Source organism: Halichoerus grypus, chromosome 10 (genome assembly GCF_964656455.1).
Source record: "Halichoerus grypus chromosome 10, mHalGry1.hap1.1, whole genome shotgun sequence".
Lineage (NCBI taxonomy): Eukaryota > Metazoa > Chordata > Mammalia > Carnivora > Phocidae > Halichoerus > Halichoerus grypus.
Window position 1 is genome coordinate 112,936,217 of NC_135721.1, and position 70,029 is coordinate 113,006,245.

Below are 70,029 nucleotides of genomic sequence, written 5' to 3' on the forward strand. Positions count from 1 at the left end.
GGTGCCATCACTTGATGTCTGGATAAAGCCTCACCTCACGTAGGACATTTATTTACCTGAGCCCTTTGTTGTCTAGGGCAATTTGGTCAGGTGTCCTGTAACCTGTAACCCAAAGTCTCTCTGTAGGCAGGGTGGATCGGTGAGCAGCCAGAGGGTCTGAGGATTTGCAGCAGTCTGGGTCCCCAGGGAAGCGGCCCTGAGGCCAAGTGCAAAGTGCAGGATGTTGACTACTGAGCACCTGGGAATCAACGGAGGACGGCAGAAGCAGGCAGGTCTGGGCAGAGGGAGAAGTCAGCCATCATGCAAGCCCAGGGACAGTTTCAGTTGACCCTACATGGAGTGCTGGAGCCAGAAGAGGCCTTCAGAGGCGTCCCAAGTGAGGCCAAGATGGCTGGGCCTTTGGTATTTGCACACGGAGCAGTCATCGGATGTGAGAAGGGGACTGACCTTGGATGAGGTGGCTCTCTGCAGCCGAGGCAAAGCCCGAAGGGTCTGACCGCCGAAGGGCACGTGCCCACGGCGCTCCCAGTAACTGCAGCAACAGTCCTCGTTTGAAGGGGGCTTCGGGCAGCACACCTCCAAGCCAGCACATGGTGGGGGGCTGTGCCTGATTGCATCTGAGTAAGAGTGTGTGTTCACGTCCGCGCAAACCTGGGGTACAGGCACTGGACAGACAGACAATGGGCCGGAAGAGGGATGGCCATCAGCGAGGAAAACCCGGCAAGTTCCCAGGGGCATCAGCTCGGGGGGTCCCCTCTCTGCCCTGGCACAGGCCTCAACAGGTGTGAGCACAAATCAGGAGGGAAGCTGGGCTCCCACCGCACCAGGAACAGCGCAGCCCAAGCTAGTCTCACTCGGCGCTTCTCGAGAAGTCCTGGGCCCCAGATACAGTCAGCGCAGTTACCCACCCCTTATCTTTTTTTTTTTAGATTTTATTTATTCATGAGAGACAGAGAGAGAAAGAGGGAGGCAGAAGCAGAGGGAGAAGCAGGCTCCCCGCAGAGCAGGAAGCCCGATGCAGGACTCGATCCCAGGACCCTGGGATCATGACCTAAGCCGAAGGCAGACACTCAACCGACTGAGCCACCCAGGCACATTACCCACCCCTTATCTTAAGACAAAGTCCATTCTTCTCAAGGCCTAGCTGGAAATCTCCAAGTAAAAGAGCAAATGCAAATCCAGCTTTATTGGTCAAAAGGAATGGCAGACTTGACTGGGAATGCCCACCTGGCCCAAGCAGCGGCACCAACCAGAAAGAAAAGAGGAAGGGTGGAGGGAGAGAGAGAGGAAGGAAAGGAGAGGAAGGGTGGAGGGAGAGAGGGAGGGTGGGAGGAAGGAAGAAAGGAAAGAAGGAAAGAAGGAAGGAAAAGAGGGAAGAAAGGGAGGCAGGGAAGGAGGGGAGGGAGGGAGAGCAAACTAGCCTCTGAGTGGGCATGCGGTCATGGAAGAAGACAATTCAAGGCTCCGGGTATGGGGAAAAGAGCAGGGAGGGAAGGCTGGCCCCTGGCCCCAACATCTAGAAGGGTAGCAGCTCTTCCACGGGGATGTTGAGGATGACGTCCATGTCTGGGGTGCACCTGGTAGGGAAGAGCAAAGAGGATGTGAGAAGTCAAGCAGGGGCACCAGAGTTGCAGAGTGGGGTAGCACGCCCTCGGGGGCACCCTGCTCTTCAGAACACTGGTACTTAGTTGAGGAGCCCTATCCCAAAACACTGGTGTGCACGTGGGTGTGCGCACACACACGCACACAACAAAAATGAAAAAGGCACAGGTTTGGCATGATTAATGTTCCCCTCCAGAGGTCTGAGGTCAAGAGGGAGCAGGCACTCGGCTCTGAAATGCGGGCCCTCTCACGACCAGCGCTCTCTTTGCGGTCAGAATGGCCGGCTTGGACCCCTGGCTGCGTGGCACCTTGAGCTTACGCCTCCCCTCGGAGCCCCACGCCCTCAGTTGGCACATATGTAACAAGCGCTCGCTGTGTGCTCGAGCCCAGAGCAGCCTCAGTTTCCTCACTGCCCAAATGGGGGTAAGTCCAACCTCGATCTTTGGCGGGCAGACTAAGTGAGACGAAGTGCTCAGTAACTGACAGGTGTCCTTGCACCGAAGGAGCGAGAACAGCGGGTTCCCGCCTGCAATACAGCCCCCATCGCAGGGACCAGCACGCTTAGGGGGCCACAGGATCACACGCTCTCTCCACCTTGTCCCAAGTCTCTCATCCACTCTCGTGGTTTCCGCACTCTCCTGACGCCCACCGAGGTACTTAGGCACGAAATGTCAGGACGTCTGCAAAGTACAGTACTTCACGAGAAAAAGCGGAGGAATGAAGATGAAGCCAGCAAAAACATAACTTCTAGTCCACACGGGCAACTGAGTATTCATCCAAATATTCTCTCTACTGTCTGTATATTTGAAATTGTCCATAATAATAGTAAAAAGAAAAAGCATCTCTATACTGACAATGCCCAAATTTCCATCTCTAGCCAGTATCTGTCTTCTGAGGTCCGCCGTCTACCGCGGGCTCTGCACTGAGGTGCCCCAGGGCCTCTGTGACATCTTGGAGACGCCTGGCCCCGCGGGTTCCCCAAGCTCTGCCACAAAGGGCCTGACCCAAGAAAGGCAGGCGGAGAACTGGCTTTGGAAGGAAGGAAGTTCTTCCTTTGGGGCCCAGGAGTCTGCCGGGCACAGAAGACATCCTTCTCTCCTTACAGAGTGTCTTCCAGGCCCTTCTTCCCTGGAGCCAGCCACCCTACTCAAGTCCATCTTCCTGAACAACCCAGGAGCTTAGGGGTCCATGGAAACATGGAATCCGGGACCCGGAAGAGTCCAAAAAGATTCTGTAACTCAGCTTCCGTGTACTAATGGGACACGAAGGCCCAGAGATGGGAAAGGTCACGTCTGCCACATGGTCAGCAGTAGAGCCAAGGCGAGACCCAGGTCTCCCTGCACCCCGTCTGGGGTTCTGCCTTCTCCACCAGGCTGCCTTCCCTGGGAACAGAGAGCCTCTTCGAGGACACAGCATGGCAGGTTTAAGAAGCAGCTGCCAAAACAGATCACATACTTGGGTCTCCGAAGCAGAACGTCCGCAAATATGATCTCTCGGGGCTCCTGGACCTGGACCTGGAGCTGCTCCACCTCTGCCTTCAATATGGGTATTTCCTCCTCAAACTGGTTGATAAACTGAGGGGAGAAGCACAGCAGGGGAGGGTGAGGAGCCCAATGTCCCCCAACAGAAGGGAGAACACGGCAACCCGGACGAGGAGGAAGGCCATCTAGGCACGGGATGGCACGGCTTGGTCACAGGGGCCTCCTGGGCTCTGGAGGGCTGCTCGAGAGTTAGGGCCAACATCTGATGGTGCTGAACACGGCACGGAGACCGTGGAGCATGGAGACAGGTGGCAAAGGGGGGCAGTACCTGATGATGAGAATGAATGGGGGCTGGCAGAGACGGTGAAGGTCACTCACATTGACAGTGGATGGAGGATGATAATGAAAATGAATGCGGGGGCGTGGGTGGTGACGGTGAAGTTCATTAACACAGCTAACGAGTGATGGTCAGTGGCGAGAATTAAGCGGTGAAGATAGGGGGTGGTAATGACAGTAAAATGATGGGTGAGCGGGTGACGCTTGGTGATGTTGCTAATGGGTCATCACCGCTGATGCTGGCCAGTGAGGCAAGGCCCGGGCCCGCACTAACCTCCTTCTCAGGTGAATGGCAAGGGACAGTAACGGCACTAGCTAGGAGGGAGGCCGACGCCAGATCAGGACAAGCCTGACTCCCACAGGTCCTGGGGCCTGCCCTTCTGCTCCCTCACAGAGGGGCCGTCCCCTTCCGTGCCCACGCACTTCTCTGAACTTGTCCATGCACTTCAGCATGTCCTGGCTGTCCCGGGTCTTCTGCAGAAGAGCCTCCTGATGGGGTTGCTGGCTTTTCTGCGGAGGGAGAAGAGTTCTGGCCCCCAGCGCCTCTTCCCGGGCAGCAGCGGGGGGTGCAGGGGGCCCTGAGGCAGAGGACGGGGAAGGAAGCAGGGCTGGGGCAGGACCTGGACACCCACCACTCACCACCACCAGAGCTTTCAGAAGCTTTTTCTTCTTCTTCTGAATCTGATTAGACAAAGACTGCAGGACCATTCTGCGCATCTCATTAAGGTCATCCAGCTCATCCTAGGGGCCAGCAGGAGGGTGTGGGCCACCAGCCTGTCTCCAGTATGGTCCAGCGGGGCAGGGCCAGGGGCTCACCTACCTGCTGCCTGTCCTTTATCTGCTGCAGCTGGCGCACAAGGTTGGCAATCTGGACCGACCTGACAGGATACTCGTGGTCCATGTACGTGCTCAGGAAGCTCACTTCCTTGTAGGTCTTCTCAATCTTGGCATTCAGCTGTTCCACCTGCCGCGCCAGGGCTGGAGAAGTCGGGAGGGACAGGAGGCAGGATCCTCCCTCAAGAACCCCTCCCAGGAGATCCGGGAGGCAAAGCTCTCCTTGGCCAATGGACTGGGGTCTGGCTGAAGTGAGCTCACACTAGAGTCTTTTACCCCCGCAGGAGAAGAGGCAACACTGGGTAGGAAAGAGACTAAACCAGGGCAAGATCCCCAGACGAGTCTCAGCTCTGCCACTGACTTACTGTGTGGCCCTCGCCAAGACTGTCCCTCCCTGGACCTCAGTCTCCTCATGCACACGCTCCCACGGCAACGAGCCCAGGGAGATGGGGCGACACAGACTCCCGTGAAATGACCATTAAGACAAAGTCTGCATTGATGCCCTCCATGGGCGGTGTCCCCAGGGTCTGACACACCACCCCTTCCCTCAGAAGGCTTCCAGTCTGCTCCAGGGAAAGAAACCACAGGCTCGGCGCAATGGAAGCCAGAAGACCTGGGACCTGGCCGAGCCGCTGACTCAGTGACAGGGGCAGGAAGCAGGGGAAGGCTGGGGCTGGATCCTGGCTCCCAGCTATTATGACCTTCGGCAGGCTACCACACTTCCTTTAGCTCCAGCTTTCTCATCTGTACCACGGGCGAATAGTCCCTGCCTCACAGGTAGTTGCAATGACTCAGAGTGTGCCCATACATATGAAGCCTCGGGGGGCCTGCAAGTGCTCAGTGTTCAGTGCTCGAGAAGTAAGCTATTAGCTCTGCTCATCTTAGCAATTCCATCTGCCTAACAGGGGAGATGCTGGGCCTACTGGTTTCCAAAAGGTAGGTGCAAGATGAATGCCCTGCTGACCTCCCCGAAGCCAGGGAGGGGATCAAGGAATTCACGCCAGGGATTCTTACACTGCATCTTGGACTCCTCCTTCTCCTCCCACTCCTTAAGTTCATACTTGAGCTTCTGCAGCTTCTTCTTGTTCGAGCACTCCAAGATATCCATGACAGTCTGTGGGAGGGGCGGGGTCAGCTCGCCCCACAACCTCTCCTGGCACTACCGAAGCATGGGCTCTTGGGGGGACTCGGCACTTCCCCAGATCCAAACCCGCTCCCAGACCCAGGAACCTGACCGGGGGCCGGCCCAGCCGCTCCAAACTGGGTCCCTCCTCCCACCCCCCCCAGCCGGTGGCTCTACCACACACCCAGGCACCGGCCAAAACCCAGACAGCGGTCCCCACTCTGCCCTCCTTCGAAATGTCACCAAGTGCAATGGATGTAACCCCTAACAGCCCTCAAAGCCATGTCCTTCTCTCCATCCCCACTGCCACTGTCTTATTCAAGCTCTTCATCGGCCGGGCGCGGTGGCGGACGCCTGCGGTCCCAGCTGCTCGGGAGGCTGAGGCAGGAGGACCGCTCGAGCCCAGGAGTTCCGGGCTGTAGTGCGCTGTGTCCGCACTAAGTTCGGCATCAATGTGGTGACCTCCCAGGAGCGGGGGACCACCCGGTTGCCTAAGGAGGGGTGAACCGGCCCAGGTCGGAAATGGAGCGGGTCAAGTTCTCTTCATCTCCTGCCTCAAATACCACCACAGCTACCCCTAACCGGTCCTCCTCTGGTCTCTGCTCCACGCCACAGTCAGGATGATCTTTCTTTGAAAATGAAAAAAAAAAAAAAAAAAAAAAAAAGCTGACCTTATCCCTCCCCTATTTAAAACCCTCCAGGGATGGGGCGCCTGGGTGGCTCAGTCGTTAAGCGTCTGCCTTCGGCTCAGGTCATGATCCCAGGGTCCTGGGATCGAGCCCCGCATCGGGCTCCCCGCTCCGCGGGAAGCCTGCTTCTCCCTCTCCCACTCCCCCTGCTTGTGTTCCCTCTCTCGCTGTGTCTCTCTCTGTCAAATAAATAAATAAAATCTTAAAAAAAAAAAAAAAAAAAGACTTTAAAAATAAATAAATAAATAAATAAATAAATAAATAAATAAATCCCTCCAGGGGCTCCCCTCTGCCCTAACTCCTTACCTCGGCTGACAAGGCCCTCCCGGAGCTGGCCTACGCCAACATGTGGCTCCTTGAGCTGGCCATGCTCCCTCTCTCCACGGGCCTTCTGCACCCATTTTCCCTGCCTGGAACACTCTCCTGCTCTCTACCAGTTAATACCTACTTCTGCAGGTTTCAACCCAAGCATCACTTCCTCCAGGAAGCCTTCCTGACCCTCCCATGTCTGGGCGAGAGGCCCCTCTCAGCTCCCCAGATCCCCGTCCCCATGGCAGTATACACAAATGACTTTCTAACCGCCTGTGACCCCACTAGAATGACAGCTTGATGTGGACAGGGTCCCACCAATCACTGTTTCCCAAGGGCCCACAGGGAGCACTCAGGATGAACAAAAATTATATTAATGGATCAATGCCAGAAGATCAACAATGATTTTGTCTAAGTTTGGAGAATATTCTACTAAGTTCCCTTGGGCTAAATGACTCTGCAATCCTTGGCCTGTGTTATAGACTGAACTGTGTACCCCCAAATTCATATGTTGAAGCCCTAACCCCCAATATGACTGTTTGTGCAGATAGGGCCTTTAAGGAGGTAATAAAGGCTGAATGAGGTCCAAAGGGTGCGGAATCCGGTAAGAGTAGTGTACTTGTAAGAAGAGAAAGAGACCCCAGAGTTCTCTCCATGTGAGCACAAGGAAAGGCCATGTGAGGACCCAGAGAGAAGGCAGCCATCTGCACCCCAAGGAGAGAGGCCTCACCAGACATCAACCCTGCGGGCGCCTTGATCTTGGACTTCCAGCCTCCAGACTATGAGAAGTACATTTCTATGCGTAAGCCACCTGGTCTATGGTGTTTTGTTATGGTCACCTGAGCAGACTAAGTCCCCAAGACCGGGCTTGCTCTTCATCTCACAGGTCCGGGGAGTTCAGTCCCTCTTCTGCCTGGGCAGCCAGAGGGCGTTACTGCTCCATGAAACCATGTCTTCTGCCTCTCCTCCAGCCCCAACTCCTGGGTCCCCTGTGAACTTCCAGCTCTCCTCTGGCAGCTTTCCCAAGCCTCTCCCAGAGGAGGCAGAGGATGCCTCTGGGGTTCTCAGAAAAAGTTGCTCCACCCGTAGACTGGGAGCAGCACCACCGGCTGAGGGTGGTAACCACAGCACGGTGGAAGGAAGCCAGATCATGGAGCCAGATGGCCTGCGTTCAAGTCCCAGTTCTCTGGCCCTTGCTAGGTGAGTGAGCTTCAGGGTGACCTTGAGCAAGTTACCCAGCCTCTCTCTGTTTCCGTTTTTTCCTATGTGAAATAGAGATAATAGTGCCCACCCCACGGGGTTGTTGGCAGGATTACATGGGCACACACAACACTGTGAGTACTGATGGTGGGGGTGGTGCACCTGCTGCGTGCCAAGGACAACACCCGCTTTACGGTGGGTGCTTTGTGCTCTATTTTACAGAGCTCAGAGGTTAACTCTAAGTCCCCCAGCTAATAAATGCTGGAGTTGGGATGAGCCCCCATTTCGGTCCGGTTCCAAAGCCCAGCTGAGTGGGGCGAAGTGCCGGAGGGATGCATCTTCCAGAGGGAGGAAGCAGCTTGCGCAACCGGCCGGAAGAGGCCAGGAGAGGGCGCCCGAGGGCCCAAGGGGCGGCGCCTGTGGGCAGGACCAAGGTGCAGAGGGCGGAGGCCAAGATTGGGCGGGGGCGGTTGGACCTCACCTCAAGGATGTCCTGCCGATACAGCATCGTGCGCACTTTCAGGGCCGAGCTGTCTTCCATGTCCTGGATGGCCTTGATCAGCTCCGAGTTGAGCTTGGTGAGGAAGACCTCATGGTTGGAGAGCTCCTGGAGTGTGGTTTGCCGGTTCCTGAGCAACGTCTGCAGGCGGAGGGGAGGGCAAGGATGGGAGGCGGTGCTGCGTGCGGCGGCCCGATCCTCCCGGAGCCTAGGGACCACTTCCCTCCTGCCGCACGCACGCCCCCTTGTGGTCTCGACTGGTAAATGCGGCCCCATTGTCTGCGGGTCAGAGCCCCTGAACTATTGCATCCGTTCTGAAACGCCCATTTCCCCGAATTTTACATCTCAGAGGTGGACGCCTCTTACAACGGGTGGCATGTCACGATCTAACTGACAAAATCTGTTCGTGGGAAATAAGATAAGGCTGTACCTTATTATCACTGACTTCTTAGAATCAATAAAATACAGTAGTAACGGTAGTAATAAAAATAGAAAACACCCCAGGTAGGTAAGAAGGGGGCGCAGGTGAGGGGCGATGTCTGGAAAAGCGGGGAAGCCAAGTGGATGATAATCGCTACCGTTGTTCATCAGGCAGCTGAGCTGAATGAGTACCCTCTCATTTTATCCATCGCCCCGCGCAAACAAGGAGGGGCTGAGAGGGTAAGGGGCTTGCTAAGGTCACCTCCAGCAGGTACACAAAATCCACAATAATAACAGCAACAAGAATTGTTGAGGGCCTACTATGTGTTGGGCACTGGGCCTCACCGGGTGCACGGCAGGTGGTATCAGTTCATCCAAAGGCCCTATGTTTACTGACTCTTATTTTATGATAAATGGAGGCTCAGACAGGGTTAAGTGACTTGCCTAAAGTCACACAGCCAGAAAGTCATGGCACCGGAACTGGGAAGCCAGACTTCTGACTCCCAATGTCTGTTCTCCCACCACACCAAGACAAGGAAGCGAGCGGGCTTCAAGCGCAAGGCATGGTTGAGCCTCGTAGTGTATTCAGATTTGGATGTTAGGCCTAGACCCACTTGGTTCAAATACCAGCTCAGCCACTTACTCCCTCGGGGCACCTGGGCAAACCAGTCAGCCCCCCAGAATGCTGCTATACTTGTTCTAAAGGTTGGAAAACTAGCACTCGCTTCGGAGAGCTGCTGGAAAAAACAAATGAGATCATGTTCACAACCAAGCCAGTGAGTGGCAGTGCATGGCACCCTCAGTGTGCACGCAGGAACCAGAGCTGATAACTGTTCTCACCGGCTCTAGCCCTCCAGCTCTGCCGTGCCTATGCGCTCTCTTCCTTATTCCTCTGTTCTTCCTCATTTCTCTGTCCTTCACTAGAAGCCACCCCTTTCCTGGCCCTCAGCGCCCATATTCCTCATATAATAATAAGAGTAAGAGTGCAAACGTACAGAGTGTTTATTATAGGCCCAAAACTCTGCTCAGCACTTCACATGCACCACCTCACTTGGCACTATTCTCAGCCCCACGGAGCCAACATCGCTGGGGAAGCTACCAGGAACGTGTCTCCTTAGCACACGCCCCATTCCCAGGGGATTTGGAGAAACTGTAGAATTAATGACCTCTGCTCTAGAAATGGATCTTCCCTGACCACCAGACTGAGTGCAGAAACCCTACTTTGTTTCCTTCCTGACCCTTAACCCCAGTCTGTAATTATATGTTTTTCATATTATCTTATTTTCTTATTTTTCTTATTTCTTATCTGTCTCCCCCCCCTGAATGGCAGAGCCAGGGGGGCTGGCTGTCCCAACTCAGCTGTAGGACACAGCACACAGGACGGTGTCTGGAGCTCCATAAGTATGGGCTGAATAGGGATGCCTGGGTGGCTCAGTCCTTAAGCGTCTGCCTTCAGCTCAGGTCATGGGATCGGGTCCCGCGTTGGGCTCCCTGCTCAGCGGGGAGCCTGCTTCTCCCTCTGCCTGCCACTCCCCCAGCCTGTGCTCTTTCTCTCTGATAAATAAATAAAATCCTTAAAAAAAATATATATTTTTAAAAAGTATGGGCTGAATAAACTGGTGACTAACTATTCTTTGGGTTTTTAAAATTCATTTATTATAGGTCTCCCCACTACAGTGTATGCTCCATAAGCACACAGATTCTAAGTGCCATGGTCACAGCTGTGTCCCCAACACCTGGCACGGTGCCCAGCACATAGTAGACACTCCCTCAAGAGCTGGAGATTGAACAAATAATTGTCCTGAGACTGAGGGGCAGAGTCAGGATCCTATTCCATCTCCAAGAGCAAACCAACTGAGTAATTTCTGCCCCCTTCCTGTTTCCCCCTTGTCTCCATGGTCCATTCTCCACATAGCAGCAGTGGCAGCCTAAGGATTCCTGTGAAAACCTAGGTCATACCACATCTCTGCTCTACTCAGAATCCCCCAGGGTCTTCCTGTCTTACTCAACATAGAAACACAAAGCCTAAGCATGGATTACAGAGCTGCAAACAAGTCATCATCCATTCCCTCACACTCACCAGCTTTCCTCATCTCCTGCTCTAGCCACACCCACCTCAGGACCTTTGCACTTGTGGTTCCTCTGTCTGGAACATTCTTCCCTAAGATGTCACCATTTAAGCAGCCTTCTCTGATGACCCGGTCTAAAATGGTCACGGTCACTCTTCCTCTGTGCCTCGCTAGCCCCTAACTTTACCTTTACACTTCTTCATTGCCCTTAGCGTCATGGCACATATTATATACTTATTTGTCTTGTTTATTATCTATCTCCCAAAGTCGAATGTGAGCTCCCTAAGGTCAGAGGCCACATCACTGGTGAATCCTTGCACTTAGAACAGGGCCTGGCACACAGTAGGCATTCAATAAATTGACTGAATGATCACAAGAGACAACATTAGGAACTGGTTGGGAGCCCAGGCTTCAGAGCCAAATTGTCCAAGTTCTGAAGTCAGGATAAAAATAACACCAGAAATATGAGTTACTCCTTTAAGAACGCTGGGCCACCTCTGAACCATTCTGCAATATTGAAGGTTAAAGGGAAGAAAAGGTTTCAAAGCAAATACATTCTTCCCTATTTCTCTATATAGTAGTCATTGTTCACTGAGCTCTTAAAACTTTCTTGAAGAAAGTACGAATTCTTCTCCAGTATTTTGTAGCATTTATAGTATTTAGTATTATATTTACTGCTAGGGACACAAAAGACTCCTCCTCTTTTAGTCATTTCAAATACTTTGAAACATTGTTCAGAAGCCATAAAAAAGCAATAGATGGTGAGAACGCTAATTACCTAAGCTGTATCGGATGATGTGAAAAATGTAATAGTGAGCTTCTGAGTGTTGCTTTGAGGTGCACTGTATACCATGAAAAGTTAATTTACTGGAAATTTTTAAATGAACAAGCCACCAGATTGTGTTCCTAATGTAGTGAAACAGAAAAAAGGATTCTGATCATTTTCCTGGTCTTCAACACAAAGGCAAACACCTTGCTTAACCAGCTTTGATCCCTGGTACTGCCATTTTTCTAGCCATGCGACCTGGTACAAGTCCTTGATCTCCCTGCACCTCAGTTTCCCATCTGTAAAATGGGGGTGATGATAAGCATGCCTATGGCACTGCTGATAAGGAAATGAGTCAAGTCTGGCACCCGCAAAATGTTCAGCGCATGTTTGCTATCACCGTCCCCCTGCCCCCACATCCCTACCACGAGCCCCAGTGCCTGTAGGGAGGATGCTCATACCCTCAATAGCCGGATTTTGGCCTGTATCTTCCCAGAGTCCAACCTCCCTCTGTGCTTTTCTTGTGGATTCCTCAGCTGGCTTGTCATCAACATGGTGGGCTTGGAATGCAACCCTAGGGCATGGGAAAGAGCAGAGAGGGAGTGAGGGCACAGGCAGGCCTGGGAGCAGGTCTCAGGGAATGCACCATCCAGGAGATGGCCCAGGGAACCAGTCCCACCCAGTCTCGACCTTATAATTCGTGACAGTGAGGCAGAGCATGGGACTCACATCTATCAATAAGCTCCCAGGCCCCACTCTGCGCAGGGGACTTTCATATGGCTATGGGTATGGACAGAGGGGAAGAGAGGAGCAGCAACAGGGGCCGACCAGGTGCCCACAATCTCTCCCACCAACCTGGCCGGTAGCAAGGTCAGATGAGGCAGGGGTTAAGGGCAAGAACTAATGAGCCAGACAGCCGGGGTTCAAATCCAGGCTCCGCTTTCTACTAGCCATGTGAGCCTGGGCAGGTCACCTGATCTCTCTGTCCCTCAGTTTTTCCCACCTATAAAACAGGAGTCATCATCATGCATACCTCATAGGGTTGTCCTGAAGATTAAATAAGATCTTACTATACCTTCAAGTGTTTGGAATAGTGCCTGACACATATTCAGTGCTGAATAGGCATTCCTAGTTGTCACTGTCATTACTGATGACCCGAGGCTTGGCATTAGGACCACAGCCCCACGCAAAGGCACAGGAGCTGGGCAAAACTCCCAAATGGCTGTCTGAAACACCTATAAAAGCTGTGGTCCTTGGGGCGCCTGGGTGGCTCAGTCAGTTAAGCGTCTGCCTTCGGCTCAGGTCACAGTCCCAGGGTCCTGGGATCGAGCCCCGCGTCGGGCTCCCTGCTCAGCGGGAAGCCTGCTTCTCCCTCTCCCACTCCCCCTGCTTGTGTTCCCTCTCTCCATCTCTCTGTCAAAAATCTTTAAAAAAAAAGAAAAAAAAAAGCTGTGGTCCTTCCAGATAAGAACTATATGGAAATATTTCAGATCAGAATAAAGCATTTGGAGGGCATGTTCTCAGAACCCCTGCTTCCTCTCAGGAACCGGCCTGAGACAAATCACCCAAATCATCTTGAATGCTGAGGCCACATTCTCAATACCCACCAAAATCCCCACTCCAAGTGCAACACAGGACTTTTCAGAAAATATTATTTATTTAATGGATCAATACAGCAAACTCGGGAAAATTTTAGTATTAACAACTGAAGTGATGAAGTAAATTAAAATAATCTTGTGTTACAGTTATGAATTATCTGTATATATTGGGTATTTAATTGTATTGTTTAAAAGATGGAATGATTAATAGATTAATCTTGTGGTTCTAATTTAAATGAGATTTTGATTTAGATTTGTTTTAAGTTAAAGATTTAAGACGTTTTTATTAAATGTGTATAAATTACCAAAACTTTTAAGAGAACATAGATTACCCATGTCTAGAAGTTTATTTATTAGTTGTACAAGAATTACTTAAATGCTAAATAGTTTTTGTTAATCAGACAAGTAAACTATTTGAAAATGAAAAATGAATATATTAAATTTTTAAATGTGGCTTAAAAGGATTAGGGGAACCTAATTAACCAAGTTCCAAAATCCCCGTTAGAAGTGTTTATAAAAATTATAAGATTAGTAAATCAAACTTAAATACTTAGGGAGATTTGTACCTTTAATAATGACTATTTATTTTCATTAGTGGTAGTAGCCCTGCTTTATCTTTTTTTTAAAGATACATGAAACCATTATTGCACTGTATGTTAATTAACTAGAATTTAAATTTTAAAAAATTTTAAGGGGCGCCTGGGTGGCTCAGTCATTAGGCGTCTGCCTTCAGCTCAGGTCATGATCCCAGGGTCCTGGGATCGAGCCCCGCATCGGGCTCCCTGCTCCGCGGGAAGCCTGCTTCTCCCTCTCCCACTCCCCCTGCTTGTGTTCCCTCTCTCGCTGTGTCTCTCTCTATCAAATAAATAAATAAAATCTTTAAAAAAAAAATTTTTTTTAAGATTACAGAGAAATCCTAGGTATCTTTAACCCAGTCTCTCCCAATGGTAGCATTTTGCAAAACTAACTACAATATCAGAACCATGATATTAACATTAAGACGGACAAGATACAGAACATTTCCATCACCATAAGCATCCCTCATGCTGCCTTTTACAGCTACACTCTCTTCCCTCCCCTTACCATGCTCCCCCACCTTTGTCCCTAACCCCTGGCAATCACTAATCTGTTCTCCATTTCTGGAATTTTGTCATTCCCAGAATGCTATGTAAATGGAATCATAGAGTATATAACTTCTGAGATTGGTTTTTTTCACTCAGCAAAATTCTGTGGATTCATCCAAGCTATTGACTGTATCAGTAGTTCTTTCCTTTTTATTAATGGATAGTATTCCATGGTATGGATGTACCATAGCTTATTTAACCATTAACAGACCTCTGGATTGCTTCCAGTTAGGGAGTATTATGATAAGGCTGCTATGAAGCATTCATGCACTGGTTTTTGTGTGACCATAAGTTTTCATTTCACTGGAATAAATGCCCAAGAGTACAATTGTTGGAGCATGGTGAGAACTGCATGTTAGTTTCATTAAAAACTGTCATACTGGGCGCCTGGGTGGCTCAGTGGTTTAAGCGACTGCCTTCAGCTCAGGTCATGATCCCAGAGTCCTGGGATCGAGTCCCACATCAGGCTCCCAGCTCAGCGGGGAGCCTGCTTCTCCCTCTGACCCTCTCCCCTCTCATGCTGTTTCTCTCTCTCTCTCAAATAAATAAATAAATAAAATCTTTAAAAAAAAAAAAAAAACTGTCATACTGGGGCGCCTGGGTGGCTCAGTCAGTTAACTGTCTGACTCTCCATTTCAGCTCAGGTCATGATCTCAGGGTGATGAGATCAAGCCCCGTGTCAGGCTGGGCCTAAAGTCTGCTTTGGATTCTCTCTCTCCCTCTCCCTCTGCTCCTTCCCCCACCCTTCTCATGCTCTTGTCTCTCTCTGTGAGAAAAGAAAAAGAAATTGCCATACTTTTTTCCAGAGCAGCTGGGCTATTTTACACTTCCACCAGCAATGCATGCATGATCCAGTTTCTCTTCTTTGCCAGCATTTGGTGTTATCACCATTTTTCATTTTAGCCATTCTGAGAGGTGTGTAGTGACAACTCATTATGGCTTAATTTGCATATCCCTAATGGATAATGATGTTGAGTATCTTTTCGTGTGCTTATTTACCATCTGGATATCCTCTTCAATTAAACATCCCTTCATATCTTTTGTCCATTTTTTTTTAAGATTTATTTATTTATTTCAGAGAGAGAGAGAGAGAACATGTGAGTGAGTGGGAGGGAAGGGCAGAGGGAGAAGGAGAGAATCCCTAGCCGAACCAGCACTGAGCACGGAGCCTGATGCAGGGCTCCATCCCATGACCCTGAGATCATGACCTGAGCCCAAATCAGGAGCCGGACCCTTAACCAACTGAGCCACCCAGGTGCCCCTCTTGCCCGTTTCCTAACTGAATTGTTTTTCAATTCAATTGTTAGAAATTGTTGAGTTTTGAGAGTTCTCGATATGTTCCGCATAGCAGGCCTTTGTCAGAGGTGGTTTGCAAGTATTTTCTCCAAGTCTGTAGCTTGTCTTTCCATCCTCTTCACAGAGTCTTTCACAGAACAAGTGTTTAATTTTGATGATGTCCAACTTATCCATTAATTTCATTTTTCTTTATGGATCATGGTAGAAAGTCTAAGGGCTCTTCACTTGGCCATGGGTCCCAAAGATTTTTCTTCTCCTATATTTTTCTCTAAAAGTTTTAGTTTTACATTTAACATTTAATTTTTATTTCATTTTACATTTACATTTGGACTTAAGTCAAGGTTCTTTTTCTTGCCTGTAGATGTCCAAGTTCTCCAGCACCATTTGTGGAAAAGGCTTTCTTTTCCTCCACTGAGCTGTTTTTTCAGCCTTGTCAAAAATCAGCTGGGCATATTTGTGTGGCTCTATTTTTGGTTTCTCTAGCCTGCTCCATTGATCTATGTGTCTATCTCTCTGCCAATACTATGCTATTTTGATTACTTTGGCTTTAATAATATCCTTAGTATCAGGTAAAGTGATTCTTCCCGCATTATTCTTCTTTTTCAAAATAGTTTATCTATTCCAGGGCCTTGCTTTTCTATATAAAATTTAGAATAAATCTGTCTATTTACAAAACACTGTGCTGGGATTTTGACAGGAATTACATTAAATGTAGAAATCAAATTGGGGAGAACTGTCATCTTTACTATGCGGAGTATTCTAATCATAAACATAGTATGTCTCTCCTTTTATTTAGGTCTTCTTTGATTTCTTTCATTAGCATTATGCAATTTTTAGCATATAGGTCCTATACTTCCTTTGCTAAGTTTACACCTAAATATTTCATTTTCTGGGGCACTTGGCTGGCTCAGTCGGTGGAGAATGCAACTCTTGATCTCAAGGTTGTGAGTTTGAGCCCCACGTTGGGTATGGAGATTACTTGAAAAAACAAATAAAATCTTTAAAAAATATTTTATTTCTTTGGATTATAAATGTATTTTTAATTTTGGTTTCCCCATATTCATTGTTAGTACATAGAAATGTGATTGGGGCAACTGGGTGGCTCAGTTGGTTAAAGCATTTAAGTCCTGATTCTGGCTTAGGTCATGATCTCAGCATCATGAGATCGAGCCCTGCATGGGGCTCCGTGATGGGTGCGTGAAGCCTGCTTGTGATTCTCTCTCTCCCTCTCCCTCTTCTACTCCCCCAGCTTGTGCTCACGCTCTCTAAATAAATAAATAAGAGAAGCTTTAGGGGCGTCTGGGTGGCTCAGTCATTGAGCGTCTGCCTTCGGCTCGGGTCATGGTCCCGGGATCCTGGGATCGAGCCCCGAGTTGGGCTCCCTGCTCAGCGGGAAGCCTGCTTCTCCCTCTCACACTCCCCCTGCTTGTGTTCCCTCTCTCGCTGTGTCTCTCTCTGTCAAATAAATAAATAAAACCTTAAAAAAAAAAAAAAAACTGAGACCAAGAGTAACACATTTAAAAAAAAGAGAGAGAAGCTTTAAAAATGTGATTGATTTCTGTGTACTTGTATTCTGCAACCTTGATGAACTCACTTATTAATTCCAGTTTCTCTTAAATTTAGTAGATTTTTTTAAGATTCTCTACATAGACGGTCTTGTCATCTGTAAATAAAAACACTCAAATCATTCTATCTGATTCATCTCGATGTTGGTGTCTATCTTTTCTCACTCATGTTATGATTTTCCTTTTTCTTGGTATGACAAGTGATTTTTATTATATCCTTGATGTTTTAAATAATACTCTGGATCCTACTTCAGACAGTCCCCTGTTGAGATGTAGCATGAAGGCCAGTTTTCAGAGTCCTCTATGTTCACTGTTGTTACATCCAGGGCTTTTTTTAGGTGTAAAAGAGGGGACCAAGAAGGAATGGGGCTACTCCATCTTGGTGGAATCAGCTGATTTAATCTTTTTTAACACACAAAAGATGCCCTCAAGGACATGACTTTGCATAAGACATGTTACCAACCTAAGCTTCAGTTTCTTCATTTGTAAAAAGGTGATGAGATCTCCCAGGTGTAAGGAATGAATGAAATGATGACCTCCTTCTATCCATCTATCTCAAGTGTATTTAAAGTTTTGTGTAGTGGGGCGCCTGGGTGGCTCAGATGGTTAAGTGTCTGCCTTCGGCTCAGGTCATGATCCCAGGGTCCTGGGATCGAGCGCCACATCGGGCTCCTGGCTCAGCGAGGAGCCTGCTTCTTCCTCTCCCTCTGCCTCTCTCCCTGCTCATGCTTTCTCCCTCCCTCTCAGTATCTCTGTGTCTCAAATGAATAAATAAAATCTTAAAAAAAAAAAAATTTAAAGTTTTGTGTAGTAACAGTTTGAGGTTGGGACCGTGAACTCTACACAGCTAGAAACCCAATCTGTCTCCTTCACCATGAGTCAACAACATTCAGCCCATTGCTGGGCACATGGGTGCTCAGCAAATGGATGCTGCTGAATGAATGAATGAATGATGCCTCCACAACACAAAATAAGTCCTGAGCAAGCGGTAGCTCTTTTCATCATTATAATTTACACAGATGATTTCACTGGCATAAAGGCAGGAATCCTTGCAGACTGGGGCTGTGACAAGTAACCTAGATGGGATTGCAAGAACGGAAACTGGAACATCAACTCAGATCCATGTCTCTCCCCACTAATACATGGTTAAGACTGTGCATCCTGGAGGGGCACCTGGGTGGCTCAGTTGGCTGAGTGTCTGACTCTTGATTTTTGGCTCAGATCATGGTCTCGGTGTTATGGGATTGAACCCTGCATCGGGCTCCATGCTGAGCGTGGAGCCTGCTTAAGATCCTCTCTCTCCCTCTTCCTCTGCCCCCGACACCCCTCATGCTCTCTCGCTCTCAAAAAAATTAAAAATAAAAAGATTGTGCATCCTGGAGGGGTGCCTGGGTAGCTCAATTGGTTAAGTGTTCAACTCCAGATTTCGGCCCAGATCATGATCTCAGGGTTGTGAGATGGAGCCCCCTGTCAACCTCCAAGCTGGGTGTGGAACCCACTTAAGATTCTCTCTCTTCTGGGGCATCTGGGTGGCTCAGTCAGTTAAGCGTCTGCCTTCAGCTCAGGTCATGATCCCAGGGTCCTGGGATCGAGCCCCGCATCGGGCTCCCTGCTCAGCGGGGAGTCTGCTTCTCCCTCTGCCCCTCCCCCGGCTCGTGCTTGCGCTCTCATTCTCTCTCTCTCTCCCCTCCCCCGCATAAATAAATAAGTAAATAAATAAAATAAAAAGATTCTCTCTCTCCCTCTGCCCCTCCCCTCACTCTTAAAAAAAAAAAAAAAAAAGATTGTGCCTCTTGGAGCCAAACTGCCAAATGTCACAGCCTGGCTCTGCCCCCTCCTCCCTGTGACCTTCAAAGTTACACCTGTCCATGCCTCATCTCTAAGAGGAGGTGGTAATAACAGCACCCACCTCACAGGGTTGTTGAGAAGATTAAATGAAGTGATACGGGTCAAGTGCTGAGAACAGTACCTAAGGGTTTGGTATATGTTAATTGTTCTTGTTCTTACCATGGTGGTATCTGTTACATTCCTTCCCCAGTGAAGGAAAGGAAAGTGTTTCCTTGTAGATGCTGTGTGAATAGGGTCTAGAGCCAAAGTCAAAAATTCTGTCACTACCACCAGGCCTTGTGCTCAGCACTTTACATCAGAGACTCTTGACGATGTTTTAGATACATTGGTAGAGAGGATTTGTGGTTCTCTGAAATATTGGGGGTCCCAACAGGCATCTGGGGGTGGGGGCCAGGGACACTAGATATCCCCCAGAACAGGACAGCCCCATGGAACACAGAATTCTCCTATGCCCTGCATGACTTTCCAAAACCCTAGCAGATACTGATGTAGGTAAAAAAAAAAACCTTATTTATAATGTTCTGATCCCAGAACCTGACTCTCTTTCACATATAAACACAAAGAATATTTTGCAGAGTTTTACAGTAATGCTAAATTTTCCAAGAAAGCAGCTACATTCAAGGGAAGATTGTACTTTGTTTTGTTCAGAACTTTACCAAGAGATGGGCACCACTTTGGAAATCATGACCACAATGAAACATCCGTCTGGATATTTGAGTCCCTGATATCCCACCACGTGTCAGTCTGCATTTGCAATGGTTACATTCACCATGATTCCACATCTCCCCTTCTGACTACTTTGACATATCTTCTAATGGGCATTTACATACTGAAATATATGTTATTTAACTATAAGTAACTTTCCTTTTACTTTTCCTTTACTTTACACTTTGGGCATTATATTAAGTTTTTAATTATATATATAGGTAGGTTATATTATGTATGAAGTTTATTTCAGATACTAAAGGAATATTACAAAGTATTTGTTATTAAAAGGGATGTTGGGAGGGCACCTGAGTGGCTTAGTCAGTTAAGTGACTGCCTTCCGTGGGCACCTGGGTGGCTCACTTGTTAAGCGTCTGCCTTCAGCTCAGGTCATGATCCCAGGGTCCTGGGATCGAGCCCCACGCAGGGCTGCCTCCCTGCTCCGCTGGAAGTCTGCTTCTCCCTCTCCCACTCCCCCTGCTTGTGCTCCCTCTCTGGCTGTGTCTCTCTGTCAAATAAATAAATAAAATCTTAAAAAAAAAAAAAAGTGACTGCCTTTGGCTCAGGTCATTAACTCAGAGTCCTAGGATCGAGCCCCATGTTGGGCTCCCAGCTCAGCAGGAAGTCTGCTTCCCTCTCTCCCCCTGCTCATGCTCTCTCTCTCAAATAAATAAATCAATCTTAAATAAAAAAAAAAAGGAATGTTGGGTCTGATAAGGTTGAGAGCAACAATGCTTTATATAGATCTTCTCATTTAATTCTTGCAACAATCTTATCAGGTCCTCATATTACAAACGAGAAAACTAAAGCTCAGAGAGATGAATGGCTTTTCCAAGATAGTAAACAGCAGAGCCAAGATGTGAACCCATGTCTGACTCAGCCAAGGGCATGAGAACTCCCCTGGACAGCATGACAAAGACATGGCAGAGATTATCCTGAGTTGACCAAACCCTGTTTTATTTTCCTCTTGGACACACAGCAGGACATTTCTCATTTTCCCTTGTGGTTAAGGGTGGTCATATGACTGAGTTATGGCCACTGGAATATGAGCAGGACTGATATGGGTCATGTCAAGTCTAGGCCCTGAAAAAAAAATTGCCAACAAAATTACCGATATTTTTGCTCTCTCTCTCTTCCCTCTCTACCAGCTGAAGGCAGACTGAATGCAGTCCTCTGAATCAAGCAGAGGACTTCAAGGCCTTACAAACTGTCAGAGCCACAAGGTTGAAGGAGCCTGGATCCCTGCATGATCATGTGGAAAAGATTACTTCCACCCCTGCAGATCCACAAATGTACTTTGACATAAATGAGAAATAAGCTTCTGTACTAATACTTGAAACCTGGGGATTGTTTGTCACAGCAATTAGCCTACTCTAATATAATTGATGTCACCAAAGGCCAAGGGCATACACTCTATCCTGTCCCCAATTCCCATATCCGGCCTCAAGTGCCTCTGCCCACCTGGGAGGACGCTAGTCAAAGTCTTCGTTTTGCTCTTCTGGTGGCCTCTGGTTTGTAGGAGGGGAGGCAGAGTAGGTGACTTGGTTTTCTGCTCGGACCGCTGCCATGGAACATAATCCTACCAGATATAAAACAATCAGTCACACAGCCTGATGAGTTCAGATCCCAGCTTTGCCCCTTACAGATATCTGTGACCTTGAGCAAGTGACTTTTGAGGTCTGAGCCTCAATTTTCACATCTGTAAACTAGATCTAGTTATAAAACCTACCTCCACAGATTGATGGGAGAACTCCAAGAGATGATATTTGTAAAGCATGTGTTAAGTGCTCCATAAATGTTAGCTATCACTTGTTTTATCAGCCAGCCGTAATTTACTAAGCACATCCAGGCTGTGAGGTGCTAAGAACTGTGGCACACTGTTCTTAAACACAAGGCATGGAAAAGACCCAAGAGGAAACCAGAGGAGCAATCAGAGATGAGTAATAGAGCAGTATAATATACCCTCACATTCGGATAAGGTGGTGCGAAAACAGGTTCGGGGGCTTGGCTCCGGGTCCTACAGCAAATGTATAACACAAGTAGGCCTGGAATTCAGGTCTCCCGATTCCATCGGCCGGGACAGTCACGGCCATGGGGGCAGGCGGACTGCAGACCCAGGGTCAGCAAGCCCCCATCTCCTCCCCAGCCCTCCCGGACTCACCAGATTCTGGAAGTTGTGGACTGTGGAGCGAATCCCAGAGTGGTTGGGTCTGGAAAGAGTTGGGACGGGAAAGAACTTCCATCATTCCCAACCCCTGGGACTGTAAGCAGCAAACGTGAAACAGGCGTGGAGTCTGCACAGGGACCACAGTTCACTAGGCACCCGAGGGAGCGGAGGTGGGAGAGCGCGAGGGAGAGGCGGGGCTAGGGAGATGTGGGCGGAGAGGGGGCGGGGTCAAAAGACAACCAGGCCCGGACCGAGCAAAGGCGGACACGCATGCGCACTCCACCACCCTTCGATTCTTACACCTACTTCGGAAAGACGCGCGCCATTGGAGAAAATGGAAGACGAGTAGTGAGTCCGTGGAGCCCTGATCTCTTGCGATACTTATTATTCGGCTTCTCCGACTTTCTTGCCTCAGCGTGGACCGCGTGGTAACCTAGGCCACTGAAACTTCCCAGCGAGACCCGTCCCTCGTCTCCGTCTCCAAGGAAACGGGCGCAGACTACCGAGCGCCCGGAGGGACTAATCTCTCAAGGAGAAACGGAGCTCTCCAGAGCCTGCTCCGCTGGGCCCCACCCGTCAGCCTAAAGAATTATGTCGTATGTCCTTCTCATCAAACCTCCATCGCTTTCTTCTCCATCCTTACTCTTGTCTAATGACTTTGCTTCCTATTTCACTAAGAAAATCATGGGGATCAGTAAACTCACATTTTTTTTAAAAGATTTTATTTATTTGACAGAGACATCGATAGAGCAGGAACACAAGCAGGGGGGGTGGGAGAGGGAGAAGCAGGCTTCCCGCTGAGCAGGGAGCCCGTCGCCTAACGACTGAGCCACGCAGGCGCCCCAGTAAACTCACATTTTCACATCACTTCATTTACCCACCTAATTGTCTCCCTCCTGTGACTGTATAAACTGCCTGTTAAGACCGATTTCGACAACTGTACACTGAATCCTACCCTCCTCATTTTTCTCTAAGATACCGCCCCAGCAATTCCCCTTTTCTCCTATCATCCTCTCTGTATTATTCAGTATACCAACATATTTTAATTTCTTCTATTAAAAAAAGTGAACAGGGGCGCCTGGGTGGCTCAGTAGTTAAGCATCTGCCTTCAGCTCAGGTCATGGCATCAAGCCCCGCATCGCATCAAGCTTCCTGCTTCGTGGGGAGCCTGCTTCTCCCTCTCCCTCTGCCTGCCGCTCCCCCTGCTTGTGCTCTTTCTCTGTCAAATCTTTTTTTAAATAAATTAATTTAAAAAATAATAAATTAATAAATTAAATTTTTAAAAAAATTTAAAAAGTGACCACTTCCCATCTAGCTACTCTGCCATTTCTGCTTCACTTACAGCACAACTCCTAGAGAGGTTTGTCTACTGTTGCCCATTCCTTTTTTTTTTTTTAAGATTTTATTTATTTATTTGACAGAGAGAGACACAGTGAGAGAGGGAACACAAGCAGGGGGAGCAGCAGAGGGAGAGGGAGAAGCAGGCTTCCCGCCCAGCAGGGAGCCCAACATGGGGCTCGATCCCAAGACCTTGGTATCAGGACTTGAGCCGAAGGCAGACGCTTAACAACTGAGCCACCCAGGTGCCCCTACTGTTGCCCATTCCTTTCCACCTCTTAATCAGGCTTTCATTCTCTACCTCTCCACTAAAACTGTCCTTGTCAATGCCACCAGTGCCCTCCACTTTGCTAAACGTCACAGTCACTTCTCCATCCTCATCTTACTTGGCCTATCTGCAGCATTTGACAGAGCGAATCACTCCCTCCTTGAAACACTTTCTAAACTAGGTGCCCAGGAAACCACTCTCCTGAGTGGCTTCCTGACCCCTTCTCTTTTTTGCTGGTTCTTCCTCTTCTCCCTTTATTATTGGAGTGTCTCAGGGCTCAGACCCACCCTCCCTTTTCCTCTATCCACTCACACTCCATTCGTGTTCCCTTCCAGTCTTGTGACTTCGGATGCCATCTCTACCTGGATGCCTCCCAGACTCATATCTCCAGCGTCTCCACTGAATTCCAGCCACATACATCCAACTGTCTACTCAACATCTCTACTTGGGTGCCTAATAGGCAACTCTTAACATGCAACTCTTTCCCCCAACTCAAAATGGCAACACTCTTCCTGGAGTCACCCTTGATTCATCTTTTGATTCACCTCTCATCGCACATCCAAGCCTGTCAGCAATACCTTCAAAGTACATCTGGAATCATACTTCTTACTACCACCACCCCACATACACACATCTACTTCTCTCACACCCAGACTACGACATTGCAGGACAGAGAGACCTACCTGCCAAATTCTGGCCCACAGATTTTTTTCTCTCTTGCGCTCCAACCCGCTTCTTCTTTCAAGGTGCATCTCAAATCACGCCTCCTCCACAGTCTCCTAACTAGCTCTTTTTTAAAAAGTGCAAATCCGGGGTGACTGGGTGGCTCAGTTGGTTGAGCATCTGACTCTTGGTTTTGGCTCAGGTCATGATCCCAGGGTCATGAGATAGAGCCCTGTGTCGGGCTCCACACTTAGCTCCAGAGTCTGCTTGTTCCTCTCAGTCCCCCTTGGCCCCTCCCCCTGCTTGCTCTCGCTCTCTCAAATAGATAAATAAAATCTTTTTTTAAAACAAAGTGCAGGGTGCCTGGGTGGCACAGTCGGTTAAGTGCCTGCCTTCAGCTCAGGTCATGATCCCAGCTGGGGTCCTGGGATTGAGTCCCTGCTCAGCAGGGAGTCTGCTCTTCTCTCTCCTTCCGCCCCTCTCTCTCACTCACTCTCTCAAATAAATAAAATCCTTAAAAAATTTTTTTAAATAAAATAAAATACATTTTTTTTAAGATTTTATTTATTTATTTGACAGAGAGAGACAGTGAGAGAGGGAACACAAGCAGGGGGAGTGGGAGAGGGAGAAGCAGGCTTCCCGCCGAACAGGGAGCCCAATGCGGGGCTCGATCCCAGGACCCTGGGACCATGACCTGAGCCAAAGGCAGACGCTTAACGGCTGAGCCACCCAGGCGCCCCTAAAATACATTTTTTAAAGGTGCAATTCCAAAAGTCTGTCAATAAGAACCTAAACTGAGGTGCCAAACTGACCAATTCTGATATCCTTCTGTGGCAATAATTTGCCAGAAATAAGTCAAGCTCCCCTCTGTAGATAGCCTCAGTACCCATCTGGACTGATCTGTTCACAGGGTACCTGCCTGGCCCCTGTAGCTCCTGGTTCAGTGATCTCCACAACAGGCCAGTCTGACAGCTGGAACACTGCTAAGGAGGATGGCTGATAATTTTTAAAGAAATCCACTGAGAAATAAATATAAAGGTTTAGTCTTTTATCTAACTCATAGGGAAAATTGCTGGCAGTGACAATCAACAAGAAATAAAGCAAAAAATAACCAAAAGAGAATATAGAAATCTTCGATCTGCAAAACTTGACCTGAGAAAAATGGAATTGATGGAAGGTATGGCCATACACATATCAACAAAACCTTATGATACAAGATGTTGTTACTAAAATTTCAGATGGAGCCAGAACCCAATCCACAAGTCAAATCTTTTCAAAATACAAACAGATCTCTTTGTAGCCAGAAATAAAACAAAAATGCCCACTGTATGTTGGTTATATGAGAGGTCCTGGCTAGTGCAGTAAGACCAAAAAAAAAGTGTAAGATCTGAGCAGAAAGAGCAAAACCTTCGTTATTCAGACAATATTGACTATCAACACAGAAAAACAAAGTGATTCTAAAAACCATTGGAAATTTTAAAAGATGTCAGCATTGTTGCTACTACACAAAATTCAATTGTATGCCCCCTTTTTTTTTTTTAATTAATTATTTATTTATTTGACAGACACAGAGAGAAAGGGAACACAGCAGGGGGAGTGGGAGAGGGAGAAACAGGTTCCCCGCTGAGCAGGGAGCCCGATTCAGGGCTTGATCCCAGGGCCCTGGGATCACGACCGGAGCCGAAGGCTGACACCCAACGACTGAGCCACCCAGGCGCCCCTATGCCCTTTATTTTTTTTTAAAGATTTTATTTATTTGAAAGAGAGAGAGAGCACAAGCAGGGGGAGTGGCAGACAGAGGGAGATGGAGAACCAGGCTCCCCACTGAGCAGGGAGCCCGATGCAGGATACGGGGTGATCCCAGGACCCTGGGATCCTGACCTGAGCCGAAGGCAGTTGCTTAACCAACTGAGCCACCCAGGGGCCCCAATTGTATTCCCTTTAAATACCAATAACAAATATGTAATTTCTAAACCTATTATTTACAATAGCAACCAAACCATACCGTACCTTGGAATAATTTAATTATGCAAGACCCTTATGAATAAAACTATAAAATGTTATTGCAATTTATAAAAATAATAAGACTTAAATAAACGAGACATCCAGTGAGGTTATAGATGGAGCAATTTAGTATTATAAAATGGCAATTATGTACAAATTCAATGCAATTCCAATTGAAATCCCAAAAAATGGTTTCCTGGAACTTAGTAGACTGATTCTAAATTTTGTACAGAGGATCCAAATATAGCTGAGACAGCCTTATGGAAGAAGGAAGAATGCTTCCCATAAATAAAATAGAGTTCGGTTTTCTCTTTAGAATTTGGAGTATCTGGCTATAGAGGGCTCTCACTTACGGAGAGCAATAATCAGCTAGAGTTGACTTGCGACTGCCCCTTCAGATAAAATACCTGCTCTCCATTTCACCCAGCACATTGTTCTTATTTAAGGTACCTGCCTGATCCTGTAGATATTTGTATGATATTGCCTGGGGTGGGAGGATAGGGAAGAGGAATGGAAGAGATTGTTTTAAATTATATAGGTTCTATTTGGTTTTGTAAAAGTCCTCCCAGTGAGCTGGCAAACAGAAAGAAGAAAAGAGTGGATTACATGACTCTAATAAAGAGTTTGATGCTTCTGGTAGTGATCTGAGTATGATCATGGGAATGTGTGGCAGAGAAGGGATGGAGGAAAGCATGCCAGAGGTTATAATGTAAGGGAATTGGAAGGTCCAAATGGCACAAGAGTTGGAGATGTCGGCTTCCCTGAGACCAATATGTGGAACTGGGTGAAGCGAAAGATCGTAAGATGAGAACTCATAGGGACTCCATAATGCTAAGTAGAACTAGAGGATATGGCAGAGAAATAGGAGAGAATCCAACACCAACAGAAGGAAGGATGACCTTTCCTGGAAATCCCACTGTGGACCAAGCTCTTTGACACAGGCTATCTCCTTGAACCCCAACACTAGTCCTCTGAGAGTAGACCTTAATATCCCTTTGTTATGGATGAGCAAACTGAAGCTATGAAAACTGAGGTCATTGGCCCCATGTGACAAGGTTGAGATTCAGAGCAGTCAGATTCACACTAGGGTCTCCCTATCTCCACCTCTTCTTTTACCAAAGTCACAATGGTCACTGAAGCACCCTGAAATGCCCACAGACTTGCATTAAGAAAACAAAGCTAACAAAGGGTATTGTTAAACCCATCCCCTCAAACACCCAGATTTTATCAATGCTTTGTTCCAAAGCTCCAGTTGAGACAGATGAAGGAGGAACAGAAATTCTGTCCAGCGCTAACTTTAGCCAAGAATCTTTGTGTTAACCAGATTTTTCTGGAGAGTCTGATGCAGACATCCTTGATCCACAATGTCAGAAGCAAGCGATTTTAGAAATATAAGCCAGCTTCACGCGGTCGCCTATTAATTCTACCAATTCACCAAGTGTTTTAACCCTGTCTCCAAGCCCCCTGCCTCCTGTAAGATGGGTGTAATTACAGCGTGGTTTTGGAAGATTCCATGTGATAAAGCTTGCAATTGTCCTAATGTGCTTAGAACAGTACCGGGCGCTGAAGAGCTCAATATATTATAATTGCAATCATGAGTATGATGGAGGCCTTTTTAAAAAATAGTTCAGTATTACTTAGAGGTGTATCAAAAAATAAGGACTTATGGATAGAGGTGTAGTGTGACAAGGCATAGAAAATTTCTGATAGAAAGTTAAAATGCCCAAAGTTAGAGGTAAAATACCCACTGGGTAAAATTATTTCAACTTTCTCTATGTTTGAAAATGTCCATAACCCTGGAAAAACAATGAAAGAGAGAGAGAGCACAAGCAGGGAAACGCTGGAAAAACAATGCATTGTCGTGTGCTTTGGGAGGAGGAGGAGTTAGTTTCGTTTTGTTTCTTGATAAACAGAAAAGGTATCGAAAAGAAAACAAAATGGGCGAGATCTTCCTCCGCTCGGGCCCGCCTCAGGGCCGAGGGCCGTTCGTGATGCTGCCGGAATGAAATCGAGGACCGCTTGCGAAACAGCGAATCCTCGAGAGCGTGGCCCGGGGCTGCCAAGCCCTCGCAGGGGACAGGGACGCGCTCCAAGCGGCGCATCCCGCCTCGGCGCCCAGGAGGTGGGGCCGGAGCGCGCCGGCGGCCACGAGGCTCGGCCGTTACCCGAGGGCTCCGGGCCGGCGCCGGCCGCGGCGCGCTGCGGGTAAATACCTTCAGCGGGGCGGGGGAGAGAAGCGTCGAATTTCAAAAAAAAAAAAAACAACAACAACAACCCACCAAACCCCCACAGCCCCGGGCGGGCGGGCGCGCGGATGGGCGCCCTTTGGCTGCGGGAGCGAGTGGAGGATGCTGGGAAGGAGGTAAAATGGCCACCGGCGGCGGCGCGGAGGAGGAGAGGAAGCGGGGGCGGCCGCAGCTCCTGCCCCCCGCGCGGCCCGCGGCTCGCGGCGAGGAGGCCGAGGGCGGCCGCGAGAAGATGGGCTGGGCCCAGGTGGTGAAGAACCTGGCCGAGAAGAAGGGCGAGTTCCGCGAGTCGCGGCCGTCGCGGCGGGAGGAGGAGGGAGGCAGCGGCGTGGGCGGCGGGCTCGGCGCCCCCGCGGGCTTGGCGGCGCCGGGCCTCGGCGACTTCCCCCCGGCCGGCCGCGGGGACCCGAAGGGTCGGCGGAGAGACCCGGCCGGCGAGGCGGCGGATCCCCGCAAGAAGAAGGGTGCAGCCGAGGCGGGCCGGAGGAAGAAGGCCGAGGCGGCGGCGGCGGCGGCCATGGCGGGCCCGGCCAGGCCTGGCGTGGCCGAGGACGCGGCCGAGCGGCCCGCTCAGGACGAGCAGGCAGTGGCGACGGGCCCCGCGGCGGGCCCGGGCAAGGGCCGCTTCCTGGTGCGCATCTGTTTCCAGGGAGACGAGGGCGCCTGCCCGACCCGGGACTTCGTTGTGGGCGCGCTCATCCTGCGCTCCATCGGCATGGACCCGAGCGACATCTACGCGGTCATCCAGATCCCGGGCAGCCGCGAGTTCGACGTGAGCTTCCGCTCGGCGGAGAAGCTGGCCCTGTTCCTACGCGTCTACGAGGAGAAGCGCGAGCAGGAGGACTGCTGGGAGAACTTTGTGGTGCTGGGGCGGAGCAAGTCCAGCTTGAAGACGCTCTTCATCCTCTTCCGGAACGAGACGGTGGACGTGGAGGACATCGTGACCTGGCTCAAGCGCCACTGCGATGTGCTGGCAGTGCCCGTGAAAGTGACCGACAGGTTTGGGATCTGGACCGGGGAGTACAAGTGTGAGATCGAGCTGCGCCAGGGGGAGGGCGGGGTCAGGCACCTGCCGGGGGCCTTCTTCCTGGGGGCCGAGAGGGGCTACAGCTGGTACAAGGGGCAGCCCAAGACGTGCTTTAAATGTGGTTCCCGGACCCACATGAGCGGCAGCTGCACGCAGGACAGGTGCTTCAGGTGCGGGGAGGAGGGTCACCTGAGCCCTTATTGCCGGAAGGGTATCGTGTGTAACCTCTGTGGCAAGCGAGGACACGCCTTTGCCCAGTGTCCCAAAGCAGTTCACAATTCCGTGGCAGCTCAGCTAACCGGGATGGCTGGGCACTGAACACCCACCTGCCTGCCAGGGTGAATACAGAGCCAGCTTACCCCTCTTAAGTGCCAAAACTTTTTTTTAAACCTACAAGAGACATCTCTCTCTGCCTTCTTAAACCGAGTTTACTCCATTTCAGCCTTTTCTGAATTGGTGACTCTGTCATCAGTAACCACCGAGAACTGTAGCGTGCAGATGTGTCGCCTCTCCCTTTTTAAAATTTTGTTTTCGTTTTTGTATCTGGGTTGTTTTTTGTTTTTGTTTTTGTGTGTGGTTTTTGTGTGGGGCTTTTTGTACTTTTTACTCCCCACGCCTTGTCTTCTCCCAGGATTTTCATCCATGGGGCTGCCTTGCTCATCTTTATGCCCCAGCACTAGGTGCGGGGCCCACCACGTGGTAGGCACTCCATCAGTAGTTTGTTGAATTGAGAACATTGTTGACTGTGGCTTCTGTCAGGGTGTCTACTTTTTGCAGCTCTTACCCTCCCCGTTTAATTTGCTGCTTCTAATCTATGTGGTCTGAGAATTTGTGAAACCAGTGTTGTTAGAAGTGTATGTAATCTGAGTCAGTAAGCTCTGAATGGTGGCCAAGGGCCTCTCTTATGGCATTAAAATGCATGGACTTTGGGACAGCTGTTCAGTGGCTCAGAAGCCATTTTTCACAGAATCATGGAATTTGGAATTTTCTTGCTGGAAAGGACCTAAAAATTGGTTTAGACCAATCCCCTGGATTTCCAGCAGATGAAACAGGCCCAGAGAGGTTAAATGACTGGGTCAAAATCCCATAGCTGTCTGGTGCCAGAGCTAGCCTAGAGTAGAGTTCCCTGACCCCAAGCCCGGTGCTCATTCCACTACCTCTCACACTTCACAACATTTTCCTCAACACTTGAGGGCCCAGAAAGTCTGATCTCTCCAGAATGATGAGCCCAGAGGAATGCTAAGAAATCGTCTCCGGGAGGAAGCAGAAAGGGATTTAGCAGGGGCTTCTGAATACTTGGGAGATAGAGAAGGGCCAAAGGAACACAATCTAGGGTGTACTCATTGCTCCCTGGGGTATCATATCTGGATTAAAGTGCCAAGTCCTTTGGGGCCTTACCCTTCATCGTTCACTGCCACCACTTAGAAATGGGGGTGTTCCTAAATAAGGAAACCTACCAGAGGTTTACGTTTGCACCTTAGCCCCAATAGCTAGAAACCCCAGAGAAGCCTCTAACTGGAGCTCATCTACAACTTCCTGACTCACAGGAGAAAGGTGATTTTAACCTGGAATCATAAGTAAGCTGTTAACTCTAAAATTTGCTTGCAAAATAGGTCAAGCAAGAGGGCATTGGGTCAACTAAGTGTTACCGAGTTAAAGTAGAAAAGACAGTAAGCTGCTCTTCTTTTAGTTTTTGTTTTTCCTTTGCATTATGTTTTGCTATTTCCTTGTGGCTTAGAATGTAAAATCGATTGTTAAAAGTTTTGTTCTGAATAAATATTTATCTTTTGTATTGCTAACACTGTTGCCCTATCTCCTTTCAAAGTGTAAGATGCTGGGGTACACAGACTCTAGTTCAATCCATATTTCTACACATCATTTGTTTACCCTGCAAAAACATTTCCAACCCCTGCAGGCCACGCTTAGCACCTACTATGTTGTGCCAGGCCCTTTGGAATTGTTACCTAAACCCTATGTATGCATCGCACTCACTTAGCACATTGTAAAAACTCAAATTTTAAGCCCTAACTTTGCTCCAAGGAATCAGAATCGCTGGTGTGAGTGAAAATTTTTTTAGTAAGCATCCCCAAACAATTCTGATTGGCAGCCAGGTTTGAGACCACAGTTCTGAATGGTACTAAAATGAGAGAGATGGATTCTGGCCTCAGGAGATTACAATGGGGAAGGCAGAAGTAAGATGTTAGCTCCATCATCTTAGAGTAAATGCCACGAACTGGATGCAAAGTATTTATGGGCTTTTAAAAATGCCATCTCTTGGGGCGCCTGGGTGGCTCAGTCGTTGGGCGTCTGCCTTCGGCTCGGGGTCATGATCCCAGAGTCCTGGGATCGAGCCCCGCATCGGGCTCCCTGCTCCTCGGGAAGCCTGCTTCTCCCTTTCCCACTCCCCTTGCTTGTGTTCCCTCTCTCGCTGTCTCTGTCAAATAAATGAATAAATAAATCTTAAAAAAAAAATGCCATCTCTTCAGGTACTAAGGGAGGAAGAAAGAGTCCAGGAAACTTCCCAGAGAGCTGACTCACTCCAAGCCAGCCCTGGAGACCCCAGACACAACCGACTGAAGGATTTTCAGCTCTGAGACGTTAAAATGATCCAATCCTAAGAACTAAAGTTCTCAATGTTTTGATTCTCTAACTCAGTGATTTGAGGATATTTCCAGAACTGCTAAGGTGTAGTCGAGGCCTGGTTGGCTCTTAGGAGCCCTGCCTTTCCAGGCCTGCTCAGCCCCTCATTCTTGTCTCCCAAAGCAAACAGACCCTTCCCTCCTTGATCCCTCCCCCTTATCTCTCCCTTCTGTGCCTTGGGTTTCCCTCCTTCACAGGCTGGAGGCGGGGAGAAAGCCTGCATTCATCATGCATTCATCAGACCCTCCTTCCCTCCAAGCAGGCACTGTGCCAAGGAGCCTCCTTGGAAGGAATCTTCCCTCTCTCTACCCTTCCCCCCACCTCCCCCCTCCCCCCAGCTCTCCTGAAGGGAGCAGAGGAAGAAACTATTTCCCTGCCCATCCCCCACAGGATCTGCTCCAGGGCCTCCTGCCTGGCGGTCTGGGGACGGAGCCATGGGCTGGAACGGAACAAACCTCCCCCAGCTTCCTTTCCTGATCTAGCAACCCCCAAATTACAATCCCTCACTGTTCATGGGTTCCTAGGGAGTATGCAGAGATCCCCAGACTGAGGCTGGCTAACTGACATTCTTTTCATTGGGCTTTCAACAGATACGAGGGCCATTAAAGCCAAGCCCTCCTGCAAGGCATTTTGCATACACCCAGGAATGAGATAGTTACTTGCAGAGGGAGATGCAGATGAGTAAAGAGCAGTTTTTAAAATAATATTAAGTATTTTTAAAAATTCTGAAAAAGATATACAAAGAATATAAAATTGTCTGAAGTACAGGTCTCCTGGAAGAGATGATGATGTCATGACTGAAACCCGCAAGATGAAGAAGCCAGGTGAAGAGTGCCGAGCCGTCCAAGCAGTACAAAGAGCCTGTGCAAAGACCCGGAGGCCAGAGCACACAGGGTGTTCAGGCTGGCTGTAGAGTCACCAAAAGATGTGCTTCGGAAAAGGCCAAGAGGAGGTGACCCAGGGCCTGTTGGGCCTGTCGGCGTTACTTAAGAGGCTTTATTTTGTCCTGACCCCCTCCAGTCTGGCCACCTCCATTCCATCCACTTATTTAGCATGTATACTAAGCACCAACTCTCTCTAGGCATGGAATACAGCAAGAGTCAAGTTCCCTGGGGCTCAAATTCTAGAGGCACACAAAGAATTACAAACTATGATCAAGCACTGAAAGAAACATACAGAGATTGATCTGGTCTTGGAGGTCAGGATTAACTTCCCAGAGAAAACGTCTGAACTGAGGTCAAGAAGATCTATAAGGAGTTAATTGAGAGATGGGGTTGGGGGTTAAGAGGCCTCGGCAAAAGGGATAACAAGTATAACAACCCTATGGTGAGAGGAGGCATGGCTGATTCTAGAAACCAAATGCCCAGTGTAAAAGTCCAGGTTTAGAAACAGAAACCACTGTAGGTATTGAAGAAAGTGATGGGGTATTAGGGAGTTGGGTATTAGGAATGACTCCTAGAACACTACTGAACTGACCTACTACAGGATCTGCTACCTCTCCTAGAAAGGAGCCAGGAAGCCATCACTGGAAAGGTTGAGTTTGAGGACACGCTACTGAAAGCTACCATCCAAGGACAGGCTGCCGAGATCAGAAGGCCACTGCCATTTCTACTGCCAGGACAATGAAATGAGTTTTCGAAGCCAGAGACAGGACACGCGTGTCTCCACAACCTTACTTAGGAGCAGAAACAGCCGAAACTATTTGACTCCTGCCTTACTTTCACCTTCAAACCTCAGGCAAATATATCTACTTGCTGCAGGGGAGTCAGGAAGTGTTTTAGCTTTCCAGTATGTGAGCACAGGAAGGCACATAAACAGTGGGAATCAGGGCACTTGGCTGGCTCAGTCGAGAGAGCCTGCAACTTTTTCTTTTAAGTTTTATTTATTTAAGTAATCTCTACACCTCGCATGGGTCTCGAACTCACGACTCCGAGATCAAGAATTGTATGCTTTTCCTTTTTTTTTTTTTTTTTTACAATTTAATAGCGCATTTTAATTTTTTGTCTTTGGGAACCACTATTTATCAAGAGACAAGCTGAAGACAACGTGGATGAGTTACTAAGCAGTCTGTTTCTTCACGTGAAAATGAGAACAGTAAGAGTACCTACCCTTTAGATTGCTATGTGGATTACATAACACACCTCAAGTGCTTAACATAGCTGGTCTCAGTCTGTATTACACATTACAGGACGTCTCTTCCCAAATGAAAATCTGCTTTCTGACTTGGAAAATTTACAAACTCAGGAGATAAGAAAAATGAGAGTTGCAGGAGAAAAACAAAAACAGGTCCTGGATACCCTTCCTTGAACAGTAGGCGAAAGGTACTTCGCTTCTACAGAAACGTGAGACAGAGGAGGCAATGGGGCCGGCGACAGCGACACCAACACCCAACAGCAGAAGACCCGCGGGGCAAGGGACAGCGCGGATGTGGTGCAGGGGCTCCCACCCCGGCACCAGAAGCCCCAACACGTGGCTCCCTCCTCGCAGCCCCTCCCACTTCCCTAAGAGGTCCTCGTGCCAGAGAATCATCGACTACGGCCTTCTAGACTCAAACCGCACTGTCCCCGTCGGGGGAGAGGACTGCCCATCCCGCGGACTAGCCCAACCCGACCCTAGAAATATACCTCAACCGCAAGCCCACAACGCGCGCGGGAAGAAACGCGAGCTCAGTCCTGCTTTTCCTACTGAGCCAGCCAAGAGCCCCACCAGCCATGAGCCTGTGACTTTTTTTTTTTAGGTTTTTTTTTTTTTTTTGTCAGAGAGAGAGAGCACAAGCGGGGGAACGGCAAGCAGAGGGAGAAGCAGGCTCCCTGCTGAGCAAGGAGCCCAACGCAGGACCCAATCTCAGAATCCCCGGATCATGATCTGAGCCGAAGGCAGACGCTCAACCGACTGAGCCACCCAGGCATCCCGAGCCTGTGACTCTTGATCTCAGGGTCGTGAGTTCAAGCCCCACTTTGGGGGTAGAGTTAAAAAACAAACAAAACAAAAAACAGTGGGAATGGATGCTGTCTGCCAACTAACCCTATCCAGAACAGCTAGTGTGGCCAGTGCAGAGGGAAGGGAGACAATGGTACAAAATAAGGCTGAAGATCCTGGGGGTTTGGTCAGCCATGTTTAGAATTTGAGTCTAAGAAGGATGATGAGTCATTGAAAGATTTTTAAGCAAGGAAAAGACATGATCAGGGTTCATTTTTAAAAGATAATTCAGGGGGCACGTGGGTGGCTCAGTCGGTTAGGCACCTGACTCTTAATCTCAGTTCAGGTCTTGATCTCAAGGTCATGAGTTCAAGCCCTGTGTTGGGCTCCATGCTGGGCATGGAGCCTGCTTAATAAAAAATAAAAATAAAATATAAGATCATTCAGGACGCTTTGTAGAGAATGGGTCAGCAGGAGCCCAAGTATAAAGAAGGGCAGGGGTACCAGGGATGCCAGTCAGTTAAGCGGCTGACTTCAGCTCAGGTCATGATCTCGGGGTCCTGGGATTGAGCCCCACCTTGGGATCTGTGCTCAGCAGGGAGTCTGCTTCTCTCTCCCTCTGTCCCTCCATCCACTTGTGCTCTCTCTCTTTCAAATAAATGAATAAAATCTTTAAAAAAAAAAAGTATAAAGAAAGCCAGTTTCCCCAGGTGAGCGATGAGGGTACCTTGGACCTGGATGGTGAAGATGGACATAGAAAAGTAGTCAAGGTAAAGAGATATATTTAGGAGTTTAAATCAGCAAGACAGACATGGGCTGGGGGAGGTATAAGTACCAAAGATGATTCCCAGGTTTCCAGCTTCTGCAGTTGGATAGATGGTGGGTCCATTCCCTGAGATGCAGAACAGAGGAGAAAATCCAAGTTTGAGATGAAGGTCTTGAGTCAGATTTGGGACATAAAGAATGTCTAAGGGAAGTTATGGAATAGGTGGCTTAACACAGGTCTTAAATTCTAAGGAGAGTTCTGGGCTAGAGAAAGAAACAGGATTCCTATAGCAATGGCCTTCAAACTCTTTACCCACATCCCACAATAAGATAGACATTTTATATTGTGGCCATCAGACATATGCATATATGTACTTATGTATAAAGAAAGAAGAGTGCCCCCTGGACTGAGTAATGGGGAGGTCACTGGTGAGGGACTTTTAGAGGCAGAGTGATGACAACAGGAGGCAGACCAAGGAACAAATAATCTTCCTAAAATGCCCAGTGCTCTGACACTCCCTCTGGGGCTCCCTCTTGCTCTAGGGAGTCAGCCTGGCATCCAAGTCCTTTCGCAAGAGGCTCCTGGGCTCCTTTGGGACCTCATTCTCAGCCAGAGTGCCCATTACATCTGTGCATGTCAACTCCAGGTATGACCAACAAAGAACAAGCAGAAGGAGTTCAGTATGGTGGAGGGTGGAGCGGTACAAGAGGAAGCTATGGGTGAACAGGGCTCAGATTATACCAAGTTTAAGGGGGAGTCTCATGAGAGTGTACACCAGACGTGTGCAAAGCCAGTGGGTCCATACGGTGCCACTTACTGGATTTTCAACCTGACTGAGACTATTTGGGGGAGGACGTGTTTCATGAAAATAAACACAGATATAATATGGAGGAGAATGCAAACTTCACAGAGCTTTAAAGTAAAACATGGGAGGAGCCTGGGTGGCTCAGTCTGTTGAGCGTCTGACTCTTTATTTCGGCTTGGGTCATGATCTCGGGGTTGTGGGACCCACCCCGAGTCAGGCTCTGAGCTGGGCATGGAGCCTGCTTGGGATTCTCTCTCTCTCCTTCTGCGCAGCCCCCCTATATAAATAAATAAATAAATAAATAAATAAATAAATAAATAAATAAATAAAATAAAATAAAACATGGACTAACATTTTTGGAAAACGGTTTGGCATGGTCTATCAAAATTTAAAATTCACAATCTTTAACACAGCATTCACTTATAGGAAATGAATCTATAGCTAAACTTGGACATGTGCACAATACCAGTGTACCAGGATGTTCACTGAAGAATTACTAGGGGTACTAAGGACTAGAAACAAGCCTGACTGTCTATCAATAGGTAACTAGTTAGATAAGCTATGGCACATCCAAATAGTGGAACATTATATAGCTGTTTAAAGGACAGTTCTGGGGGCGCCTGGGTGGCTCAGTCGTTAAGCGTCTGCCTTCAGCTCAGGTCATGATCCCAGGGTCATGGGATCGAGCCCCGCATCGGGCTCCCTGCTCAGTGGGAACCCTGCTTCTCCCTCTCCCACTCCCCTTGCTTGTGTTCCTTCTCTCGCTTTGTCTCTGTCAAATAAATAAATAAAATCTTTAAGAAAAAATAAAAATAAAAAAATAAAAGAACAGTTCTGTATATATTAATGCAGAATGCTCTCTAAGATGTATTTCAAAGTGAACAAAGTGAGGTGCCTGGATGGCTCAGTTGGTTGAGCATCTGGTTCTTAGTTTCACTGGGGTTGTGATCTCAGGGTCCTGGGATTGAGCCCTGCTTCCAGCTCTAGTCCTCAACAGGGAGTCTGCTTAAGGATTCTTTCCCTCTTCCTCTGCCCCTCCCCTCATTCTCTCTCTCTCAAATAAATAATAAATCCTTAAATGAAAATAAAGTGAACAAAGCAAGATATGGTATGTTACTGTTTAAAATTTCTAACTTTAACTTTTTCATTTTTTAGTGAGTTATAATTGGCAATAAAATTGTAAGATATTTAAAATGTACAATGTAATGATTTGATATACATATTATATTATTTTTTTTAAAGATTTTTATTTATTTCTTTGACAGAGAGAGAGAGATAGCAAGAGCAGGAACACAAGCAGGGGGAGTGGGAGAGGGAGAAGCAGGCTTCCTGCCGAGCAGGGAGCCCGATGTGGGACTAGATCCCAGGACCCTGGGATCATGACCTGAGCCGAAGGCAGACGCTTAACGACTGAGCCACCCAGGCGCCCTACATATTATATTTTAAAATTATGGAATTAATATGTACATATACTTATTTATATATAGAATAATTCTGGAAGGCTATTAATGAAATTGCTAACTGTTGTAGTTTCTTTTTTAAAAATTTTTATTTATTTATTTGAGAGAGAGAGCATGCATGTGTGGGGGCAGGAGGGACGGACAGAGGGAGAGAGAATCCCCAAGCCGACTCCGGGGGAGCCTGACTGGGGGTTTGATCTCAGGACCCAGAGATCATGACCCGAGCTGAAATTAACAGTCAGCTGCTTAGCCAACTGAGCTACCCAGGTGCCCCAACTATTGTAGCTTCTGAGAAGAACTGGATATTTGGGGTGTGGGATGAAAGGAAAACTTATTTTCTACAGTATATCCCCGGAGGTTTTGTTTTGTTTTAATTATTTCATGTGTTATTTCTGGCAAAAAAATAAAATAAAATAAATAAATGCAAAATACAACATAAGACTTCAAAGAAATTCCTGCAGACTCTGCAGAGATTGGAGTCCCTTTCCTCTATCTTTAAAAATAAGAAATTTTGATGGGAAATTTCAAGACTCTAGAGCAGCCAACTCACTGGTCTCCCTGCTTCCTAGCTTGGTCTCCTTCAATCCAGGACAACAGTCCCCAGAATGAAATTTGATCACATTACTCCCCAGTTTAAAGACCTTCAAAGACTTTGTGTCCTCCCTGGGGCCCTCCAGGCCCTGCTAGAGCCCTGCCTCTTCTGGGCCTCACCCCCTCACCCTGGCTGGGCTCCTGCTCCTCATTCCAGGAATTCACCCATGGTTAACTCTTACCTTTCCTGGTGCTCAGCTCTAATGCACTTCCTAAGTGCAGCCTTCCTTAACCTTCTAGACCAGACCCTCTTACACTCTCCCCTCCTTCCAGCAGCTCCTTGCAAGTACAATCATACGTTTATTTATGTCATGGCTTTAATAATATCTGTCTCTATCTCTCAATTTTGAGCTCCCAGAGGGCAGGGACCATGACTTTTTTGCTCTTAGTTGTAGCCCAGCATTTAGCACTGTGTGTGGTACATAGTAAAAGCCCAATAAGTATTCATTTGCGTGAATGATCTAGAAATTACTTGGCTGAGGTTACAGATCAAGACATTGTGTCTACTTGTCCTTTTTTTAAAGATTTATTTATTGGGGTGCCTGGGTGGCTCAGTTGGTGGAGTGTCTGGCTCTTGGTTTCCTCTGAGGTCACGATCTCGGGGTCTTGGGATAGAGCCCCATATCAGCTCCATGTTCAGCGGGGAGTCTGCTTGTCCCTCTCCCTCTGCTCCTCCCCCCATACACTCTCTCTCTCTAAAAACAAACAAACAAAAACATTTATTTATTCATTTAATTGAGAGAGGGGTGGGGGGAAGGGACAGAGGGAGAGAGAATCTCAAGCCGACTCCCAGCTGAGCACAGAGCCTGAGTCAGGGCCTGGAGGAAGGGCTCAATCTTGCCACCCTGAGATCACTAACAGAATGGACGCCTAACCAACTGAGTCACCCAGGCACCCCTCTACTTGTCCTTCTTTAATGATACTCAAAATATCCCTTAGCACACCTGCACTGATTCTATACTGAAGAAGGGCTTCTTCTTTCATCTTTAAAAAAGCTAATTCACTCCTTCAGCGTTCTCAGCTTTAATACTAGTTTCCTTCAGCCTGAGCGGTCAGGCCCATCCTCCCCAAGTTCTCTGAGGGTATATCACTGAGACAGCCTGCATGTCCCCTGGCACAAGAAGGCCCAGGAGACAGCACCAGGTTCCTGGATTCCAAATGCCTGGCTTCAACACTCCCTCATCATCACTGGCAAGAGTAGCCTTTGCCCTGAGACCTGATTTCTCCTCCCCAGGAGGTAGAGCGAGGATTCTGTACGTACAAAAGGAACTGCCCACCCGAGTTTGTGGTCCTCCCTTTCTAGAACATTTCCTGAGACCCCAGAATCCCCTTCCAAAATATCCCTAAGCTCATTTACAGAGCCTTCATGGGTCTCATCCCTGGGTCCATCTCAACTGAGGGTAAACTACGCTGCTTAATGCACATCTTATAGACTTGAGGCTTAGTTCTCGAAGTAGCTGTTTGCAAGAGACAGCTTGGATGTGGGGGCTGGGTTGTCCACTCATGCACACTGGGTCCCTCACTGATGGGATGGGAGGGAGCTGGACAAGGGCAGGATGCAGCATCCAGTAGCTCTCCTTGGGCCAACACATTCTGGCACAGAACTCCAAGGGTCCTGGAATTCTAATTCAAACCTGGCCTTCCAGGTTTTTCTGAGGGTATATTCGTCAAGAAGAAAAAGAAAACGTATTTCATTCAGCACATTACATTGATGTATAACTTCTAACTATTTAGAGGCATATGGACCACCAATTGTACTCTTGTCCCAGCCCCCACAAATGCCCCTGTTTGGTTGTGTCATTCCTTAGCTCAGACAAACCACATAACCTCTCTGGGCCAGTTTTCTTACCAGAAAAAAATGGGTTTAATGATAACTGCCTCATCAGGGATGGTGAGAAAATGAAACAATTCCTGCAAAGGGCTTGGCAGAGTGCCAGGCCATCAGCGAACAGTAGCTACCCTCCTTACTTTTCTCTTGTTTGCTCTCTGGCTATCATCTCCCATGATTTTCTCTATGACATCCAAACTGGTCTCTTTTGTAGGATTTCCACACAGCTCCTCCTCCTTACCCGGTAACCATATAAGCGCCCCATTCTCTCCACCTAGGCGGATCCCACCCCTCTTCAATTATGAAAACAGCTACTGGTGATTGCACGTTTAGGATGTTTCAGGCATTGTATTAAGAACTTGACATGCATTATCTCAACTCAGTTCTGACAGCAACTCGATGAAGTATTACTCCCCAAACACAAAGACTGGGATCTGGAGAGTTGGAGCCCTGGCAGCTGGCGAGGGGCAGAGCCAGCGGGAATGTGAACCCAGGGAGCCTTACTGCAGAGTCAGGTCTTCCAAATATCCAGTCACGATCCTGCCTGCCGCCCCCTCCACCCCGCCCCGTGCCGGCGCACCGGCGACCCCTCTCTCCTTCCAAGGCCGTCATACTCCATCAGTTTTTGGGGTCTGTCTGTGGAATTTCAGCCCAGTAGGGCGGGCACTTTGTCTCACGCCACGTTGCCCACATCATGGATCCTCCCTCCGTCTCCCCTTTCTCTTCCTTCCTCCCTTCCATTAAACACTGAGTTCCTACTCTGTGCCAGGCTTTGTGCTCGTTCACATGCAAAACATTACCAATGAAAAAATCAGGGGAAGATGGAATTTTATGTCATTTTTCTCTTTCTTCTTTATGGCTTTCTGCTTGGCTGATTTTTTTTTTTTTTTTCCCAGTGAGCACGCAGCCCGGGTTTCTCGAACCCGGTTCCAATGTTGCTTTGCTAGGTAGCTTTGGTCGGAGGAAGGCCCTGTCCCCTTAACTCCCAGCCCCCACGCCTCCTTCTCGGGCCCTCAAATCCAGGCCGCCCTGCCCCCTCCGGAAGGGGGAGTTGGGGGCGAACGCCGAAATCTGAGTGGTTCTTTCAAGCCTCCGTTGCCGTAGAAACCGGCTGCACAGGCCTTGGCGGTCCATTACACCATCCTCCAGCGACGCAGCCAATGGGCTCCGAGCTCCATCCCAGGCGCCCCCGCCCCGCAGCTGCCGGCAGCCCACCAATGGGCAGGTCCCTTGGCTTAGAGCCCTGCCCTCGGCCCAGGCACACCACCAATGAGCTTCGACCCCGCTCTCCATTTAGCTTCAATGTAGAAACAAGACTCGATTTAAAAAAAAAAAAAAAAAAAAAAGGAATTCTCTAAATTAGAAGGAACTAGTAGTAACGCTTCTGTCAGTTGCAGCCTGAATGATCTTTGGCTGGTATTTTATTTAAGGAGAACAAAATTGTTCCAATTACACAACAATATATGTCATAATGTACTAAACAAGTTGAGGCAATGAAAGTGCAGGCAATGCGGATGATATCTGCTCTATGTGGATTTCTTTCATTATAGGTATTTTCATTTAATTTAAAATGATCAAGGAACCAGTCAGCTTTCCTTGTTTGTATTTCAAATACATACAAATTAAAGATGCTGAGCTTTTGATGCTGAATTCATGAGACATTGACCTAAGTAACTGGTAGTTGACTTTTAATTAGTTTAACTCCTGCCTGAATTCAAAACACAGTAAAACTGTAGGATAAATGAATATTTCTTTTACTCCATTGAAGAAATTCCATTTTCAAGGTGGGTTGTGTAATGGCTTTGACACTCTTAAAGTCTAAATAAACTAAATGTGTATTTAAAACCTTTTGTCGGGGCGCCTGGGTGGCTCAATCCTTAGGCGTCTGCCTTCGGCTCAGGTCATGATCCCGGGGTCCTGGAATCGAGCCCCGCGTCAGACTCTCTGCTCTGTGGGAAGCCTGCTTCTTCCTCTCCCTCTCCCCTGCTTGTGTTCCCTCTCTCACTGTGTCTCTCTCTGTCAAATAAATAAATAAAATCTTTACAAAAAAATAAATAAGATCTTATGTCATTTTTTAAAACTAAACTTTATTTTATTTTTTTTAATTTTTATTTTTAATTTTTTTTTAAGTAGGCTCCATGCCCAGCATTGGAGCCCAATGCAATGCTTGAACTCAGGACCCTGAGATCAAGAGTGCAAAGTTTAACCAACTGAGCCACCCAGGTGCCCCAAAAAGAAACTTTATTTTTTAGAACAGTTTTACATTTATAGAAAAATTGTGAAGGTAATACAAAGTTCTTTATCCCCCACCCACCCCGTTTCCTCTATTAACATTTTATATTAACATGATAAATTTGTTACAATTAATAAACCAATACTGATACATTACTAGTAGCTAAAGTTCATAGCTTATTCAGATTTCCTTGGTTTTTACCTGATGTCTTTTTTCTATGCCAGGATCCCATCCAGCATGGAATCTCATTTATCTTATAACCCCTTGGTTCCTCTGGGCTCTGGCATTTTGTCAGACATCAACATGACTTATCACCTTGACTGCCTGGCTGAAGAGGAGTTTGTCAGGTTTCTCCACTGGAAAGTTACTTTTCTTTTACCCTTTTTCATGCTGTCCTCTTTGGAAGGAAGTGACTATGCTCAGCCCACACCTGTGGGGAGTTACGTTCCACGCCCGTGAGGGTAGAGTAGCTACATACGTTATTTGGAATTTTTCTGCAGTGAAGATTTGTCTTTTCTATTTATTTATTCAGTTATTTGTTTATATTAGTATGGACTCATAGATATTTATTTTATACTTTAGGTTATAATCCAATACTACTTAATTTTTTGCTCAAAGTGTTCCAGCATTGTCTTTTGGGAGCTCTTTTAGTTACCTCCTGTGTCCCTTTGACATAACCCGGCCTTTGTGTGTCCTTTCTTTTTTTGTTGTTGTTCTTGGGCACTTCCTTCTTTCTGGCACTATACGATGCCGCAGGCTTATCTTGCATATTTCCTGCCCCAGTCTAGAATCAGCTGTTTCTCAAAAGCCCTGATTCTTCCCATTGGAGAATGGTATTAGAAACCAAGATCTGGGGGCTCCCGGGTGGCTGTCATTGAGTGTCTGCTTTCGGCTCAGGTCATGATCCCAGGGTCCTGGGATCGAGCCCTGCGTCAGGCTTCCTGCTCAGCGGGGAGTCTGCTTCTCCCTCTGACCCTCCCCCCTCTCATGTGTTCTTTCTCTCTCTCTCTCTCAAATAAATAAATAAAATCTTTAAAAAAAAAAAAAAAAGAAAGAAAGAAACCAAGATCTGGGGGCTCCTGGGTGGCTCAGTCGTTGAGTGTCTGCTTTCGGCTCAGGTCATGATCCCAGGATCCTGGGATCCAGCCCTGCATCGGGCTTCCTGCTCTGCAGGAAGCCTACTTCTCCCTCTCCCACTCCCTCTGCTTGTGTTCCCTCTCTCGCTGTGTCTCTCTCTGTCAAATAAATAAATAAAATCTTAAAAAAAAAAAAACAAAGAAACCAAGATCTGGATGCTAAGTGTGCTCATTGTTACTGAGGTGTCATTTCTTTTAAGCCATCTCAACTAACAGAACAAAGAAATTTATGTGTATATACTAACCTGTGTGTAAACACTATCTATAAATGTTTCTGTATATAACCATCTGTATCTATATTAAACTAAACATGAGTTCATATTTATATTTCCGACTCTAATCCATTACCACGTGAGTCATTATAGCCTTCTCTCTTTGCTTATCTGTAAATTCTTGCTCCAACGGTGAGAAACCCGGCTGCCACTATCCACCATCCATTTACCTAATTGTTCAATCCCACTGTACATGTACAGCGGTATCAGCACTGCTGACCCATACCCATGTGGGAAACTTTACCGACTAGAGTGCAGTACTTCTGCACACTTTCTTTTGCTTTTAGTTTTACAGGATCCATTCATTTCTTTTTTTTTTTTTTTTTTTTAAGATTTTATTTATTTATTTGACAGAGAGAGACAGCCAGAGAGAGAACACAAGCAGGACAAGTGGGAGAGAGAGAAGCAGGCTTCCCGCTGAGCAGGGAGCCCAATGCGGGGCTCGATCCCAGGACCCTGGGATCATGACCTGAGCCGAAGGCAGACGCTTAACGACTGAGCCACCCAGGCGCCCCAGGATCCATTCATTTCTAAAGTTACTTAAGTCAGCACCCTTTTCCCACCCTCTTCAGTGGGATTATTTCATACATTTGTAATACAATTTGATTGTTTCATTGCATTCTGCATTCCATCTTGAGATTCTCCAGATGCTTCAAATGATTTTTTAAAAATTCTCATGCATTAGCATTTACTCCTTGTGTTGTACACTTCTATGGGTTTTGACAAATGCATAATGTATTCACCGTTACAGTATCATACAGAAGAGTTTTATCACCCTAAAAAAGTCTTCTGTGCTTCACCTATTCAACCCTCTCTCCCTCAAACCCTGACAAGCACAGGTCTTTTTACTATCTCTATAGTTTTGCCTTTTGTGCCTATTTAAAAAAAAAAAAACACGATTTATTTGGGGTGCCTGGATGGCTCAGTTGTTTAAGCGGCTGCCTTCAGCTCAGGTCATGATGTCAGGGTCCTGGGATCAAGCCCCACATCGGGCTCCCTGTTTAGTGGCAAGTCTGCTTCTCCCTCTCCCTCTGTGATCTCTCTCACTCTCATTCTCTCTCAAATAAATAAATAAAAATCTTTTTAAAAGATTTATTTATTTATTCGAGAGAGAGAGAAAGAGAGAGCGTGGGGGGAAGGGGCAGAGGGAGAGAGAAACTTAAGCTGACTCCACGCTGAGCACAGAGCCTGACCTGGGGCTGATCTTACCAACCTAAGATCGCAAGCTGAGCCAAAATTGCCTAGCCAACTGTACCACCCAGGCGCCCCCGTGCCTTTTTTTTTTTAAGAGGGGCACCTGGGTGGCTCAGTTGTTAAGCGTCTGCCTTCGGCTTAGGTCATGATCCCAGGGTCCTGAGATGGAGCCCCGCATCGGGCTCCCTGCTCGGTGGGAAGCCTGCTTCTCCCTCTCCACTCCCCCTGCTTGTGTTCCCTCTCTCGCTGTCTCTCTCTCTCTGTCAAATAAATAAATAAAATCTTAAAAAAAAATAAAGAGAAGACACACAAGAGTATATTTATTGTTGCTTTTGTTATAGCTAGCACTCACTAAACTGTTACCATGTCCCATGTCCTCAGCTATTATGCTCTCCCATTTTGCAGATAAGAAAATGGAAACTAATGAGTTGAAATAACTCCCCAAAGACTAATAATACTGAAGTTTTTACTTCAAATCCTGGACACATTGATTATTTAAAACCCCAGTATTTGGATGCTTGACTTCTAAGTCATGGAAGGGAGTCCACTACATTTAGCCAATAAGATGAGGATGACCTGCTTCCCGGTTTACCCAGGTGGTCTCAGTTATCTCTGTTGTTCCAGCATAATTATTAATAGTGTCCCTTTCATCATAAACTATATGGTCACTGCCAAAGGAAAAAGTCTAATGAATTTTAGACTCAGGGTGTAGTGGTAAAGATTATACTCTGGGAGATCAGGGGATGTACCAGTGGTGTGTGATTTCAGAGTCACCAGGCAGGACCTGCTACCCAGATCAAATCCCCTCCCCCATCCAGTCACCTTCCCCTTCTTTCTCCCAATCTGATTAATCCCCATTCCATCAGCCGTGCTGGTGCTGTTAAATTGACTCTGCCACTGTCCTCTTCTCCCCATAAATATGTCCCCAGTTCTGGTCTCTCTTTTCTGTCTTGTGCTTCTCTGAGTCTCAAACTACATTTCATAGATTGGCCATCCAGCGTTCAAGCAGGATTTTTAAGACTTTGGCATTTCACAAAGAAGTAAAAAAAAAAAAATCCTCCCCATTAAAACAAAACAAAAACACACATTTTAAAAATTTGGGGATAGGCAAAAGATTGCCAACTTTTTATTTTGCTGAAGTGAGAAAAATCTCCATCTTCTATATTAGTCTTGTCTATTGGAAATACAATGCAAGTCGTAAGTGTAATTTAAAATTTCCAGGGGCACCTGGTGGCTCAGTTGGTTAAGGGTCTGCCTTCAGCTCAGGTCATGATCCCAGAGTCCTGGGATAGAGGCCAGCATAAGTCTCCCTGCTCAGCGGGGTGTCTGCTTCTCCAGCCCCTCCGCCTGCTTGTGCTCTCTCTCACTCTCTCTCAAATAAATAAATAAAATCGTAAAAAATAAAATAAAATTTTCTAGAAGCCACATTTAAAAAGGTAAAAAAAAAAAACAGGTGAAATGAAATTTCTAAAGATTTATTTATTTATTTTAGAGAGAGAGCCCACGCAGGGGGATGGGCAGAGGGAGAGAGAGAGAGAGAATCCTCAAGCAGACTCCTCACTGAGCATGGAGCCCAATGTGCAGCTCCATCCCAGGACCCTGGGATCATGACCTGAGCTGGAATCCAGAATCGGCTGCTCAACCAACTGAGCCACCCAGGTGCTCCAGGTGAAATTAATTTCAACATATTTTATTTAACCCAATATATCCAAAATATTATAATCTCAACATATAAACAACAGAAAAAAATCAATGCAATATTTTACACTGTTTATGCTGTCTTTGAATACCAGTGACAATTTTGCACTAGAACACATTTCAATTTGCACTAGCCATTTTTAAGAGTTCAAGAGCCCCATGTGTAGTTCTACACTATTATTTGGTAAAAGAAGAGCCATCGTACACACACACACACACACACACACACTCATAATCTCTGAATTTTTAAAGAAGACATTTAGATAGGGTGCCTGGGTGGCTCAGTTGGTTAAGCGACTGCTTTCAGCTCAGGTCATGATCCCGGAGTCCTGGAATCGAGCCCCACGTTGTGTTCCCGGCTCAGCGGGGAGCCTGCTTCTCCCTCTGACTGTCTCCCCTCTCATGCTGTTTCTCTCTCTCTCTCTCTCTCTCAAATAAATAAATAAATAAATAAATAAATAAAATCTTTAAAAAAAACAAAGAAGACATTTAGATAAATCAAAACATGAATTACCTTGTTCTTACTGTTCTCTCTCTGCATTATGTATGTCCTTGATGACCATGCCAGCTCGCAGACTGATGTTTTGGAGCAAGACACAGTTGGGATGCGAGGAGTTGCAAGATGTTGTCTGGGTGGGCTCCTTCTTTGAACAGCTACTGAGAGTCTTATGTTGTGTTGAGATCTGCTAGGTGCTGGGGATACAATGGTGAGAGTGGAAATTAGGCGGGTCCTCTGATCTCACGGAGCTTCTGCTCTGCGGTAGTGTACCAAGTGGGGCTTGCAGGCAATGAGAGGGTGTATTGTCTGCAGAGAATCTAAAAACAATAATAAAACTGATTGAAAGTCAGCCTGCATTTTATTATCTCCATGTGCCCACAATTCTAAACCTTGTCAGTGATAAAATACTCCTTCCCGAAGATCAATTTTTTGGTTTAACTTGAATCTTAATAATATATTTGTAAGCTTCAAATCAGTCTATTTTAATTACTTATGCACTAACAAACATTATATTCTTCAAGGAAGTTAACTCAGAGCACTCCCAGGTCAGTCAGCCCCTGACGCGCCAAGTCAGAGGCAGCTACATACGTTAGTTTTGAAAATAAGTTCGTAGCAGTCCAGAATTGTTCCAGCTAGCTTCCTGAGCACTTGTGTCTCCAGCCCCTTTGGTACAACATATGTCTCTGTTTAAACAATAGATTCAGAATAAGCAATGATGGCACAGTGATTATGAAGCTGAAGATCCAGAACTTGAGTTGCTTCAACTCTGTCATTCAACATGACCACTTGAAGCTTTTGTATTTAAGTTAAAATAGTGAAACAAAGAGTGAATTGCAGTGTGGTAACTGCAAATTTTATTATTTAGTAATATTGTATTATTATATTATATTACATCATATTACGATTTTCATTTGATAAAATTATGTGGGGTTTTGTTTGTTTGTTTTTGTATTTTTTCAAGTAGGCTCCATACCCACTATGGGGCTTGAACTCACAACCCTGAGATCAAGAGTCTCGTGCTCTACTGACTGAGCCAGCCAGGTGCCCCTGATAAAATTATGTTTTACCGAATTTGAATAATGTATTTAATCTTAAAATTGATTCTTGTTTTTAAAGCATTTTCTTGTTTTTAAACCATAATGTGACATAACTATCATTGCAAAAGATCACTATGTAGGTATTTTTTTTTCTTTTTTTCAAAGAAATATATTAATGTAATTGAAAACTTTTGATTCGATACTCTTCCTTTTTTTGTACTGTAATGTTTATTTTTGCTGACATGATTCATATAAAAAGTTCAAAAAAAGAATATTTTCACCATCTACATTTCTTTTCTGGCCATTATCATTTGTATTATTTATTGCGTTTTATGAATGTTATTGAAAATATTGTCATTTAGGGACACCTGGGTGGCTCAGTAGGCTAAGCATCTGCCTTCAGCTCAGGTCACGATCCCAGCGTCCTGGGATCTAGCCCCTCATCAGGCTCCCTGCTTAGCAGGGAGCCTGCTTCTCCCTCTCACTCTGCAGCTGCCCCTGCTTGTGCTTTCTCTCTCTCTGTCAAATAAATAAATAAAATCTTAAAAAAAAAAAAAGAAAATATCATCATTTAGAGGATATACATATTAAAAAGTTATCTGTCCTGGGGTGCCTGGGTGGCTCACTTGGTTAAGCATCTGACTCTTGATTTTCGCTCAGGTCATGATCTTGGGGTTGTGGGATTGAGGCTGGCATCGGGCTCTGTGAGGGGCCTCCTTAAGATTCTCTCTGTTCCTCTCCCTTTGCCTCCACCACTCCCCCCACTCACCATCTCCAAAAAGAGAAAAAAGAAAAAAAAAGGCATCTGTCCTGAGTGTCACATGAGCCAGGTAGACCACTGGTGCCCTGAAGGGAAGGGACATGGGGCTAGGAGAGCAACAAGGAGGGAGACAGAGGTGAGAGTGCAGGAAAGGGTAAGGGAATGGACTTCACAACACCCTGTGTGGGGAGGAAGCCCAGCTTGTCCCACAAACTGAAGAGGCAATGTGGCTGGAAACTGGCTCAGGACAAAGAAAGCAGGAGAGGAGGTCAGATCGTGAGTAGGGGTCAGACCAAGCTTGGCCTGGTGGGCCTTGTGAAAGCCTGGTGTTCATCTTGAGAGTAGTGGGGAAACCACCGAAGGGCTTTAAGAAGGGAAGACACACAATCAGACTGCAGGGACCAGAAAGGAGTGTGGCAGGTGCCCGGATGAGAGGTGATGGTGGCCTGACCCATTGGGTAGCAGTGGTCAGCATCTCTTCAAGAACCTCACTGCCTTCCTACTGTAGTCTACACTGAACGGCTCAGTGGTGAGCCCAGCCTTAAAAACCTATGGCCTACAAGATTTAGACTCTGGGGCACCCATTTGAAAGGACTCAGGGTAGCCTGTGTGCACTGATAATCACCACATCTCAGTGGCAGACTGAAGTTTTAGGTTTTGTTTTCCAAAATTTTACATTCTTCTCTGGGTTCCCATAGGAATTTGAGTGTACTCCTGATAGAACGCTGCCTTTGATTCACTCAGTAAATATTTAATGAGCCCCCAGGGGCGTCTGGGTGGCTCAGTCGTTAAGCGTCTGCCTTCAGCTCAGGTCATGATCCCAGGGTCCTGGGATCGAACCCCACCTCAGGCTGGCTCCCTGCTCCGCAGGAAGCCTGCTTCTCTCTCTCCCACTCCCCCCTGCTTGTGTTCCCTCTCTCGCTATGTCTCTCTCTCTGTCAAATAAATAAATAAATAAAATCTTAAAAAAAAAAAAAAATTTAATGAGCCCCTATTACGTGCTTGACACTCTCCTAGGGATAGAGCCATAAAACAAAACAGACAAAAATCTCTGCCCTCTTGGATCTTACATTCTAGTGGAGAGAAGATGAGCAAAAAACAAGTGAACAAATAAAATAATTCCAGAATGTTAAAAGTGCCATGAAGCAAATAGAAAGATGATGAGAATAATATGGGCAAAAATGAAGACGTCTGACAACACCAACACCAAACTTTGGACAAGACGTGGCTGAAAAGGATCTCTTCTGAGGCGCCTGGGTGGCTCAGTTGGTTAAGCGTCCGACTCTTGGTTTCCACCCAGGTCATGATCTCAGGGTCCTGAGATCGAGCCCCTGCATGGGCTGAGAATGGAGCCTGCCTGGCTGGGATTTTCTCTCTCCCTCTCCATCCCCTCCCAATCCCCCCATGCGCACAAGTAAGCATGCATGCTCACTCCCTCTCTTCAAAAAAGATTAAAAAAAAGAAAAGGATCTCTTCTATGCTGCTGGTGAAAAAGTTAATTGGTGCAACTTGAAGTTTGACGTTACCTTGTAAAAGTTAGCATTCCCATGTCCTCAGGTGGAGCCATCACAATTTCCATGATACACTCTGGAGACCCTGCACTTGAGCTCCAGGGACACATTTAGGATTGGTAACAGTAACACTCTTCATTAGAGCAAAAACCTGGCAATAATCTAATTGTCCATGGATGGGACAACAGGAATACTGCAGTATATCCTCACAATGGAAAATGAACCAAACCCACATAGGTGCAATCCTTTAGGTGAATCTTAGCACTGTAATAGTGAGAAAGTAAATACCAGAATATTACATGCAGCCTGATAGGTTTTTGACAAAGCTAAAGGCAAGAGAATATATTTTTAAGAAACTGTATTTTCAAAAGTAAGAGAGAGGAGAAATTGCAACTCTCACACACTACTGGTAGCAATGTAAAATGGTGCAGCAAATCCACTGAGACACAATGTAGATTAATGGTTGCTTAAAGCTGGGGGTTAGAGCAGAGGTAGAGGAGATGGAGGAGAGACGGATAACAAGCACAGAGTTTCTTTGGGGGCTGATGAAAGTAGTCTAAAATTGATTGCAGTGATGGTTGCCCAACTCTGAATATATCATTGCATCCACACTTTAAATGACTGAACAGTATGGTCTGTGAATTATATCTCAGCAAAGCTGTTAAGTGGCTTTTTCTTATTTTAAAGATTTTACTTATTCATTTGAGAGAGAGGGAAAGACAGAGAACACAAGCAGGGGGAGGGGCAAGGGGAGAGGGAGAAACAGACTCCCTGCTGAGCTGGGAGCCCACTGTGGGGCAGATGTGGGGCTTGATCCCAGGACCTGGAGATCATGACCTGAGCTGAAGGCAGACACTTAACCATCTGAGCCACCCAGGCGCCCCCCCCCTTTTTTTTTATGTCAAGGAAGCTTCTGGATAGACATTACCTCAGGCAAGGGAAGGGAAGAGATGGGTTGGGAAAGGAGTTCATAGAAGGTAGGTTATTGTCAACGTACCAGTTATTGTGTTGGTTGCTGATTTAACTGTTTTTTTTTTTTTTTAAGACTTTATGTATTTGAGAGAGAGAGAAAGAGAGCGCGAGCACAAGTGGGGGAGGGGCAGAAGGAGACGGAAAGGGACAAGCAGACTCCCCATGGAGCAAGGAGCCTGATGAACCAGGGCTTGGTCCCAGGACCCTGAGGTCATGAGCTGAGCTGAAGGCAGATGCTTAGCTGACTGAGCCACCCAGGCATCCCTTAACTGGTTTTTATTATATTGTGTATAAATAAATACAAAGAAACATAAAGTGGGTTAAATATGGACAATGATGAAAATGTGTCAGAGACAAGCAATTCTGTGCACCTGAAATGTAGTGGAATGGGTGGGCTACAGTAGAGAGTGGGCAGGGCAGACCTCTCCAGAGAATTCACTTAACCTGAGGCTAGAATGAGATGAGTCAGCCATGTGCGGATGGGGGTGAAAATTTTTCCAGGCAAAGGAGACAGCATGTACAAAGGCCCTAAGGTGGGCCCAAGCCTTCTGTGTTTGAGGAACATTCCGGAGGCCAGTCCCTTGAAACCCTTAGACCAATAGCAGCACCCGAAGGGTCAGAATAAGACCTTTGAGGGTTCTTAAGCACGGAAAAAGATGGCCATCCCCTCATATGTCATTTAAAATAAAACTCGTCTTAAATGGGAAAAGTGTAGAAGTGTTAGAAAAATTTTTAAAAAGCTTTAATTTTCCCATGATTACTTTTGATACCTTTTTTGAAATAAATCCATGCCGCCAATTTTATTTTGTTGGTGTCTCTACGTTGTTGGTACCCAGGGTCCCAGATAACTAATATTTATTGAGCATTTACTAGGAGTCAGGGATTTGTTCACAGCCATTATCCTGTTTAACTTGTAGAACAACCATACGAGGGAGAAACTGCTTTTTCCCATTTCAAGGAGGAGAATGAGGCACTGGGATATGAGTACAGTAATTCTGACTCCATGGAGGATTGAACAGGCCAAAATCCCGTTTTGAAGGTTCAAACCCGGGAGATCTCCAAATCCCAGCGTCCAGTACATCTGCGGAAGAACCATTTGGTCGGGAGCAGGGCCTTCCCCTTCCGAGCGCCCTGTGCCTTTAAGAGTCGCCCCCTCCCGCCCGCCACGCTCCAGTTTCCCTCCCGGGCACCCAGAGCATCACCCCGCCCCCCGTGTCTGCAGAGCCGCACCTCAGCCCTTCCTCCCCGCCCCACACCCTCCGGCGGGGCTCTCTGCCCCCACCCGCCCGGTGGTGGGTGAGGTCGGCTTCCAGGCTCTCACCCTCCGCCCTGCACAGTGCCCACTACACCCCAGCGGAATGCCACTTTAGAGACCCTGATCCCGACCCCTCCCAGCTCCTGATGCCGAGGGGCGAGGCTTCAGCGCCCCCTCCCATCGCCCGGGGCCCATGGCGCCGTGAAGGTGACCTCCCCCGGGGGCAGCACACGGCCCACGGTGCCCGAGCGGGCTCACACGTGGTGAGCAGGGAGCGCGCAGCCCCTCCCCTCCACGCGCCTCGAGCAAGCGTCGCGGACACGCCCCTTGGCCTGGCTCCGCCCCCGTGCCCGCGCACGCTTCTTCAGACTCGGGAGGGACGTCGCGCCCTAGTCCCGCAACCGGCTGGTTGCGGTGTGGGGTGGGACCTGGGTTGGGACACTCCTGCATCCTCGAACCTCGCCTGAGGACTGTGAAAAGCGGAAAGTCAGCCCTACTCAGGACCTTTGGCTGGTAGGCGAGATGCCCCAGCGAGATGCGCTGAGCTGGGAAGAGAGAGCTGGGACCGCGAGCCTGGGATCCGAGCCCTAGTCAGCTAGTCTTCCTTGTTCTGAATCCGGAAAGTGGGCGTCATATTCCCTTCTTTCTCAGGACTTTGGTGGCGCCTCAAACGAGACTTAAAAAAATAGTCGTTGGGTTTATGACAAAAAGCATTTGTCGAGCCCCTGTGTGGCTGGACCCTGTGTGTACTAGGCAGGGCCTACATCTGTGAAACGAGGAGTCTGTCCCCTTGAAGAGCTTTCCCGATCCTGAGTCCCCCCACATTCTGTTCTGGGATGGTCCAGAAAGACGCCTCCAAAAGAGGAGGGGGCGGAGGTCCCACCTGGCGGCAGGTGTCACTGAATAAGCTAAAATTTCAAACGCAACGTGGGGCGGGACAAGCTTTCGGAGGCAGATGGGAAGCACGCTCCGCGTTCCCCCACCCTTTTTCCAGTCCCCAGCCTAAGAAAAGAAACCGACCTCATCCGACACCCTCCAACCCAGCCGCGAGACCGCCCAGCCCCGCAGCCCGAGCCCCGCCCCGCCCCGGCAGCCAGCGATTGGGAGATGCAAATACCAGCTTCTCTGCCCAGCAACGGGTGACGCGCCGCCCGAGCGCGAGGCGTGGCCCGCCCGCAGCCGAGGCGGGTACCTCGGTGTTTACACGGGGCGGCCCCGCGCGCGCCGCAGCGGCCCGCAGACGGCGAGGGGGAGGGGTGGCGCGCGCGCCGGCGGGGCCGCGCGGGGAGAAAGACACTGGAAGGCGGCGGGGCGGGCCGCGGCGGAGCAGGAGGCTGCGAGGAGAGCCCGCGGGGGCCGGAGGGTGCGATTCCTCCGCCCCCGCAAAACAATGTGCAGCGTGCGGCAGGGCGCAACTTGCCGGAGGCGGCGGGGGCGCGCCGAGCCCGCCTGAGACCGCGCCGCGGACCTTCTCCCCCCGCCGTCCGTTGGGCCCGAGCGCCCAGCTCCTCGCTCCCCAGCTCGCGGGGGCCGGGCCGAGCTGCGGGGCGGGGCCGCCCCTCCGTCGCTGCTGCCTCCTCCCCCACCCCCAGCCGCGGAGGATGCGGACGGCCCCCGGCGGCGTCTAGCGGCCCCGGGCCCAGGCACGATGGTGCAGCAGCGGGGCGCGAGGGCCAAGCGGGACGGCGGGCCGCCGCCCCCCGGGCCCCGGCCGGCTGAGGAGGGGGCGCGCGAGCCCGGCTGGTGCAAGACGCCGAGCGGCCACATTAAGAGACCGATGAACGCATTCATGGTGTGGTCGCAGCACGAGCGGCGGAAGATCATGGACCAGTGGCCCGACATGCACAACGCCGAGATCTCCAAGCGCCTGGGCCGCCGCTGGCAGCTGCTGCAGGACTCGGAGAAGATCCCGTTTGTGCGGGAGGCGGAGCGGCTGCGCCTCAAGCACATGGCGGATTACCCGGACTACAAGTACCGGCCGCGCAAAAAGAGCAAGGGGGCGCCCGCCAAGGCGCGGCCCCGCCCCCCCGGCGGTGGCGGTGGCGGCAGCCGGCTCAAGCCCGGGCCGCAGCTGCCTGGCCGCGGGGGCCGCCGAGCAGCGGGCGGGCCTTTGGGGGGCAGCGCGGCGGCGCCCGAGGACGACGACGAGGACGACGACGAGGAGCTGCTGGAAGTGCGCCTGGTCGAGACCCCCGGGAGGGAGCTGTGGAGGATGGTCCCGGCGGGGCGGGCTGCCCGGGGAACAGCGGAGCGCGCCCAGGGGCCGTCGGGCGAGGGGGCGGCTGTCACCGCCGCCTCCCCCACTCCGTCGGAGGACGAGGAGCCGGAGGAAGAGGAGGAGGAGGCGGCGGCGGCGGAGGAAGGCGAAGAGGAGACGGTGGCGTCGGGGGAGGAGCCGCTGGGCTTTCTGTCCAGACTGCCCCCCGGCCCCGCCGGCCTGGACTGCAGCGCCCTGGACCGCGACCCGGACCTGCCGCCCCCCTCGGGCACGTCGCATTTCGAGTTCCCGGACTACTGCACCCCCGAGGTTACCGAGATGATCGCGGGGGATTGGCGCCCGTCTAGCATCGCCGACCTGGTTTTCACCTACTGAGCCCACCGTCAGCGGGGCGCGCACGCCCCCAAACCAGCTGTTTACATACAGGAATCAGGTATTGGGGCCCCTCGGAGGCCGAGGCTGGCACCCCATCTCCCGCGCAGCCTCCCCCCCTCCTAGACGTGCCCATCCCCCTCAAATCCAGACATGCCCCTCCCCCGCAGACACACCCCAAGGCAGCCCAACCCCCACTCTTCCCCTGACATCCAAGCCCCGCCCCGTCTTGCCCCCTCCCGCACAGCCACCAGCAGCCAGCCCCCCTCCTTTACACCTCACGTCCACTCCTACAGACCTGCACCCCTCCCCCACCTCGCACACGCCCCTCCTCGTGGCCGGAGGACACGCCCCTGCCCTTGCTCCTGAATCCCTCCGCCTTCGCCCAGCCCGCCTCCTCTCTTGTTTAGGGGGGCCCTGCGGCTGGGCGGCACTGCGCGCTCCTCCCATGCCCCCCTCCTCCCCTTCCCCGAGCGCTGGGGCCCGCCCCCTTCTTGCGCATGCTTAATGCTTCTTGGGAGGAGGGGGCCGGTCCCAGTCGAACCGCACGCCTCTGTGGCCCGCTCCGGGAAGAAGTGGGGCGGGTATTGAGCGATCCTGAGAAATCTTTTGATCCGGGAGCCGCGGCTTCTTTTCAACCCGACGGGGCGTCGCTGCCTTAATGGGAGGAGCACTAGGGAGGGGGAGAAAGAGACTAGCTGGCCCGGAACGGTTTGGTTTCGAGCTTGGAACTCTCCCTGGTGGCATAGCCCCTTTTCCTTGCGGGGTTGCCCAGACGGACGTGCACCTCCTCCTCCTCCCCCCTTCACCCCCGCCTACACACACACCGCTAGACTGCCTCTACAGTCTACCTTGGTCCCAGAAACCTCCCTTTTCTTTCCCCCACCTGGGAACTGGGAATAGGGTCTTCATCTGGAACTGCACCACGAGAGGACTGCCCAAGAAAACTCCGAACCAAGGCATTTATCAGTCTATATGGGGACAGGGTTCTTGCTGCTCCCCACCCCCCTCCAAGTGCCCCATCACGTCAAGGCACACTCCCAGCCTGGGCTCCTCCCTACGCCCACCACTCCTTTCTATCACTCAAGTCCTGTGCCCACAGTGACAGTATTCAGTGGGAGAAACTGAGGCACGTTGGTACAGGGTGGGGGTGTTGAGACTGAGGCATGATAGCAGCCGGCGTGGCAAGAAGAGCCCCACTTTTAAACAGCTGGTGAGACTATGGACTGGGCCAGTGAGACTGAAGGGAGGGTCAGCGTAGTGGAGGTGTGCCGTTTGCACCTGTTTTTCCATGTGAAAACTCGGGATAGCGCTGCTGTCTGAGGAGGTTGTGTTCAGTTCCGGGGTGCCCTCGGGGACCCTGCCCCCTTACTCCCCAAGTGTCCGCTCAAGTCCCGCCCCTCCGGCCTCCCCACGCCCCCTTCTGCCCTCACTACCTGTATCTCACCGGCGTGTGTTCACCCTCCTGGGTGTGCACACACTCTCATTCACACACACACAAATCTCAGGAACAAACGGTCCCAGAGTCCTCCTGGACCCCTGCCCAGGGTCTCCGCAGGTCTCTGCCCCACGCGTTCCCGTCGCTGACAAAGCCACCAGCTGCCTCCTTTAAGCTTGGTGCTCCGGCTCTGGGCCTTTCTCGCGCTCTCTCTGTCTCTCTCTCTCTCTCTCTCTCTCTCTTTTTCTTTTCTTTCTTTCTTTTTTTTTTTTTTTAAGAAAAACAACAACAACAAAAAGACAATGAAAAAACCCAGAAAACGTCATGTGAGTGAAGAGCTGTCACTGTCTGTGGTCTTGGAGAACTAGTGTAGTAGCTGAGGGGAGGGGTCCCTCTGATCTGGGGCACTGGCGCCCACAGCAGGACTCCGCCAGTCTGATGCCAGGACTGAATAAAGTGTATTTGCCCCGACCTTGCCCTGTGGTTCTACATGTCTGTGCCTTTCCTCAACCCCTCCCCCAGACAGTTTGCCAGAGGGACATCCTTGTGACTTAGCACCGTGCAGGAAGAGCAGGGGGGTCCTCTGGCTCCCTCTAGCTCAGGCCTCCCTGGTCTTCAGTAAGGATGACAAACTCATCCCTGCAGGGCCAGGCATGTGACATAAATGAGAGAGTCTGGGTCGACACTGGCTTCGTGACCTCAAGGCGAGCAGCTGCTCACCTCAGGCCAGTCGTGACCTTGTGGGAATGCAGCCCACGGTGGCCAGATTGTTCAAGAGAAGGTAGAAATCTGGATGTTTCTATGAACATCTCAATTGCAAAATGAAAGCTGACTCAAATATTTTTAAATCCTCGTGGACCGAATGAAATAAGCACGCAGGCATACCTGGTCCCCGGGGGGCCAATTGGGCCCCACCCTTAATGAGAAGTGGAAAGGGTCGGGCCACGTTGTCTGGGCTCAGAAGCCCCCGTACCACCACCACTGAGCACCTGTGTGACCTTGAGCAAATTCACTTCACCCTGAGTCTTTCACATGAGACTGGTAGCAATACCTGCTTCAGGGTGAAATGAAGTTCGAGGTGAGAGGCATTTAATAAGATGCTCCCTAAAGTGTACCACTCCATTGTCCAGAGGAGGAAACAGTCAGGGTGGCGAAGCAACCTGTAGGAGGGCCTGCAAGCAGCCAAGGTCAGAGTCAGGGCCCCACATTTTGGTTCTCTCTCTCCTTGTGGAGCGTTCCCTCAGGGTGCTGCCTCCTTCCCTGTTTGAATCTGCAGATGGTGTTAGGTTGTCCGCTCAGGGCCCCCAGTGGTGGGGGGGGTTGGCCCCAGTGTCTGGCACAGAATGGGCCCGCACTGTAGATTTACTGAATAACTAAAGAAGAGCAACGGCAACCACAGCGGATTCCTATCCTTGAGATTCTTACCAGCATGTTTTGGAAACAGAGGAAGGCCTTTTCAAAACTCTTTCTCCCCCTGACACCCCTCCCCCTAATTCCTCCACTGCCAGATCCAGTGAATTCCTAAGGTTGAACAGAGCCTGTTTCCCCAGTAAGAACCAAGGCCAAGTGTGCAGACCTCACTCAGAGAGGGTGTTCGGGGACTGGGATACCCGTAGACAATTTAAAAGACTATAGCAGGTTTGGGAGGGCTGGGTGCCTACAGAAAGGGGGTCTGGTTGAGAAAGGTGCAAAAATTATAGTGACCGTTCTCTCTCGGCCTCTGATTGAAAGCAAGATGTCCCCAGCCCCCCAAAAAATCCTCTAGGAAAGAATCGAGAAGGTGAGAAAGAGCTAGGTGCCACCCGAAGCCCCTTGAAGGAAGGACTTGCCCGGCTGTGAGACGTTATGGTCAATGGATAGCCTCCAGCTGCCGAGAGCCCCTGGACCCAGGGCAGCCTGCATCTGGTGTCCCAGGGAGATCAGGTATATAAACGAACGCCTGGCCATTTTGGTTCAGGGTGGGGGCCTTCACCTCCCCCTCCAGACACCCACCAGGGCCCCTCCAGACACCCACCCAGGGCCCCTCCAGGTGGCCAAGGTTCTTCTAGGCCTGTAGTGCAGTTTGACCCCCTGTACTGGATCCTGCTTCCTCCCTCTTCTTTTCACAGGTGTTTATACCTAATAAATATCTTGCACCCCAGACTCCGTCTCAGCGTCTGTTTTCGGGGAACTCAGTTTGCAACGGAGGGTGCGAGGGGCCGGACAGAGGGAATTGGGTCACTGGCCCTGTACCCGCAGCTGGGCACTTCTGATGCCCCTGACCTCTGGAGGGGTCTCTTCTCTTCTCCACACAGGCCGGCAGCCCCCACGTCAGGGCTGCACCCTTTCCAGTGGGCATCAATGAGAAACTGCAGATCCCTCCCCTGGTCAAAGCTGGAGAGAGGGAGGTGGTCAGTCTTCTTGTCCTTCAGAATGCCGTGGGAGGGTAAAGTGCCTGGCTAGGGATAGCCCTAGATCGCTGTGGCACCTTGGGCAGGGCTCCTTTGCAGGCTCGTTTCCCCATATGGAAAGTTCGGGAGGGGAAAGTAGGAACAGAAGAGAGACCATTTATTGTTACTTGGTTCTTCCCATTTCAGAAGGAAATGGATTCTGACCTGGAAAAGGTGGGGAGAGATCTGCTTATGTGGACTCTGGGGACACCTAGAGGCTGAAAGGAATAGGAAGCATTTGAGGGTTGGGGGTGGGGTGTGTCCCACTCCAATCTCACAGGGTTCATGCAGTCATTGACTCATCCCCGTGGGATCCCAGACCTGGGCTATTTGAATCATCTTGGTTCCAAGGCTTTAAAAACACCTATACACTGAGGTGCTGGTTATCTATTTCTGGGTAACAAATTGCCACAAATGTATCAGCCTAAAATAACACGCATTTATTGTTTCAGTCTCTGTGGGCCAGGAATCCAGGCATGCCTCAGCTGGGTTCTCTGCTCAGGATCTCCCAGGCCTGCATCAGGGTGTGGGCCGGACTGCATTCCTTTCTGGAGCTCAGCGTCCTCTTCCAACTTCACGTGGTGGTGGGCAGAATTCAGTTCCTTGGGGTCAAGATCCCCTGTGTCCTTCCTGGCTGTCAGCTGGTGCCACTCTTGAATCCTGAGGACCACTCCCAGTGTCTATCTTCCCAGGCTCTCCCACAGAGTGGCACCTAGGCTTTTATTAATTAATTAATTAAGTAGTCTCTGTGCCCAACATGGGGCAGGAACTCCTGACCCCAAGGTCAAGAGTCACATGCTCTAGTGACTAAGCCAGCCAGGTGCCCCAGGGAAGGCTCTCTTTTAAAGGACTCACTTGAGATAAATACCCAGTAGTGCAATTGCTGGATCGTATGGTAGCTCTATTTTCAACTTTTTGAGGAACCTCCACAAACAATGAATCATGGAACACTACATCAAAAACTAATGATGTAATGTATGGTGATTAACATAACATAATAATAATACAAAAAATAAATTAAAAAAAAATTTAAAAAAAGGACTCACTTGATTAGATCAGGCCCACCCAGGGAAGTCTCGCTTCTAATTAACTAAAACTCAGCTAATTGGGGACCTTAATCACATCTGCAAAATCTCTGCACCTTTGCCATATAATGTGATCTAATCACAAGAATGACATCCATCATACTCACTGGTCTCACCCACACAGAGGAGAGTAGCAGGTTATGCTGGGCATGCACACCGTGGGTGGGGGGGGGCAGTCTTGGAGCCATCTTAGAATTCCTCTTAACATAGCTGTGGATTCTCAAGTCCGTATCTCCATCCTGATGTTGCCAGACTCATGTCTAGCTGCCTCCTTGTCATCTCCACTGGAATGTCTAACTGGCACCTCAAACTTGGCATGCCTAAACATGAATTCCTGTTTCCACAGTGCTTCCAAGCCTGTTCCCCACCCCACATCTTCACATCTCACGTGACTAAAAGGCCAACAACCTGTTGGTCATCCTTAGCTCCTCTTTTCCCCCATAGCTTCATATCCCTTATCCCTGTTGGCTCTACTTTCAAAATGTGTCCTGTGTCCTATCACTTCTCACCTTTTCAATGGCCACCCTCATGGTCCCGCGCCCCACCCCCCCAATCTCTTGCCTGGTATCCTGAACCAGCCTCCTCACTGGACTCCTTGCTTTCTCCTTTGCCTCAATCACAGTCTTGTTGTCCACGCAGCCAGAGGGATCTGGTTAGACTATAAATCAGACTATGTCCCACCTCTGCTCAAAACCCTCCACTGGTGCCCATCTCATTCAGACTAAAAGCCAAAGTCCTCAGCATGGCCTGCAAAATCCTATGTATTCTAGGTTGTGGCCCCCCGTGGGACTCCTCTCCTATTGCTTTTCCCTTCCCTTGCCATACTGTAGCCTCAATGGCTTCCTTGCCGTTCCCTAAAACTACCAAGCACATGCCCACTTCAGCCCTTTTGAATAGCCAGCCCTTTGCTGTTCACTCTGCTGGAAATGCTCTTCTCCCAGATACCCACAGGGCTTACTCCCTCATTTCTTCGGGTCTTGGCTCCAATGTTGCTACCTCAAAAAGGTCTTCCCTGATCATTCTTTTTTTTTTTTTTAAGATTTTATTTATTTATTTATTTGATAGAGAGAGATAGTGAGAGAGGGAACACAAGCAGGAGGAGTGGGAGAGGGAGAAGCAGGCTTCCTGCGGAGCAGGGAGCCCGATGCGGGGCTCGATCCCAGGACCCTGGGATCACGACCTGAGCTGAAGGCAGACGCTTAATGACTGAGCCACCCAGGCGCCCCTTCCCTGATCATTCTTGTAAAGTGTCATACACACACCCTTACACTATCCCCTTACTTTGCTTTATTTTTCTTAATAGCATTTATCACTGTGGTATTTATCATATACAATTTTAATTTTGTATCTCTCTCTCTCTAACTAGTATGTCAGCTTCACAAGGAAGGAATGGCTTCTACATTGGACTCCTTGCCTTAGCTCATTCAATCATTCATTCACTCACCCATTCAACATTTATTAAGGGTCTGCTTTTGCCAGGCTCTGTGCTGGGTGCTGGAGTACAAAGGTGAAAAAGACAGACATGGCCTGTCTTCACTGAACTCACAGTCCCGAGGAGGAGAAAGACACATAAACAGCGGATGGAAATGCATTGATGGAGGTGGACAGTGGGGCTGGGGGCACACAGAGGAGGCACTTAATCCAGACATGGAGCAGGGCATGGTCAGATCACTTCATGGAGAAGGTGATGTTTAAGCTGTGACTGAGACCTCAGTAGGTTGACGTGGTTTTAGAACACAGCTTCAAGTTATTTGACATTCTTTCCATAAATTTCCTTCCTCTTGAGTCTGGGCTGGCCTTCATGATCCACTTGTAACCAATAGAATGTAGCAGAAAGATGCTGTAGGTTTCTACACTGAGCCACCAAATAAGAAGTCCAACACCCCTAAGATCGTCATGCAGTGAAGAAGTCCAAAACATGTGGAGAGACTCCACCTAGGTGCTCCAGGTGATGCAGGCACCTACTTAGGTGCCAGACACGTGAGCAGAGGAGGCTCCAGGTGATTCTAGCACCCAGTCATTCAAGTCACTCCCAGCTGAAGCAGTGTCTTCCCAGCTAAGGTTCAGCCATCATGGAGCAGAGACAAGCCATCCCCTCTTTTTTTTTTTTTTTTTTTTTTAAAGCCATCCCCTCTTACCCTGTCTGAATTCCTGACCCACAGAGTCCACGGTTGTAATGAAATTGTGGTTATTCACACTACTAAGTTCTGGGGCAGTTTGTCATGCAGCAGCTATAACTAGAACAATAAGACTAAGCAGATTCAGATGAAGGAAAAAGCTTTCCAGACACCAGTAACTGCAAGTGGGAAGGCTCGGCAAGAGACGAGGGCGTGGAACAGAGTTGGCTGTGGCTGGAGGAGGTGGTGGGGAGAGAGGAGATGGACTGGCAAGGACGGGAAGCACCTGGAGGGCATTGGGACCTTGTCCTGAGTCTCCACACTGCAGCCCATGGGCTCTTTTTAAAGATTTATTTATTTATTTGAGAGAGAGAGAGAGAGAGGGCAAGCGTGCATGGGCGCTCATGTCAGGGAGGGGCAGAGGACAAGGGAAAGAGAAACTCAAGCACGCTCGGAGCTTGAGCATGGAGCTGGCGCAGGGCTGGATCTCACCACCCTGAGATCACGACCTGAGCTGAAACCAAGAGTCCTGCACTTAAAGGACTGCACCACCCAGGTGCCCCCGAGCCTAAGGAGTCTTTTGAAAACAAACGTGACTGGGGCACCTGGGTGGATCAGCTGGTTAAGCTCCTCACTCTTGGTTTCGGCTCAGCTCATGATCTCAGGGTCGTGAGATCATGCCCCATGACCAGCTCTGCCCTCAGCGGGGAGTCTGCTTAGGGTTCTCTCTCCCTCTCCCTCTGCCCCTCTTCCTGCTCTCTCTCTAAAAATAAATAAATAAATTCCCTCACTCACCACTCCAGCCACACTGGCATCCTTGAGTGAACTAAGCACATCAGGCAAACTCCTATCTCAAGCTGTCAGAGCCTTTGTACTTGTCTGTGTAAAAAGAAAAGAAAAAGAAAAGAAAAGAAAACAAACGTGACTTCCTCTGAAAACCTTTCAGTGGCTCCCCATTTCCCTCAGGATGAAGGCTAAGATTCATGGCCTGGCTTTCAAGACCTTTTACAGTTGACTTTTTTATTGTTTTATAGACTCTTCTTCGGCTACCAGCTCTTCCCTAAAGCTCGGCCTCAGCCATGCCAGGTCACTCCCCAAGACAATGCCCTCCTATGCCATTTTGTCTTTGCTCTTGTTGAGAAATTAGAGGGAATTTGGGCTAATCATCTTGCCTTTTGAGGCCTTAGTTTCCCCATCTATGCAGTTAGGTTGTTGGACCAGGAGTGTTTAAGAGCATATCCAGTCTGGCATTCAGGGAGCCTATGAAAAGGAGGGGGAAAGCTACTTGCAGCCAAACCTGCCTATCTAGCTTCTTTTAGGTTGCCTAGCAATGGATGCCAAACATCTCCCCCATTCTAGGAGGTTTCTTAGCAACCCAAGTTCTCACCCTCAGTTGTTTTCAGGGTTTTCTGTTAACTAAATGAATGTGAAATTCTGTTCTTTCTCTTCCAAGAAAATCTGCAGCCAAGGCTCTCTTTGGAGACCTGGATCTCATTGGCCAGAACTAATCACATGGTTTTGTCTAACTTCAAGGGAACGGAGAAATATATGTGATGCACATGGAAATTTGGTGAGCAGTCTATGTCTCTACCACAGTGTTTAAATAAAACCTCTTTGACAAGGCGACATATGAGCAGAGGTCTGAATAAAGCCAGAAGCTAGCCATGCAGATATCTGGAGAAGGATCAATAAAAGCAGAGACACAGACAAGTACAAAGGCTCTGACACCTTGAGATAGGAGTTTGTCTGATGCGCTTAGTTCACTCAAGGATGCCAGTGTGGCTGGAGTGGTGAGTGAGGGAATGGAAGAAGAGGAGATTATGGAGGTAAGTAAGGTTGTGGGGGAGGGGCAAGCATAGGAGCTAGTAAGAACTGGTTCGGGGGCGCCTGGGTGGCTCAGTCGGTTAAGCGACTGCCTTCAGCTCAGGTCATGATCCCAGGGTCCTGGGATAGAGTCCCACGTCGGGCTCCCTGCTCAGGAGGGAGCCTGCTTCTCCCTCTCCCTCTGCCTGCATTTCCCCCTGCTTGTGCTCTTTCTCTCTCTCTCTGTCAAATAAATAAATAAAATCTTAAAAACAAACAAACAAAAAAGAACTGGTTTGGGATAGTCATTGCTGCATAACAAAGCATCTTTAAACTTAATAGCTTAGCACTTTTATTATCTCCCATGATACTGTGGGTTCGAGGGATTCAGTGGGATAGTCCGGCTGGTGTGATGTCATCTGGGGGCTCAAGTGGGCGGACATGTCCGAGATGACTCACTCACACCATGCTGTCCCATACAGTGTTTGGTGCTAGCTGTGGGCTGCAAGTTTGGCTGGAGCTGTCAACCAGAGCACCAGCATGTGACCTCTCCATGTGGCTTGGGCTTCTTCGGCATGAGGACTGGGGTCCAAGAGGGAGCTTTCCAGAAGTGAGTGTTCCAAGAGGAGGGAAGAGGAAGCTGGTCTTGAAAGCTAAGTCCACCGCGTTGCCTTCGCCACATTTGGTTAGTTGAAGCAATGGCCAGGCCAGCTCAGACTGAGGAGAAAGAACTCCACCTGCCATGAAGGGCAGAGTGACAAAGAGCTTGTGGCCATCTTTAATCCACCACAGTTTTCTCCTTTTGGCCTGAGTGAAATGAGATGTCATTAGAGGGTTTTGACCAGGGAATGAGACTCCCCTATGAGAATCTGACTCATGCTCGAAGGATCTCTGTGGCTACAATGGAGAGAAGAGACCACTAGGGGGCAGGGCAAAAGGACCAGGTGAAAGGGGATGGATAATAGGTGTCTGAGATGACACTCATGCTCAAAGTAGGGCCCTGGCAGCAAGGTTTGTCCCACCGACACCTGACTGTCCAATATGACGACCACTAGCTGCATGTGGCTATTTAAACTTAAGTTTAGGGGCGCCTGGGTGGCTCAGCCGTTAAGCGTCTGCCTTCGGCTCAGCTCATGATCCCAGAGTCCTGGAATCGAGCCCTGCATCGGGCTCTCTGCTCCTCAGGAAGCCTGCTTCTCCCTCTCCCACCCACCCTACTTGTGTTCCCTCTCTCGCTGTCTCTCTCTCTGTCAAATAAATAAAATCTTTAAAAAAAAAAAAACTTAAGTTTAAAGTAATTAAGGTTAGGGGGCACCTGGCTGGCTCAGAGGGTAGAGCGTGTGACTCTTGATGTCAGGGCCGTGAGTTCAAGCCCACATTGGACATAGAGCCTACTTAAAAATAAATAAGTAAATAAAGTAATTAAGGTTCAATAAAATTTAGAATTCAGTCATCAGCTCACTAGCCACATATCAAATGCTTAATAGCCAAATATGGCCAGTGGTTCCGTTCAAGCTGCACAGATCTAGACCATTCCCATTTTTGCAGAAACTTCTATTGGATAGCACTGGCTTAGTAAACCTTCTCATCTCTTACAGGGTTCTACGTCTAAAATCTTTAACTACAACGTCCCACACTCTGACCTCAGGCTCCCTTTCTTCCCATCTACCTATTTTTGGACTTCATTGAGCTCCTCCGTCTGGAATTCCTGTATCTTTCCCAGATCCATCTGCTCTCCTCCTGAGCTGCCTTGGCATCCTTCCCCACTGAGCCAGGATCCATCCTGAGGTTCATTATGGGATCTGTTTTCTCCTCTGCTCTCTGCATCCCATTCACCGCCCCCCCCCCCTTTCTGCTCCACCTATCCTGGAGAACCCTCACCAAGGAGCTGGGGTACCAGCAGCCTCCTGCTTCATTCCCATTTCTCCAGACACTGTCAAAGAAAGTCACAGCCATGCACTCTATTGTCTCTACGGATCATGGCCTCAGAGCCATCAGAGCCAATTCAGATGCTGCCACATTGTGACTGAATGACCTCAGGTGGGTGACCTCAGGCAAGTGACCTCATAAGGTTATCCTGAAGACAAATTATGCTGACACATGGCAAATGCTCAGGAAGTAACATCTGTCATCACCACCACCATCATTATTATTGATTCTTCCAAATCTTTACCACACTTTGAAAAGATTGTGGTAAAATTTACATAACATAAAATTCATCATTAGTGATAGTACATTCACAGCGTTGTGCATCCATCACCACTATCTAGTTCCAGAATATTTCTATCACTCTAAAAGGAAACCCATGAAGCAGTCACTCCCCATTCCCTCCTTCCCCCAGCCCCTAGGAACCACTAATCTGTTTTCTGTCTCAGATGGATTTTCTGACTCTGGCTATTTCATATATACGGAAACATACAATATATGGCCTTTTGTGTCTGTTTCACCACCCTTTTTAAGCCTCCTGTTGAACTAAAACCTTCCTCTTTCTTTTTCTTTTTTTTTAGTAATTTACATTTTAAGCAATTGCTACACCTAACGTGGGGCTCAAACTCAAAACCCCAAGATCAAGAGTTGCATGCTCCACTGACTGAGCCAGCCAGGCACTCCTAAAACCCCTTCCTCTTTCTTAATAGATGATGCTTCTTGTTTTTCTCCAGAGCATTCAATTTATCAGATGTCTTGTCACTCAACTCCCTGCCCTCCTGACCTATAAACTAATGCAACAATAATGGTAGTAGCAACAATCATTTGTTGAGGTCTTACTCTGTGCCAGGTGCTTCACTAAGGGTCTTATGTGCATATCTCATTTCACTCTTATAACCCCTCTGAGAAGCAACCACTAATAATATCTCTAATTTATGGTCAGGGAAACAGAGGCTCAGAGCAGTTAAATCATGCAAGTAGTGAGTGGCAGAACCAAGATTCAAACCTGGATCTGTTTCATGCAGAATTCAACTCATAAAAACCACACTGTATCTCTTCTCAATGGCCACCCTCCCTCCTTCCCCCGGGTCTCAGAGGATACTGGATCCTTCCTGTGCTGGCTCAAAGCCCATTCCTCCTGTAAATTTGACCTCATCCCTTCCCATCACCTCTGGAACCTCATCCATCCCCTCTCCCATTATCATCAGAGCTGAAACTGATTTAAACAGTTGTGGACTGGAATCATCTGGTTGCTTCTTCACTTGTCTGATGCCTGAATTGGGATGACTCAAAGGCCAAGTTTAGCTGGGACTGGTAACTTCATGTGGGCTCTCCATGTGGTTTGGGCTTCCTCACAGCATGGCAGCCTCCAGGTAGAGAGACTTCTTCCATGGCTCCTCGGGTCACCAAGAGCCAGAGTTCCAGGGGAAGTGCACGTCCTTTTATGTCCTAGCCTTGGAAGTTGGAGCATCACTTGCCCCATGCAGTCATCAGCTCATGCAAGATACAAAGAGAGGGTACGGAGATCCCATCTCTCCATAGGAGAAGTGCTAAAGAATTCGTTGCCATGTTTTAAAACCAGCACAGTTTGTTTCCAGTCTTTTGCTATTCCTGTAGTTCATTTTACCCCCTAACATCTCTTGGATCCATTCATTTCTCTGCAAGCCCACTAGGCCACGACATAGTCATCTCTGATATGGAGGCTCCTCCCTGATCTCTCTGCTGCCACTCTGGAGTGTTCTATCCTGTTCTCCTAAGGGATCGGCAGCCAGAGGGATCTTTTCAGTGTGCAATTCAGATCACATCCCTCCTTCCAATGCTTCCATGGGTCCCCACAACTCGGGTTGAACTGCAAACTCTTTACCTTGGCTTATGAGGCCCTGAAAGGTCTGACGTATGCTTGCCTCTCCAGCTTGATCTCCTGTCACCACTCAGAGGCCTTTAGTTTTGGGCTCCAGGACTTCCTCTCTCTGTCTCTGTCTGTCTGTCTCTGTCTCTCTCACACACACAGTTGAATGAGTTACGTGGTACACTAAGTAGCTCTTGACAAGCCCTTTGCACATAATAAACGTCATATATTTGTAATTGTCACTAGTCTATGTTCAGTAAATATTGATTGAGCTGCCCAGTCAATGCCGAGCACTACATGACGCTCTGGGATACAATAGTGAATGAAAAAGATCTGGCTTCATCTTGTAGTTTATTCATCTCTGTATCCCCAGCCCCCAGCACATGGAGAGACAGGATGGATGTTCAAGGCATGAAGGCATGTTTGTGCAATGGTGTTTGATGAAGCTCAGGGCACTGCAGTGACTTTCCTAAGACCACACAACAAAACAAGTGTAAGACAAAACCAAGGCTGTGGGCACATGACAAGGAATGAAATAGACACAGATGTCTGGCAATGGCTGGTTCTCCAGAGAGATGGGCCACAGGCACATACTGCCCAGGGCAGAACTGGAGGTATGTTAGGAGAGAGAACAAGGGAGGCTATCTCATATGCTCCTTCCAGGGAGGAAGGAAGTTTCTCTCCCAACCCCTTCCCCCCAGCCTCAGCTCCCTTCTCAAGATAAAAGGGGCTGATCCTTAGCAAGGGTCAGGGGCTCAAAGAGGGAAAGAGAATGTAGAGAGGAAGAGGGACTCAGTGAGAGGTGAGGGCCGCAGTAAGAAGTAGGGGGCTTCTGGGGCGCCTGGGTGGCTCAGTTGGTTAAGCGACTGCCTTCGGCTCAGGTCATGATCCTGGAGTCCCTGGATCGAGTCCCGCATCGGGCTACCTGCTCAGCAGAGAGTCTGCTTCTCCCTCTGACCCTCCCCCCTCTCATGTGCTCTCTCTCTCTCAAATAAATAAATAAAATCTTAAAAAAAAAAAAAAAAAAAGAAGTAGGGGGCTCCTGAGAGAGAGAGGGGCCCAGCCATGGGTGAGGGCTGAGAGAGAGAGAGAGAGAGAGAGAGAGAGACTGGAGTCTGTGGAGAAGGTGGGGGCTCAGCAAGATGAGCATTTGTATACTTATGGTTAGGGGCTCCATGAAGGGGATGGAGACCCGGAGAGGAGGTTGAGGATACAATGAGGAAATGACGGCTCAGTGAAGGCAAGGGTCTTCAGTCAGAGGGGTGGGGGGTTGAGGGAGTGATGGAGAGTCGGATCAGGAGTTTGAGGGACTGCAGGAGGGGCTGCGTTCTGGAGGCGATGGGGTTTCAGCGAGCGGCCCGGGGTCTCAGAGAGAGAAAAGAACTCCGGAAGGAGACAGGGGCTCTCCATCCTGCAGGAGTCCGCAATCTGCAGAGCCAGCCCTTGGGGCGGGCGGGTGCCCCCCTCCCAGACCCGTATCACCCCCGCCCCCGACTGCGGCGCAGGCGCCGACAGAACCAGCTTCTGCTCGGCTCTCGCTCTGGCTCCCGCTCGGCGGAGACAGCAGGCAGAGAGGTGAGCTCAGCCCTGCTCCACGCGCGCCCCGACCCCCACCCCGCCTTCTCCCGGGTTTCGGGGAACCCCACCTCAGCCCGCATCCCCAGCGCGGCCACGTCCAGCCTCGGACGGGACAGCGGCGCCCAAGCCTTGGTGTGCCTCGGGATTCGGGAGGTGAGGTCCCAGAGAAGTGGCGGGGGGCAGAGATCTCACCAGCCCCGTCTCAGTGCTGAGAGGATGGGCAGAGGCTTCAGAAAACAAGACCCCTATCCATCTTTTTACCAAAAACCTATTCCCACCCTTCCGTGCCTCAGTTTCCCCCTGGGGGAAAGGATGAGGTTAATCTCGACCAGGGAACTGGTGGTCCGGTCAGAAACAGTGGTGCGGTGGAGAGTGGGAGGAATTGGCCCGATTTCGCTGGCCTCGCCCCCCAAGAGGGTGCCCCTTCTCCCAGCCCCGGCAGCGCCGGACAATGGAGTGGG

General features: G+C 48.9%; 4 protein-coding genes across 7 annotated transcripts in view; 3 read left to right on the top strand and 1 right to left on the bottom strand.

The window, feature by feature from the left end:
- Window positions 1-1,159: 1,159 nt before the first annotated feature.
- C10H20orf96 (chromosome 10 C20orf96 homolog) lies at window positions 1,160-22,133 on the bottom strand. 2 transcript variants are annotated; one of them, XM_036121806.2, is made up of 11 exons: window positions 21,938-22,133; window positions 21,626-21,674; window positions 20,926-21,043; window positions 11,790-11,902; window positions 8,056-8,214; window positions 5,268-5,367; window positions 4,240-4,397; window positions 4,059-4,160; window positions 3,843-3,929; window positions 3,058-3,176; window positions 1,160-1,577 (listed from the first exon to the last, which is right to left on the bottom strand). In XM_036121806.2, the coding sequence occupies exons 1-11, from the start codon at window positions 21,955-21,957 to the stop codon at window positions 1,517-1,519; spliced, it is 1,086 nt and encodes a 361-aa protein (XP_035977699.1). In that variant the 5' UTR covers window positions 21,958-22,133; the 3' UTR covers window positions 1,160-1,516. The 2 variants fall into 2 exon arrangements, with proteins under 2 accessions (XP_035977699.1, XP_035977702.1); XM_036121809.2 differs by lacking the exons at window positions 20,926-21,043; window positions 21,938-22,133 and having other exon boundaries at window positions 21,626-21,810.
- A 5,694-nt stretch (window positions 22,134-27,827) lies between these two features.
- ZCCHC3 (zinc finger CCHC-type containing 3) lies at window positions 27,828-30,976 on the top strand. The gene has a single exon (XM_036121805.2). The coding sequence runs from the start codon at window positions 28,272-28,274 to the stop codon at window positions 29,493-29,495; it is 1,224 nt and encodes a 407-aa protein (XP_035977698.1). The 5' UTR covers window positions 27,828-28,271; the 3' UTR covers window positions 29,496-30,976.
- A 23,006-nt stretch (window positions 30,977-53,982) lies between these two features.
- SOX12 (SRY-box transcription factor 12) lies at window positions 53,983-57,253 on the top strand. The gene has a single exon (XM_036121804.2). It carries the CDS (start codon window positions 54,402-54,404, stop codon window positions 55,344-55,346), a length of 945 nt encoding a protein of 314 aa, XP_035977697.1. The 5' UTR covers window positions 53,983-54,401; the 3' UTR covers window positions 55,347-57,253.
- A 12,050-nt stretch (window positions 57,254-69,303) lies between these two features.
- NRSN2 (neurensin 2) overlaps window positions 69,304-70,029 on the top strand; it is a 6,501-nt gene continuing 5,775 nt past the window's right edge. For 2 of the 3 annotated variants that reach the window (XM_036121799.2, XM_036121800.2), the window contains exon 1: window positions 69,304-69,565. In XM_036121799.2, the coding sequence (XP_035977692.1) occupies window positions 69,329-69,565 (237 nt within the window). In that variant the 5' untranslated portion in view covers window positions 69,304-69,328. The other variant, XM_036121803.2, reaches the window with a different exon arrangement.

Excerpts from the sequence above, each read along its gene's own strand:
- C10H20orf96 (XM_036121806.2), bottom strand. The coding sequence starts at position 21,957 with ATGGCGCGCGTCTTTCCGAA. Across the intron at positions 21,044-21,625 it reads TCCACAACTTCCAGAATCTG|GATTATGTTCCATGGCAGCG; the intron begins GTGAGTCCGGGA and ends TATATCTGGTAG. Across the intron at positions 3,177-3,842 it reads GCATGGACAAGTTCAGAGAA|TTTATCAACCAGTTTGAGGA; the intron begins GTGCGTGGGCAC and ends TTCTCCCCTCAG.
- ZCCHC3 (XM_036121805.2), top strand. The coding sequence starts at position 28,272 with ATGGCCACCGGCGGCGGCGCGGAGGAGGAGAGGAAGCGGGGGCGGCCG.
- SOX12 (XM_036121804.2), top strand. The coding sequence starts at position 54,402 with ATGGTGCAGCAGCGGGGCGCGAGGGCCAAGCGGGACGGCGGGCCGCCG.